General features: G+C 40.8%; 2 long non-coding RNA genes and 1 pseudogene across 2 annotated transcripts in view; all 3 read left to right on the forward strand.

The window, feature by feature from the left end:
• Nucleotides 1–19,255: 19,255 nt before the first annotated feature.
• Nucleotides 19,256–43,301, forward strand: LOC117711473 (lysosomal Pro-X carboxypeptidase-like; annotated as a pseudogene).
• Nucleotides 43,302–43,745: 444 nt separating this feature from the next.
• On the forward strand, nt 43,746–51,985 carry LOC143443031 (uncharacterized). Its single transcript, XR_013111713.1, has 2 exons — nt 43,746–43,834; nt 49,622–51,985. It is a non-coding gene; the product is annotated as an uncharacterized LOC143443031 (long non-coding RNA).
• Nucleotides 51,986–70,082: 18,097 nt separating this feature from the next.
• LOC143443659 (uncharacterized) overlaps nt 70,083–72,089 on the forward strand; it is a 23,455-nt gene continuing 21,448 nt past the window's right edge. Inside the window, exon 1 of the long non-coding RNA XR_013112816.1 lies at nt 70,083–70,555. This is a non-coding gene — a long non-coding RNA (uncharacterized LOC143443659). The remainder of the gene's footprint in view (nt 70,556–72,089) is intronic.

The following is a 72,089-nucleotide window of genomic DNA, read 5'->3' on the forward strand; positions in this document are numbered from 1 at the left end:
CATTCAACGAGCTGCTAACTGCTCAACTCTCCGAGGCCACCTCAACTGTAACTATATCTCAGACTATCATCTGACAGGTTGTTATTCTTTCAGCAGAATTATTACCCTCACAGCAGAGGAATTCCTCAAGCCGCTCCCATTTCATTTTTTTGGTAGAAATAGTTTCAGATTCTTTTAGTGTGTTCACTCAGTCATATGTAGTTTTGCTTGAAATAAAAATGCTAAGGTCAGGTGGACATGTGGGGGCAGGCATGTAGTTAGTATACTGTGGTGGCTTAGGCAGCGTGGTGGTTGGCTTGAAGGCAACCTGGGCTCTATAATGAGTAACAGGCTATCCTGAGCTATGTATGTATTAAGGCAGTATCATGAGAGAGAGAGGGAGAGAGAGAGAGAGAGAGAGAGAGAGAGAGAGAGAGAGAGAGAGAGAGAGAGAGAGAGAGAAGGAAGAAGAAGAAGAAGAAGAAGAAGAAGAAGAAGAAGAAGAAAAAGAAGAAGAAGAAGAAGAAGAAGAAGAAGAAGAAGAAGAAGAAGAAGAAAAAGTGTTTCAGCTCATTGAATCAACTTTATATAACTCATGGTTGAATCACAACCTCCATTTTATCAAACACCTAAGGCATAGAGACCTTACAAAGATGAGTGTTTGTGTGTGTGTGTGTGTGTGTGTGTGTGTTAGCAAGGAAATACCTAGAAGAAGTCTTTATTAAAGAGTACAGTTGGTTGTGGTGCTAAGAGTTGCTGAAGGAGGCAGAGACAGGAAGATTGTGAGTTCAAGGCCAGACTGAGCTACACATTTTTTCCTCTTATCTCCTTTGCCTCATTAAAAAAGAAAACAAAAGGAGGTTTAGTGTAAAGCATCTGGAAGGAGGTGTGTAGTATGAGAGTTAAGAACAGTCGAAATTCCACTGTGAAAAAAACTCCCTATAGAAGGAAGAAGGGTCCTGGTTATCTTTTAATGGTTTGCAGATTTCTTCCTTGATAACTAAATCACTCCTTGTATAAGACTATTTTTCACTAGGGCAGGTGGGGAAAAAATACACATTTATTTCCCCTCTAGCTTTCCTTGGGCTTTATTTATTTCCTATTTTGCTTTCCCATCAGGTGCTCACCTAACTGCAGGGCCTGTTGAGATTTTCTTACTAGCAAGATCCTGAGAGGCTCTGCCAGAGCCTGACATATACAGAGGCAGATGCTCACAGCTAACCATTGAACTGATCACGGGGTCCCCAGTGGAGGAGTTAGAAGACTGAAGGAGCTGAAGGGGCTTGTGGCCCCATGGGGAGAGCTACAATACTAACCAGAGTTCCCAGGGTCTAAACCACCAGCCTGGGACCACATGTGGAGGGACCCATGGCTCCATTTGTATATGTAGTAGAGGATGGCCTTGTTGGGCATCAGTGGGTGAGAAGCCCTTGGTCCTATGAAGGCTCAATGCCCCAGTATGGGGGAATTCAAGGGCCGGGCAGGGGGAAGGGCGTGGTGTAAACGCCAGTGCTTGTAAGGGGAGTGGCAGAAACAGGTGGATCTCCAGGGTTTGATGGCCTCTATCTTAGCATTAGGTTCAGTGGGAGACCCTGTCTCAAGGGACTAAGAGAGAGCTACTGAGCAGGTCAGTCCAAATCCTTCTCTAGCCTCTGTGTGTGCACAAGCGCATATATCTGCATACTCATATACATATGCCATACTATCCCCATGCCCTAAACTGCACAGTGATAGAGGATGCAACAAGGGGAACAGCTCAAGTGTAATCTTCATCCATTTTGTGCATGCTGTGGCAGTAAAATACAACATTCCGAAATGGTGAGCTCCGAGGTCTGAGGCCACAGGAGGAAAATGTCACCACTTGCGAAGGGTAGTAATTATCTTCTCATTGTGGGATGCTAGCACTGTAGTTTTAAGGGGAGGAGAAGCTCTGTAATAAGTAGAAATGGCAGACTAATTATAGTCCCTGAGTCAGTTTGCCTCAAACATGCCACTTTGTTTTCCATTGACGTATTATGTAAATGGAGTAGCTTTTATGGTAGGGGTCTTCTTGTCTGTATTATGTAGGTCGATTCTTTTCCCTTGTGGGAGCTCCCTTATTTAATGGCTTCCATGAGTCATTTTACTGCTGTACTGAAAGCAGAATTGTACCTGTGGGAAATCTATCATCAGGCTGCTTTTCAGGTTTCCCAGGGTTGCATGCCAAAAGTAAACAAAGACATATTAGTTGTGATATATTTTCCTGTGTTTTGTTAATATCACAGTATGGGTATTTCCGATGGATATTATCATCACAGTTATATGCTATAACTTGATAAGCTCTGAGCCTTTGCTGTTGGCAGGGCCTTGTAAGTGCAATGGCTTTAGTTTTTGCAATCCTTTATGGCAGGTTTTAGTGCTCCTTTACAGATGGGGCAGGCCAGGATGGGGCAGGCCAGATTCGGAGATGTGACAAAGTCTGCTGGAAGGTATTTGTTAATAGCAAGAAAGTGACACAATTAGCATTTTAGTGTGTGGGGGAGGGGCAGGGGTGTTCTGCTACAAACCACCTGTGCTTTGTAGGTCTCTGAGCCAACCATCCAAGCAGTGGCAGGGCTGTGTTGTGAACTCTGTGTGGAGAACTGTGATAGGATCAGAGGAGGAGCAAGCCTTCTTGCCTGGCATGTCTTAGAAGGTTGTGTGGAGGAGAGAACACTCGGAGAGCTTGGAGGATGGGGCAAGAGGTTTCTGCAATGACTGGAGGAGAAAACCATTCCAGCCATAGGCAGTTTGTGTGCAGAAGCCCAGAGACTTGAGGGATATGTTGTTGCAGAGGAGTTCTGAAATATGAAGTGAGAGAGAGGTAAGCTGGAGGAGGCGAGCATGAGGAGGGGTGGGAAGAATTCAAGTCAGGCATCACCAGACTCCTCCAAGCTTGCTTTGGCTGCAGCCTCTTAGACAACAGTTGGTAGAAAATACCTCCTCTTTGATGATCATACCCACATCCACCATGCATGTTCCTCATATAGAAGCTTCCGCATTGGCTTCCTTCCCCATTTCCTCTCCACCCCAATCTGTCCCCTTCCTTCTTCCTCCTACGATTTTTTTTTTGTTCCCTCTTCTAAGTGAGATTGATGCATTCTCACTTGAGCCTTACTTCTTGTTAAACTTCATACGGTCTGTGAGTTGTACCATAGGTATTCTGCACTTTTTAGCTAATATCCACTTATCAGTGAGTACGAAGGAAAGACCATCTAGTGACCAGCCTTGCATGGCTGTCCTCTGAAAGGCTCTACCAGCAGCTGACTGAGACAGATGCAGGTACTTACAGCCAACCATTGGACTGAGGTTGGGGACTCCTATGGAAGAGCTAGGGGAAGGATTGAAGGAACTGAAGGGGACTGCATCCCCATAGGAAGAACAACAATGTCAACTAACCAGACACCACAGAGCTCCCAGGGACTAAACCACCAACCAAAAAGCATACATGGGCTGGTCCCTGGACCGTGGCACATATGTAGCAGAGGACTGCATTGTCTGGTCTCAGTGGGAGAGGATGCACCTAATCCTGTAGAGACTTGATGCCCCAGGGAAGGGAGATGAAGGGGAGGGAGGGTGAGGTGGGGTTGGGGGAGCTGAAGGGAGCATCCTTTCAGAAACAAAGGGGAGGGGTATGGCATAAAGAACTCTTGGAGGAGGGTTGGGGAAGGAAGGCAATATTTGGAATGTAAATAAATAAAACAATTAATAAATAAAAAATTTTTCCTGCATTGGCTTCCTTCAGTGGACTGTGACTTTGTACATGTAAGCCAAATAGATTTTTTCCTCTCCAAGTTGCTTTTGGTCACTGGTGGTGCCAAGGCCAGAATTATCTGTGTAGCTTAAGTCCAGCCATCATTGCTTAGCCTTCTTGTGTCACGCCATGCTTCCTATAGTTTTGATCTAGTTCTCCCAAACTTCTGGCTTTCACCCATCTTTTATTTATTTATTTATTTATTTATTTATTTATTTATTTATTTATATTGGGTATTATATTTACATTTCAGATTTTATCCCCTTACCCCACTTCCCCCCACCACCCAGGAACCTCCTATCCTATCCCCCCTCCTCATGCTTCTATGAGGATGTACCCCCACCTACCCCCCCACTCCCACCTCCCCATCCTCACATTCTCCCCCCACTTGGTGTTCAGCCTTCATGGGACCAAGAATCTCCTCTCCCACCTATGCCCGACAAGGCCATCCTCCCCTACATATACAGCTGGAGTCATGGGTCCCTCCCTATGTGCTCCCAGGCTGAGTTGGTTTTTTGTTTTGTTTTGTTTTTGTTTGTTTGTTTGTTTGTTTTCTTTCCTGGAACTCTCTGACAGAGTGAGACCAGGCTGGACTCGAACTCAGAAATCTGCCAGCATCTGTCTCCCAAGGGCTGGCATTAAAGGCGAGCGCCACCACACACTCGACTTACCCATCTTTCTGACCCTCTCCCACAAAGGTTCTTGAGGCTGGTCAGTGGCCTAATCTAGGTATTTCATTTGTGGTTGGGCATTCCACTGACTCTGCACATTGACTAGTTGTTTCTGTGTTAATCACTATCCATTGCATGAAGAAACTTCTTTGATGACCTGTGGGAGCTGTACGAAAACATGGGTCTAGGGATTCAGACTTAGAGGGATACTTGGTACTATGTTACCTTAGCAAAATAACAGTAGTAGACTCATCCTGGGGGCCCCAAACACAGGTTTTTGTTCAGGTTTACATCACCAGCTATGTGTTTCTCTCTGTGGAGCGGGCCTTAAATCCAAACAGAAAGCACTTGGTTGCCTTTTTAACATTTATGCACCGTAGCACCCCAGAACATTTGTTCACATGTTAGTCATTATTGTAGTTCACATGGTTTCCAACAGGGCAAGACTTTTGACTTTTCTTTCCAGTTAGCATACATGGCACCTTCCAGTACTATGAAAGTTAATCAGCTGGGAAGAAGCTTTCTGGTCAATACCAAGGTGATTCCTCCATGTTTGGCCAAACTGGATGGTGTCCTCAGAAATAAGGTCTTACTATAAAGCTCTGCTGGATAACCAAGACCAATGTCAATAGCCTTGTGTGTATGTATGTGTATGTATGTGTATGTGTGTGTGTGTGTGTTTGTTTGTCTGTCTGTCTGCCTGCCTGTCTGTCTTGGTTAGGAATTTGATTGCTATGATAAAACATCATGACCTGAAGCACCTTGAGGAGAAAGGGGTTTATTTTAGCTTTCACTTCTAGGTAACAGTCCACCACTGAGGCAAGTCATGACAGGAACTCAAGAGGGCAGGGATATGGAAACAGGCACTGGTGCAGAAGCCATGGAGGAATGCTGCTTACTGGCCGGCTTCTCATGGTTCACTCAGCCTGCTTTCTTATAGAACCCAGGACCAGTTCCCTATGTGTGGTGCCACCCATAATAGGTGGGACTCTTCTACTTTAATACTTAATCAAGAAAATGCCCTATAGGCTTACTTACAGGCTAATCTTGTGAAGCCATTTTTTCAATTAATTACACAAAAGACCCAAAAGCTCCACAAGGAAACTCCTAGAGCTGGTAAAGTGGTAGGATACAAAATTAACATAAGATCAGTAGCCTTCCTGTGTACTAAAGACAGTCAGACCCAGTGGGGCGGATGAAGAAACCAGAGCAACAATCCCATTTACAATGTGCGCTCACACATTTTACCTTTGATTTCAATAAACTCAATCAAGGAAGTGAGAGACCTATACAACAAAACTTTTAAAATGCTGAAGAAAGAAATTGAAGACGACACTACAAGCTGTGGAGACCTCCCATGCACATGGACTGGTAGAGTTAATATTGTCAAAATGGCACCCTATCAAAAGCAATCTACAGATTCAGTGCATGCAATCTTTATCAAGATTCCAACAAATTCTTTCAGGAAATTGAAAAAAAAAAAAACCCAATCTTTAAATTCATATGGAAACAGAAGGTAAATGTATCCACAGATTTTAAACTTATATAAGGTCCCTTTTGTGTCAGATTTTGTGTTAGTTTAGCTGATAAAAGATGCGTGCACACAGATAACCACAATGGGAGAGTGCATACAAACATCAGAGCACCAAGAATGCTGCACATAGAAGGCGACACTGAGTGGTGGAGGGGAGACTGTGGTCAGTATACATTGTATAAGTGTATTGCTTCTTCTAAGAACAATCTCTTTTGCAACCATTCAATCAAAATTAATCCTGCTCCTGTAACCCCTCCAGAGTGAAACCCAGACAACAGTAATTTGGTGGGTTTGTTTCTTTGTTGTCTGTTTTATGTGTTCTGTCACTATATCCTGAGTCATGCAAAAGCAATGACAATACTTACGTGGCTTGCTCGTTCTTGCACCTTTACCACTGGTCCCATGGTGGTTACTCATGAAATGTATGTCCAGTGAAGCCATGTGACCATGAACTGTCATTTATGTGTACATCCTATTAGCTTCAGGTGGCGCTTATCCAAGATGTTGATGTGGTGCCAAAAGCAGCTAAAAACAATCCAAGGAAACCACTTGGCTGCATGTTTGAACTTGTTATTGTTCTGTTTTGGTTTCAGCTGAGGCTGTCCTTTCCCTTACTAAGGTGCTTAATGTACAGTGCTTCAAACAATGAGTGGCCTGTAGATTTTAAGATAATGGTGTGAGATCCCTGGGGCCACTTTACAGTGAACTCAGTATGGAAAGTTTTGTAGGTCTCTTGTTTTGGAGGTTGTCTCACTATGATCTCTTGGCTAGGGACAGGGTGAGAGTAGGGAGGGTTTGCTATTGTCTCCTCGATGTCTCTGGCCTGTGTCTCTACCGTCTGTAGGTCTCTGGCCTGGCCTGATGTGGGAGGTCCGGGCCAAAGGACACAGAGCGTGAGCATGAGGAGAGATTGTCTGTCACCGCTCGCTGTTGCTGACCGGTCTCCCCTAGGTGTTCTACCTGTCTCTCTTCGCTGAGCTGGTCCAGGCCCGGGCTGGGCCGATAAGAAGCCGGCTAGCTGGCAAGGAGGCAGCTTGGTGTCCCAGGCAGGTTCCGGGAGAGCAGATCTCTCCCCAAGTGTTACAGCTTTTGTGACAGAAACTCTCCCGACACCAGGATGATTCTTGAACACTTTACTTCCCCTAAATAGAGCCCTTATATACAGTTTCGGGGTGGCTTAGGGTTTGGCAACAGATAATGTCTATTGTCTTGGTCTGAGTGCTTGGAGATACCTCACCTGCATGTGGGAGAGCCTGAGGGACTGTTCCTTGTGACTGTTGGCCATAGACCTCTCTGTGGGAGGGGTTGTTAGAGGGCTGAAGCTAAATGAAAAAAAACCAGGTCTGGGAGCAGAGCTGAACTCCTGCCTTCCAATAAGGTTCCAAGGTTCCAAACTCATGCTAGACCAAACACCCAGCTGCTTGTCACAGCCCACCATCCCCCAAAGTTTGATGCAGGAGTTCCTAAGAGAGATAACTTAGACTTTACTTTCCTCAAATAATTCCTTTTTTGGATTCTACTCACATGGGCACTCTGTTAAGTGTGCTTCTGTGAGAGTAAATTGTAAAAATGAAATTTTAAGTCTCACTGTAAAAGTTTCTTAGGTTTAGAGTTTCAATTTACACTCAAGTGTTAGCTGCCCCTGGGGTGCATTCCAAGGGCTTGAATAAACATTTCAAAGGCACAAAAGACCCAAGATAGAGGCAATAAAACACCTGGGTAAACGGAAGTCACTTGAAAGGAATTCTCCCAGGAGCAAGATATAGATGTAAATTAGGATAATTGGAATGGGGGCTAGATGGAAACCAGGCTTGGGAACGGATGTTTGAAATATCCAGTCATATGTAACCACGCCAAACTTTCCTGCTCTCCCCAACCCCTACCCATAAATATCCCAAGTTTCCTGGGCTGGGGGTCGGAATCTCTATCTCCTGCGTGAGATATGTTCCGGCCCGAGGGCCCTCGTCATTAAACCTCTGTAATTGCATCAAGATGGTTTCTCGTGTATCCTTGGGTTCGTGCAGGTCCGGACTTGGGTGAGAGTCCCCTTTTGGGGGTCTTACACGTCTTACAGGCAGGGTGTTTTAAAATTGTTCCTCAAGGCAATAACAAATAAGTGGTTTTGTATAAAAAAATATGTACATATATACGTGTGTACTTGTATGCGAGGGAACATACCCACAGAGGTGAGAGGACAGCGTTTGCATGCAGGAGTCTATGGAGGCCAGAAAGACACATTGGATCCCTTGGAAATAGGTGTTTGTGAGCCACCATGTTTGTGCTGGGAACAGAACGGGGTCTCTGCCAGATTACTAGGTGCTCTTAACTATGGAGTCATCTCTTTAGCTCCAAATCAATGTGTTTTAAAGCAATCTCTGAGACCACTGTAGGTTTCCATTTCAGTGGTCATGAACTGTGACTGACAGATCATCTTTGGGTAAGAAGATTTGCATTTTATCATTATGATGTAGTGTTGGCTTGTATTTACTACTCTTTAAAGTTAGTTTTAAAGTAGCATGCATAGAATGAATGTCTTATGGCATTTTTCATGCAGTATTTAATCTTACTTTCCTTATTCATCAACTGCCCCACTGCTTTTCTCTACTCTGCTATGCTCTCTTTCTGTTCCACATTCTCTTCCCACGTCTTTCTGCCTACCTTTCACATATATTTCCGTATTCCATCATTCTCTTTTTTAAATTCTCCCCACCCTTAAGATATCTTCGCCCAATCTTATGGTTTCTTTTCTACTTTCATATTACATGTGTGTACACACATACAATAAATACACACACATATAAAATACACATACATATGTAAACATAAATATACATTTAACTATATAGTCCGCATTAGATAAAACTTGTAATATTTGATATTTGTCAGACTCTGATTAATTTCACTTAGTCTTAATGATTTCCAGTTCCATATATTTTTCTGCAAATGTCATAATTTTCTTTCTAAAAACTCTATTCTGGAGGCTGGAGAGATGTTTCCATGGTTAAGAGCACTTGCCATTCTTATAGAAGATTGGAGTTCAGTACCCAGCACTTGTGTCAGGTGTCTTATAACTATCTGTAATTCCAGCTCCACGGTGTCTAATGTCATTTTGGCTCTGTGTATACACACACACACACACACACACACACACACACACAAAATATTCTTTTCTAGAAATCCCATTTTATAGAACACATTCTTTATATCTAGGGGTGGTATAGCTGGGTCATATAGCAGTCCTAGGTTGAGTTTTGAGGAACCTCCATACTAATTTCTATATTTATGCTCCTGTTGTTTCTTCTGCTTACCCATTTCTCTAAGACTTCCACAGTGGCTGCAGCAGCTTATACTTCCCCCAGCTGTGTTAGGTTCCTCCTTCCCACATATTTGCCAGCATCTGCTACCTTGATAAAAGCCATTCTGACTGGGGTGAGATGGGATTTTAAAGCTTTAATTCATTTTCCTGGTGACTGATGACATTGAAGGCTTACTCAAATGTTTACTTAAAAATATGCCTTTTGTGTTTCTTATCTGGAGAGCTGGCTATTCAGTTATTAGCTCAGTTGTTGATTGGATGCAGGTATTTTTTGTTTGTTTGTTTTTGGTGTTTATTTTTGCAGTTATTAGGTATCAACTAGTTCTTTTATATATAATATATATCATATGTATGATACATATATGAGATATATATATATATATATATAATTTTACTTTGCTCCCAACTTTTTTCTTGGCCCACTTTGAAAATGTGTTGTTACAAGGTGTGATGTCACATGACTATACAACTCCTGTAGTTGAGAGATAGAGGGGAAGATCAGCAGGAGGTCACTCTAAGCTACAGAGCAAACCAGAAGCCAGCCTTGTGAGATGTTGATCTTAAAAAAAATAAAAGAAAAAAATGTGTTTTGTCCAGTCTCCAAGTACTTGTGTAATTTCTGTAGCTGTTGGTTCCCTGTTTTGTTCCACTATTACCTGATAGAATAGAAGAATTTGTTTTAGGTCTTTTTCAATTTACTTGTTAAGGTTTGTTCTGGAGGCTTTCTTGTTGCGTGTTTTAGAGATGGTTCTATGGGCTGCTGAGAAGGATACACATTCTTTATAAGTTGGATAAGATATTCTGTAAATATCTGTTATGTCCAACTGACCCATGGTGTTATTTAACTGTGAAACCTCTGTTAAGTTTTAGTTTGGAAGTCTTATATGAAGATGAAGAAGGTTATTCAAGTCACTTACCATTATGTATCATAACCTACCTATTATATGCTCATTGGTGTTTGTTTTATGAAGTTGACAACTTCAATATTTTGTGCATATATTTTCAATTGTTAAATATGTTCTTGGCAAGTTATTCCCTTTATTAATACACCACACCCTTTCTTTATCTTTTCTAGTTTTTGTTTGAAATCCCCTCTGTTAGGTGACAATAGCTATGCCAGCTGTAGCTCAGCTGTCTGTTCATTGTTTTTGTCCCTGCTCTCTGCTTCTGTTCTCTAAATAAATGGTGGGTAGGATCATAACTAAGTCCAAGAGAAGAGGATGATTTCCCGAGAAGACCTACATAAAGACAGAACAGACAAACAGGGGTGGGGAAAAGTGTAGGGGGCGGTTCTGGTGTTAAGGTCTTGTTTCTCAATTGGTTCTTGATCTGTCAGTAAAGAAAGCCTTGGACCAATTGCTGGGTGGAAGGTACAGGCGGGACTTCTGGGTCCCATGAGGCAGGCAGGGAGATGAAAGGGAGAAGAGAGTTTGTCATGCTTTGGTGAGAGGAGAACTGGGAAACCATTTGAGATCTCAAAAGGAATGGTCACACACGCTGCTCCTACAGGTGGGTGATCAGGGGAGTTTAGCACCAGAAGAGTAGGGCAGGTGGGAGTGATGGGGACAAGAAATTGGTAAGAGCGAGCACTCTTTTCCAGGCAGGAGATAGTAGCATCCAGTAACGGTGCCAAGAAGGCAAGTTCAAATTGAACAACTACATGTCTATGTCTTCTATTCAAGGATTTAAGGGAAGCTGGGAGATGACTGGTAGCATGGTCACCTCTCAGAGTAAAGGTGGGTAGAAAGTAAAACTATATGCAAAAACCCAGAAAAACCCTGAAAGACATTTAACACTTTCAAAAATCACAAGCTAGAAACACACACACACACACACACACACACACACACACACACACACTGAAGAAGGAAGCCAATAGGGTACCTCCAAAAGCTCACAACTCCTGAATATTCAAAACAAAACAAAAGTCCAAGAACTTAAAACTATGGCTTTAGAATGGTCCACAACTTAACAGAAGATTTACACTGCTGAATGAAATCAGGAAATTCCCCACTGAAGTCAAGTCAGAATGGATGGCAAAGTCAGCAACATTGGTGAGGTATTAAAGAGCATGTAGTAACATTCTTCAAGGGACTGGGATTCTGGAATGAATGAATGAATGAATGAACGAACAAGCAAGGAATTAGAAATAAACCACAATGGAATGAATCATCAATAGACCAGGTCAAACATAAGAAAGGGTTATCAGGATGCAAATCAAGGCTGAGAGGAATTATTACATTCATACAGCAATAAAAACAAACAACCAAGCATCTTACTCTCCTGGGAAATGTAAATGAAAACCACATTAAGATTCTATCTCATTCCAACAGGACAGCTACCACCAAGAAAGCAAACAAACATCAGCAAGTGTTCCCAGGGATTGGGGTGGGGCTATACAATTCTGAGAGGGGTGTGAATTAGTGCAGTTACTATGGAAAATATATAGAGTCCCCTAGAGTAACTAAATAAGGAGTTACTGTATGATCTAGCCATACTATTCCTGAGAACATACCCAAAGAAATATAAATTGGCATGCTACAGAGATTCCTGTATAGCCTGTTCATAGCTGTGCTCAGAATAGCCAAGTTCTGCAATCAGTCTACTTGGCTATCAACAGATAAATGGATGAGGAAAATGTGTTATACATCCAAAATGGGACTTTTATTCAGACATAAAGAAGTACAGAACTATGCCATTTTTTGGAAAGTGGATAGAACTGTAACTCATCGTGTTAAGTGAAATAAACCAGACTGAGAAAGACAGAAACTTATACAAGTTTCCCCCCATTATGTGGAGCCTACATATAGATAATAAAAACAAAAATGGGATTATTTAGCAAAAGGAATGGGAGGAACAGGGGAACAGGAGGAGGTGGTGGGAAGGTGTGAATATAGTCAAAGTGTCACATGAAATCGACCTGTCTTGGGTTACCTTCCATAACTGTGATATGAAACCATGACCAAAAGAAACGTGAGGTGGAATGGGTTTATTTGGTTAGCTATTCCAGATTACTGTCCATTAAGGAAGCTGAGGAAAGAACCTGGAGGCAGGAACTGAAGCAGAAACCTTGGAGGAACAATGCTTACTGGCTTGCTCCCCATGGCTTGCTCTGTCTTCTTTCTTATACTACCCAGGACTGACTGCCCAGGAATGGCACTGCCCACAATATGGTGGGTTCTCTCACATCAGTCATTAATTAAGAAAATGGCTGACAGTTTTGCCTACAGGGTATCTGATGGAGTACTTTCTCAATCAAATGTTCTCTTCCCAAGGGGGGAGGGGACATGGAGGCAGTTGTTCACGTGTCTCCACCAGTCAAAGATAGTTGATATATCTAGGTTGGGTATTGGGTTACACTTCTGACTGAGCAATACCAAACTTATAAAGCCTTTGATTAACATTTTAAAAAATCGTATAAAAGCAAAAAGGAAAAGAGGGCGTGGGATAGGGGTTTTCTAGGGAGGGGAAATGGGGAAAGGGGATGGCATCTGAAATGTAAATAAAATATAAAAAGACGACAAAAAAAACTGAGAAAAAAAAAGAAAAAAATGTTCTCTTCCCAACTAACTCTCTAGGTGTTCTCTCTCTCTCTCTCTCTCTCTCTCCTCCCCATCTCTCAGACACTATCAGTTTATATAATGTATGTATGCTAATAAAAAATTAAAGCATAAAGTATATTGGAAAATTTTATGATTCATGATTTAAAAAAAAAAAAAAAACCAAACTTAGTTGGTGTACTCACTTTATAGTTTATACAACAGTGCCCTCTGATGGTATAAAAGTTGTTGCCATTTATGTATTTGCTCATGCCAAGCTTACTGGATTGTTGCAGTGGTTCAAACTTCTTGAAGCCATGGGAATTCATTGATTACCTGAGTTACTTAGCAAACTGAGATGCTAAAATCTTTTTCAGATGAAACTATTAACTTCTGTGTGCCTGAACACACTATTTTTGGCTGCTGCCATGTTTTAGGTGTTCCAAGGATGGGCAACTCTGTTTTATTAGCAGAGAACAATTTGCCTTCACAGAATTTTGTCAACTTAGAATGAAACTCTTCCTCTGGGGTCCCAGTCTCTGGTTGTAGGGAAGTTCTGTGCACTTCAATAACCTGAGAGTTATAGAGGAGTGTTCAAATCCACTACCCACCAGACAGCACTCTCAAGTGTGCTACTATTGAATTCACTATAACATCTCCAATTTTCTCAATCATTAGTTGCTAAATTACAGCATATCTATGAACATTTGAGAAATTTAATATTAATGAGATCACATCTTCATAAAAATTCAGGAAATAGCCTTACTGGACTGTATTCATTTTATGCTTATTAATACAATATCTGTTTTGTGTGAGCACTGTGGTAGCTCTTTTCATCTTGCCTTTCAATTTAACTATTCATTATATAGGAGGATAGATCACCACATTCTTATAGTGGACTCTCTTATTCTTATTTTTAAATTTTATTTATTAATTAATTTATTTTTGATGTGAGTGCTCTGTTTTAATGCATGAGTACACACGCATGCCAGAGAGAACATCAGATCTCCTTATACATGGCTACATGCCACTATGTAGTTGCTGTGAATTGAACTCAGGACCTCAGCAAGAGCAGCCAGTGCTTTTAACCGCTGAGCCAACTCACCAGCCCCCCTCCTATTCTTATACTTATATTCTTCCTTCCTCATTTTGTCAATTTCTCTTTCACAAGTGTTTCTCTGAGTCTCGTCAAGACTAGGACAGAAGAGAGTACTAGTCTGTATCCTGATGAGTCAGGGAAAAAGGATGTGTGAAAAAGATGGCATTATTACATAAAGAGATGATTTCAGTTGGAGGGTAACTGAGGAATGTCCACCCTCCTTGTTGAAGTAGACAAGGGTGTGCAACTTATTGGAGAGCTTAGGCTTATCATGTTTGAGGCCCCAAGTCACTTCTCAAAAAGCAAACACAATGAAACAAGCAAGAAAGCAGGGCTAGGGTTCTGGGGTTGCTGGCGAAGAGAAGGGAAGGGTGGTTCCTGCTTCTTGGAGTCATTTTCTTTATGAACAGTTTTGTTATTTCCTCATCACGATCACATGATCATCTGGGGGTATTGATTCCTCTGTGGCTTTTTGACCCCTAAAGCTCCCACATCCATTTTGTATGGAAGAATGAAGGTAAAGTAACAAAGCAAGTTCTTAAAAGGCCTTACAGTGAAAATTAATGAGGAGCTACGTGTCATTGTTCTCTGGTCCTGTTCTAGCTTTGGGGACACCAAAGCACCAATTCTGACTGGAGATGGCCAAGTGGTTGATAGCACCGAGCAGTTGCTTTGTGTTCCTTCACATCTTCAATGCCCAAAATTGTCACCCACTATGCTTAATAGATTTCATATTATTTCTGGATTTCTTCATTCTTGAGCAGTTACAAAATGCAAACATGTCTTTTCCATTGTAGATTTTATTTACAGGTTGTCCCTGATCCTTCCCGTACTTTCTACCGCTGATTCTTTCCACATTTCTATATCGTGAAGCAGGAAGCATCTTTCGAATCTTTCCCCCTCCCCCCTCCCCCAACAGCTGTGCATGACCAGAGTGTGCTTCTTTTCCCAGGCTGTGCCTGTGAGGCTTTGACGACACTATTACCAACTTTTGTTATTTAACTAAGTCAAACTATAGAAATGATTAGAAGTCCCTTCTCTGTAGACCCTGGCCAAGGCATCTGAGATCTTTGCACCCAGCTTGTTTAGAACAAACAGATCAGAGAGATGTCTTCTGTAGCCCTTTCCATGCTGTGATTTCTACACTTGCCCATAGGCCTTGGAAAGTGACCTGTGTGTCTTAGTCTGGACAGCAGAGGGCACACTGTCCCTTGTGTGCCTGACCTCTGGGCACTGAAAACTCAGTTCTGTATGGGAAGGATCCAAGAGGATGCTGGAGATTCATGTGGTACAAAGGGCGTTTCACAGAGTGGCTCTAGTTCTTTAATACACAGGTGCTTTAGAGTGTCAGAGCTTTGACGCTGTAAGAACAATTCCCAAAATTCTCTGAAAAGCTTTGTATCTCTTGCCCATCTTGGGTACCCACTCCTGGTGTGGAGAGAACACACATTTATTGGGCACTTAACATAATCAGGAACTTGATGGTTTCAGTTCACTTTCTGTGTCCTCCAGTGATTCTTTGAATGCTATGCTGCCATTCCTAATTCTACATAGAAGACACTGGGCTTAGGAGTTAAGGAACATGCCTGGCCTTACAGCCAGCAGAGATTCAAGCTCATGCCTGTCAAATCCCTCACTTGCTTTCTAGCAAAGGCACATTTCTTCCTCTTTCCTCTCAAAGTCTCAACAGTTAAGGCTGATGGTCAGGAGCTGGAATGCCTGGGTGTGGAGAATTTGTCTGTCTACCTCTGCTTCCTAAGTTCCAGAGGCCTGTGGGATTCTAGGTGGAAGATTTTCCTCTGGCAAGAACTTTCCCTGACTTGTATTTATCATGGCATATGACCACCCCTGCTTTCATGTTTGAAATCTTTAGACTGGGTATTGAAATGTGATTCTTTGTGAGCTGTTTTTAAAGGGTAAGATGAATATCCATCTCATAAGAAGGCTAGGTCTGAAGGTCAGTGGGAGAGGTGAAAATCTCTATGGTAAAATTATCTTTGAGAATCCTATAGAAGTCTCATGTGCTTCCTGTCTTTACCCCTGACACAACCTGTCTATCCACACTAGTTGGAAGAGATGTGGTTGTTGGTGAACTTCAAATGACTTCAAATGACAGAGGTGGCTTGCTTTGGGGAACTCTTTGGGGGAGGGGTAATTCAAATAATTTAATACCAGATTTTCATTTACCACAAGATGCTTACATCTGAGATCTGGCTCAAGAGAAGAAATGGCATATTCATTCTGGGGCTTATTCTAGCTCAACAGCTTAAAGAAAACTTTTAAATAAAAAGGTCAGCACTTAGCCTAGACAGTTGAACACATGTTTGTTGAATGAGTGGTTGAGTAAATCAACACACGCAGTGGGGATGGTATCTACATAGGCATGGATATCATTATTATATGCTTAATTTCTGTAAACTCTTATTCTTCAGAGAAGTAGGTAGCTGTTTTCAGATTGCCTAAAGATCACGTAAAAACCAGGAAGTGCATACATAGTTAGATGAGGACTAGAGATGTTCACATTTTGTGTGCATGTGTGTGCAGGGATAGAGCAGAGTGTAGGAGGTTCCTCTGTTTACAATGACCTAAAGAAGTACTGTTTGATCTAGTTTAGGTCCTGGGTGGTTTAAGTAACAATGCCAGCCTTTTGAAGTGCTTGACTTTCAGACATGTGCCACTATGTGGGACTTTAAAGCATTTTCTTATGCGGCCAAAAATAATACATGTGCTTAGCGACACCTAATACATTGTCCATATTATCTCAACCCTCTCGTCTGTCACTCATATCTTACCTGTTCAAATGAGGGGTCAGCCCTAGATCATGCATTGCATGTGATTAATGTGGTTCTTAAAATTCACTTAATCTAAAGCAATCCTTCCCCCATGATACAACTTTGTCCTTGTATTTCAGAGTGTATTCAACTCATCCTATATTTTATGTACTTTCTGGAGCCTTGCATTAGTTTTAAAGTCTGGGTAAGTTTAAAAAAACAATTTTTGTATTATTAAACTTGTTCATATATTACATACGAACCACAGTTTCTTCTCCCTCCACTCTTCCTAATCCCTTCTAACTTCCCTTTCCCCCAGATCCACTCCTCCTCCACTTCCCTTCAGAAACCCTGAGGCATGGTCTGACTAAGCTAACCAGGCTTGCTCTGAACTCACTGTAATCCAGGTAGTACATGAATTTGCAATCCTCTTACCTCAGCCCCACAAGTAGCCTGGATAATAGGCCTGTACTACCACATCACAGTTATAGTTATAAAGCTATTAAATAGAAAATAGAAAGATAAGTTCACTAATAATTCAAAAACTAAAAAAATAGACAAATCTGCAAATAATAAATTTAGACAATTCCAGGTGACTCTGTGTTTCACTTAATGAAATTATAAGTCAAAAGAACAAAATTCGATTTTCAGAAAACTGATTTTTAAGTTAAAAATTTTTGATTTATTTCTAGAGTAAAAAAAATCTAGGGAAGCAGATATGGGAATGTTGGTGCATATAGAGGTTATTTTTGTAGGGGACACTTAAGACAAGGTTTCTCTACATATCCCTGGCTGTCCTGGAACTCAGTATTTAGAAAAGTGTGACCTAGAACTCACAGAGATCCACCTGACTGCCTTTTAAGTGTTGGGATAAAAGGCATGGACCACCACGATCAGCTCAAAACACTGTGTGTTTTGATTATGGACTCTACCAGATAAATTTAAGGGCAGGACTTATCACAAGCTTTTTTAGCATCATGAGTTGGAGTTTTGTACATTAAGCATGTAGTATGTGCCTAATATCTATTTGTTAAGTGAATGAATGAAACAAAAGCAATATAAATAAATGTAAAATAATACAACTTTCACTGCTGGGTAGGGAGGAGCAGAGGTGAAGCTGTAGGTGTGTTTTAGTTAATCTTTCTGTTTTGTCTCTTCTCTTACATTGTAGGCATTAACATAGTAAGACCCTTAGCTTGCTTCCCTGCTTGTGTTTCCTGTCACCTTTTATTGTACTTAAAGTCCATTAAGAAAACGTTAGTGAACATGGAAAGATGACATTCTTCTTCTTGGAGTGTTAAAACTGTAAGTAGAAAATATTAAATTTCTATAAAAAATGCAGGTTGAATTTTGGTAAAGCAGAGAACATTATATTATTTAGAATGGGAGAATTTGCCAGTGTGCTTGGTATTTAGGAGACTTCAGAAAACGCTTTCTCAATGAGCTCAGTAGAAATTAGAGATGTGAATTGACCTATAGTTCCCGAATTGTCCATTGGAGATTTCTTTTCTTCTTTGGAACTGTTAAGAGCCTAAATATGTAGAAAGTAAAAGAAGGAGAGCCTGGGTATGCCTCAGTGGCAAGTGGGGTCCAGACTCACTTTCCACAAGACTCCTGCTGTTACTCTGTGAGAAGCCGGAACTGCTATGCCTCTCTTCTCTCCTTTAGATGTGACTTCCCTTTTGTTCAGGAGCCACAGGGCGACTTCTCCTGCCTACCTCCTGCTCTTTAATCTAGGCAGAGGATTCATCCTGCCTCCAGAAGAACCTGCTGCTATACAGGCTCTGCAGTAGGAATAAAGACTTGCCTGGCAAACTGTCCTTGGAAGTGCAGAAGTAGAAAGATAATGTGGGAACAGTTCCTAGAGAATTGACCAGAGAAGATACTTGAAGGGCAGCATCCTTGACCTCTCTGGTTCTAGACAGCTTCCTTTGCAAATTAAAACATCACGATTATATGTTCACCTCTGTGTGCAGATCTCCTAGGAGATAGTTTAGTAGGGAAGATGTTAGCCAAATGCAGAAAGTTTCAGCTCTTACTTTTGTTACTTGAATGATTAAAACTGGGTAAGCTTTTAACTCTACACTTCAGTCTTCTCATCTGTCAAATGGGCATAATAAAAAGACCTATTTCCTAGTGTTTTGGAGACTACATACAATAAAGAAACTTGTAGAAATATAGTGTTAATTGATGTTGACACATTACTTAGTCTTCTTTTGAAAGATAAAATTACCCTCAAAATGAATGCAGGCAAATAATAACAAATTGCATCATTTATCTGTTTAGTTAAGCTACTTCCTGTCAGAGCCTGAACCAATCCCATAGAGCTCTGCTCCTTCTCTTCAGACCTTGCAGTCTGGTGGTGTAAGACACACATGTGAGTTCCTGCTGCAGCAGGTGCAGGAGTTCTTTGCAGCTCTCTGGTGTTGAGGGGAGATGGCCAGCGCTGCTGGGCTGGGGCATGCAGGGGAGGGTTGTGTGAGCTGGGTGTGGCTGGACCTGGGATATGTGGCAAGAGTGAGCATGTCCCTGAAAGAGAAGGTGGGGTCTTAGGAACACAGGTATCAGGGTAACATGTCCATGATCCCCACAGGTAGCTCCTCTAATTCCTTATAGATTGGTCAGAATAACCAAGGCAATTTGAAGTTTCTATGCCTCGTTAGGAAATAGTAACATTAAACACCTACAACATTCATGAGGCTTTTAATCCAGGCTAAACTGACTGACCAATTAGTGCTGTCTGCCTTGGATGCTTTCTTAGGAAGGATTCAGAGGGCACCGTCCAGTCAAAGGGAAAGAGGCAGCGAATGACTAGAGAGGAGCCAGCAGTGTGAACTAAGAAAGTCCAGTGGCCTTGGTGACTGCTCTGCATTACAGTCTGTATTTCAGTCTTGGCTGTGCCACCTGTGTGAGCACTGAACCTTGTGTCTCAGTAAAGCCACAGTGCCTGATTGTTGTTTATTGTGCTAATTAAGTGAATGATTACATGTGCGGTTAGAACAGTATTTGACACATTGCAAGCAGTAATTGATAACAGGCGCTGTTAGCTACTGTTGATTTCTAATATGTAAGATTAAAATCCCAAGGGGGTTTAGTGTGTGTATCAGAAGAGGTGGCATCTGTAGTGCATGGACAACCAAAGGCTAGCTTTTACGTTTTGTTTCTCTTTTGAGATGGGCCCATTGTCCTCGGCTCAGGCTCATATGGACATTGTTACTGCGTTGTATAGGTTGGCCTTGTACTAGGAGTTGGCAAAACCTTCTTTCTCTATCTCTTCTGCGGAGAATACAGGTGCTGTCACCATACCTGCATACAGAACCCATTTTCATTTGTTGCACTTAAGATTGTATTGGGATGTACAAAAGTGGAACAAGGATCACATATCTGTGGAAGACACATAAATTGCACAGTGTTTCAGAGAAATCTTTCTGGTCTAGCTTAATATCTAGTTCATATGCTCTGCAAAGGTTCAATGTAACTTTTTTTTTTTTTTTAACATTCTAGTTTTACGTACAGATTTGTGAACTCTTTCTAGGGGTGGCTGAGAAGTTGAAAGCTTTGCTGGTGTGTGCTGAGCATCGATACAATGGGGAGTCCTTTCTCTTTGGTCAGGCCTCATTTAACATAAGTACACATTTTTCAAGGCTGTCCTTTTAGGGAGGATAGGACAGGGTCTCATGTATCCCAGGGTGTCCTGTCTTCACCTTCAAGTGCTAAGATTACAGGTGTGCAGCAGACAACGTGTGTGGTTTCATGTGGTTTTGAGATGGAACCCAGGGCTTCATACTTCACAGGCAACCACTCTTTCAACAGAGCTATATCCCCCAACACTGTACATTTCCCTTCCCTCCCTCCCTCCCTCCCTCCCTTCCTTCCTTTCTCCTCCTTTTTATTGCTCTGAGACAAGAGTGGGATTACATAGCTCGTTCTAGCCATAAACTCATGATTCTTCTTTGTTAGTCTCCTAAGTACTGGAATTACAGGTGTGTGCAACTGTTACCAGTCACACACCTTCTTTTGCTCATCTGGATGGTAGTCACAGGTGGAATAAGAAGGCTGGTTTCTGGAAGACTGTATTTTCCTTCAGTGTTGGAGAGCAGCGAGTTATGGGAATAGCCAGGCAGAAGCTGTAGCAAGTAGCAACTGCTATTGTGACAGAACCTGGATAGCTTTGGGTTTTGGGACCTTTAGCTCTATGGGTCACAGTCCCCATGCAGAGCTTGGGGAATGGGGTGCTTGAATTTTGGCAGCAGTTGGTGTAGACGCTCCCATCCTAGAGTCTAAGGCCATTGGCCTGGAAGACTCGATGGCTGTCTGAATGTTTCAGATGACCAGGTCCTGAAACTCTGGGGTAAAGGGGATGCAGGAGGGGAGGGGCACATGCCTATCAGTGTCCTGTGTATTCTTTACTCTCTGGATCCCTGTGGCTTCCTTAGCTCAGGAACTCTGACCTAGGGCCTGAACTTTCCTCAGTTATGCAGACAGCTCACACCTCCTCTCTGCTGTGTAGTCTGACAGCCTAAAACTCCAAAGTCCTTTCAGGCCACTCCCTCCATCTTCCCTCGATGTCAACAGATCTTGGAGGTTGGCAATTGTTTTAGTTCCTTTTCTTCCTTTGTTTGTTTATTTGTTTCTTTTTTAAAAAAGTTGTGTGTGTGTGTGTGTGTGTAAGTGGTGGAGAAAAAAAAAAAAAAAAAAAAAACAAACCCAGTCTCTGTCCTGTAGAATTGGAGACCACCAGGCAAGGAGGAGAGTTACAATTTTAGGGTCAGAGACACGGCAGCAATTTCTAAAAGTGTCTCAGACACACTGCAGTGACAATTCTATAACGTTACTTTTATTTCAGAAACAAAGTTATCCTTCAAACCTCATAAACCCATTGACATCCACCCACAAAACCAGACCTGAACTTGTAAAAGTTGCAGGCTTGGGAAGGCTACCTGCAGGGACACTTGGGTGCCTGTGTTTTTTCTCTGCAGACCAACATCAAGGACACAGAACATTTGATGGCTAAACCACTGCCATGTAAGCAAGCAGACAAAGAACTATAGCTTGACAATTCTCCTTGGTGCTCTTGAGAAACTTCTGCACAACATCTCACTCAGAAGAACTGGTCCGGTTAAGTGAGCTCAAACCCTGGGGTGCTCAGAGGCTTGAGATCAGCAGGAGTTGAGCCCCTCCCTACCCATTTCTTTACCTGCTCTGTGACACAAAACCACGACACCCCGCTGAGAGGATTGTGCAACACCTTGAGTCCTTTCATGCAAATAGGACATCACTAACATCTCAAACAGAGCCAATAGAAAACACCTACCCCCAAATCCCACCCCACCCCTCAATGTTTAATAGAGTCCCTATCCAAGTGGAACTAAGCACAGAAATTATTTCATTAAGGATCATAGGAGGCTGGCTTTTTACTGAGCTGTAACACTTGGGGAAGAGTTCTTTCTCCTGAAGCATTCAGCACTGGACCTTGGACCCGTGTGGCTGGCCAGGCTCATTCTGCCGCTGCCTCTGCCCCTGCCCTTGCTCAAGGGACCTTGGCTACCTGCCTGAAGCAGGCTGCCCAAACCTCTTCACTTCTCTTCTAAGAACAGTAACACTTTTAGCATTCCTGGCAGAACCAGATCCCCATGGAACCTATTCACCCTGGCTCTGCTTCGCCTTCTGGGCAGACACCAATGGCAACACACCTCAACTGTTTTATGTTTGTGACAAAGAAAACAAAGGAGGCTTAAAGATTTAAACTAAAAAATATAAACCACACCAAGTAGTTGTTTAAATTTCTTGGCAAAATCAGAACTGTGGCAACAGAGTTCATGTGGTAAAAATTCTTAAGTAGGTCATGTTTTGTCTGCTGCAGGAAAGTTGTGTTTAGAGATGTGCTTGGTATTGTTTTTGTATTGCATTCTTCAGCAAACAGAGGAGGTGGGGGGAGGGAGGGAAGGAGGGAAGGAGGGAAGGAAAGAGAGAGAGAGAGAGAGAGAGAGAGAGAGAGAGAGAGAGATTGATTACATTCGATACAAAATGTATGATGTTCTACAAACTTAAATCACTTTTTGTGAGCTCTTGGAAGCACCACACCCTGTCCTTTGAGTAGGCAATTTTGACTAAACTTTCTGGAAATTCTATTTGGAAGAAAGCATACAAGACTCAAGTTCTGTTCTGGACACAAGCTGTGCCTAAGCTTTGATGGCTTGAGCATTTACACCTATGTTCACCTTGTCAGCCCTCAGGATTCTAAGCACTTGAACTTCCTGACATCAGAACAAGCACTGGCTGATTTTGCAGAGTTAATCAGACATCTGAAGAGAATAATCCTGGGAGCTGATGATCAACCTGTCATTGCCATCAGGGCCTCTTATGGTGGCTTGCTTGCAGCTTGGTTCAGGAAGAAATGTCCTCATTTACTAGTTGGGTAGGTGCGTTTATGCCAGACACGAGCATGAGCAAGATCCAAACAAACTCAGAAACTTGTTCAGAGAAAAAGCATGTTTCCTGCTGTTGTATAGATGCTTCTGGATTCTCATTAACAGCTGTGTTATTTTCCAATCATCTTGTTAAAGCTCAGTTTCCATTTTATTTTTTCCGAAACCATTTTTAATGTGTATTTTTATTTGCTTTTTTGTAGTTTTTTTATTAGTTCTTGTTATTGAATAACAATATTTTATTAGTTCTTGTTAGTTTGTTATTGAATCTTCTGTACAATGTATTTTCCATATTTTCACCCTTCTTTCCCAACTCCTCCCAGATTCATGCCTTCTTCCCCAGTTACGAAACTTTGTGTGTCCTCTTCTTCCTCTTCCTGCTCTTCTTCCTCCTCCTCCCTTACACTTATCAAGTCCAATTTGTACTGCCCATATACATACTCTTGGATATGTGACTGTCTACTGGAGCGTGGTTGACCTACCAGTGGCCACATTACTCAAAACAATGGACTCTCCCTCTCCTAGTAACTGTCCACTGGGAGTTAATGATGGGACCTCAGGCCACACCCCCTCTCCATGCTAAGATATTTCTTTTGCCTGGCTTGAGCTTGTTGTGTTGAAACTTAGGTGAGTTATAGTTTCTTCCTTCCGTTTTATTTCCCTGACCATTTAGAGCTTTTGCAGCTTCTGCTCATCTCTGACAGTTTGAGGATTTGATTTCCTGGAGTGTGTTTATGAAGATTGTAACTGAAGATTTTAGGAAAAGCAGGGTAAAATGTTGAGAGAACATCCACAGGTCTTGGGGTGCCATTAACCAACTTTCAAATACAGGTTTTTACCTAAAAGAATGGTTTTACATTTTTAAATTGAATTTCATTTATTCAATACTTTCACTTAATTAAAAAGTCTTTTATGTATATGGGTACATATAAAATATGCCTGCATGCATATTTCTGTATCATCTGTGTCCCTGATGTCCACAGAGGTCAGAAGAGGGCGTCTGATTCCCTGGAACTGGAGTTACGCATTGTTGTGAGGTACCACGTAGGTACTGGGAATCAAACCCGTGTCCTCTGGAAGAGCATCCACTGCTCTTAACTGTTGAGCCATCTTTTCAGCACTGCCCTCACTTTTTAAAGCACACATTTTATTAAAGCATAATATAAAATTTGAAAATAAGAGATATCAAAATGCATAGGCCGATGAGTTGCTTGATATAATTATCATCCACATCACTAGAGAACATCATCAGGCTCTCAGAAATCTGATGGCGTTCTTAGACACACTGACACGCTTGTCTGATGGCGTTCTTAGACACACTGACACGCTTGTCTGATGGCGTTCTTAGACACACTGACACGCTCGCACAGCCCAGCATATCGTCCTCGTGCCTTCAGCTCAGCTCGATTTTACAGGTTCTTGAATTTTCAGCAATTGGAATTTTTTTACATATATATATATATATATATATGTGTGTGTGTGTGTGTGTGTGTGTGTGTGTGTGTGTATGTAGTATATGCATATTATATATATATAAATATAAATATATATATTTATATACTGGAGTTTTATTTTGTTTAGCATCTTTGTTCAATGTTCTATGTTAGCTGTATCTATTTGTTTTAATTGGTTGCTTATTCATATTGTTCTATAGTATTCTTATTTATTTATTTATTTCAAGTTAAATAAATATGAAATATTTTAAATTAAAATGAAACATAATAAAGAATACTAATTTTGGTAAGTCCTACAACAATGACGTCCCACTTATCTGTCATGGAATGATCAAACTTCATTAAAGCATTTTGTTGAATGCTGCAAAAATTCTTGGTGAAGTGGCATAGAAAGTTGTATTTTCTACAATGCACAGTGAAGAAGAAGAAGAGATTTGTGGAGGCTTCTGCTGACTAGCATTTTTCAGGTAACAGCAATGTCATTCTGTCTACAGGCAGTGTTCTATCATGGCTTACCAGAGTCTTTCGCTAAACTTTTACCAGAGTTTAGTACCTCCCTGAACTCTGAGGACATCCAACATCTGAAAGACTGGATCTTGGAGTCCTGGATGAACCTGGCCATGGTGAACTACCCATACCTGGCCAACCTTTTAAAGCCTTTGCCTTCTTGGCCTATCAAGGTAATAGGACAATTTCTTGTCTCATTTACAAACTACTTTTTGGCTTTTCTCAGAGGATGACATACTGATGATGTAGGGGCTCTGTGGAGCCAGCAATTCTGAGTTGGCATTCTCTGATAATGTTACCTTGGATGTTTTAAATATCCTTTATTAGACTTAGCTTCCTCTTCTGAGAATTGAGGATAAAAAGCATCAATTATTGCATGAGACCAGTGGTTGCTGTTAATAGAATAGTTGCTGTGTACCGAATCCTGGGCTGCACTTTGTACACATGGCTTATCCAATTTTGTGATCTATGTATCATGCCTAAATGTATGTAACACATGGAAGAAACTTCATAAATGGCCATTTTATCACAGTGCTATAGTTATTCAGTAAGGTGCTAAACATTGTAAATGCTTTATGCATGAAGGGTGATCGAAACGCCGAGCACCAGATTGAGAAAGGATATCTATCTTGTAGGTGTTACTGGGCAGGCGTGGCTCCAAGCTGCCACTTATTCCTGAGCATCTTGGATGATGGCTACCTCCTTGAGTTGCCCCATTTTTGTCCCATATGCCTCAGACAGACATCAATAGTTGCAAATCCTTACCCTAAGATAATAGTTACCAAATCTGAATTTATGGTCCCGAGAAATAGAAAGACATTGATTTTAGGTTCTATAGATGCATGAACCCTTTGCAAACTTAAATTATCTTTATAATTTTAGAGATTCTTTTGTTGTCCACATCATTTATCGTATATGTTCTTTTAACTATTCTCCCACTAAGAATAAAGTTTTTAAAAGCAAAGGACAATTATGTTCTGAAGATCTTTTTGACTCCACAGCTAGAATGAGTGCTGGAAATGAAAATTTAATCGGTTACATGAAAAAAGCTCTTTCAACTGTCACACTGAACTACTAAAACTACACCTTGCTTAAAACTTTTTAATTAAAATAAAATAAGTTTACTTGTTCTCAGAGTTATTTTTCTTTTATGTATAAAGTGAACATCTTGCACATAACAGTCTGGAAACTAACATGTATTCAATTAAGCTGGACGTTGATAATACAAAGTTATTATTATTATTATTAATTATTAATTATTTTGAGACAGACAAAGCTCACTTTGTAGCTTAGGGTGGTCTAGAACTGTCCACCCTACACAAAAACTACTTGTCTTCCTTTGGCTTGAGAGCTGCCTATTGCCAGTTTCTTCTCTTCCCACAGTTAGCTAAACATTTAATTTTCGCCGACTCTTTCTCACTGCGCCTCTATCCTGAACTCAGCCTCGGCTCTCTCTGCTCTCTGCTCATTCTGTCTCTCCTTTCTTGACCCTATCTGTCCTCACAGCCCACTAATCCCTGGAACACTACCCAGCTGGGGACCGCTCTTTCACTTGGATGGTTCCATTTAGCCAGAACTCCTCCTCCTTCTGATGCACTTCCTCCTCTGTAAAGGGCTGACAGTCAGCAGATCTTTTCTGAGTCTGTAACTCAGGCTTAGCGCGGTGAGATAACCTGGTTGTGAGAGAAAACCGGTTATTTCCAATTCGATCTGTCCCATGTACATCTCTAGAGTATCCTTGAGCAGTGACTAAATGCATTTTCCACGTCAGTTCAGCTAGCATTCTCTCTAATTTGTCTGTGCACATCGTCTCTATTTGCTTTTGTTTACTGTTAACAGAAGCTGCAACAGTCATGCAGAAATAATCATGGACTTGGCCGGCAGAACACAGGGAGGAAGGGTAAAGAGAAATAGAAAACCTCTGTCATTTGACAGTTCAGGGCACATTAAAAATCACGATGCCTCTTTGTAGCTTAAAAACCACTTTAAAAGAAGGCTGCAGTTCCTTAAATTTTGTAGTCTTTCTTTTAGCTGATAGCAAGTTCAATATTTTCATAGTTTTAGCTTAGTCTCATGAGCATGCAAATACACACGGTGAAGTAGTAAGACATAAAAGGGAAAATCTCTTCCGTTTGTCTTGGCGTTTGATAATATATGCACCCTCTCTGGGTGGTTTAAGCGGTTTAGATGCTTTCTATGAAAAGAGAGCTTTTACTGACAAAACTAATGTGATTATCTGAGGCAGTGTGAGAGGGATGTCGGAGCCTTAGAGAAAGAGAATCTGGTCTAAAAGCTGAATGTATCGGTTTAATCCTTCTTCTAATGGAGGGATGGAGGCACGGTACTCTGGAGAGAAGATTGGCCTTTTTGTTTTTTAAGACTATCGTCTTCCTTTTTAAGAATCGTATCTTTGCCTTACCTCCCTTTTCTTTTATTCAAACGCTTATCCTCCCGGGCACAGGCACCTAAGGCTTTCATGCAAACCGTTATCCTTACTTTCTTGCCAATAAGTTAGCAGAAAGGGCAGGATACAATGAGGTGCAGACCTGATCAGTCTAACATTGCAGGGACGTTCTACTTTCTACATCTCTTGTATTTTGGCAACAAAGTAGCTTCGTAGACCAGGCTAGGCTGGTTTATCCTCCCCAGAGCTAAGGTTTGTTCCAATCTACCTAGCTTCTACACTATTTCTGTATTTTTTAAAAAATTCAATGTGTATTGGTATTTATCCTGCATGAATGTTTGTGTGAGGGAGTTGGATCCACTGGAAGTTGAGTTACAGACATTTGTAAGCTGCCATGTGGGTGCTGGGAATTGAACCTGGGTCCTTTGGAAAAGCAGCCAATGTTCTTAATCGCAGAGTCGTCTCTCCAGCCCCTATTAAAAACTAGAATTATTAAAATGGACTTCCAATGCTTTTTAAAAATTTCTCTTAGATTTATTCTTATGTGTATGTTTTTTTTTTTTTGTCTGCATGCCTGTATGTGTGCCGTGCACATACTTGATGTCCAAAGAATTCAGAACAGAGCATCAGATCTTCACAAACTAGAGTTAGGGACAGTTGTGCGCCACCATGTGAGTGCTAGAAAACAAACCCAGGTCCTCTGCAAGAGCAACGAATGTTCTTAATGCTAAGCCACCTTTCTGGTCTCTCTCTTCAAGTGTTTCTTGAGTGAGTGAGAGCTTTTATTAGGAAACAGAAAGTAAATTAATTCTATTTGAGTCAAGTGGCTAGTACTGAGTGTCCTCTCAATTTACTATTTTAGTTTCTTTTAAACTATTGCAAACATATTTAAATTTATACTGTAAAAATGACTCTCAAGTTTATATTTTATTAAAAACGAACTCAAAATGTATAAAGACAACTAAACAATTAAAACCCATATTTTCGTGATGACAATTATAAAAGCTGTGCATGCCGACCCAGGCTTGTATGTAATCTTAGCTGCCTGAGAGGCTGGAATGAGAAGACTGCAAGTTTGAAGGCAGCTTGGGCAATTTGGTGAATGATTCTCTTTCTCTCTCTGTTTTCACACACACACACACACACACACACACACACACACACACCACGAACGTGCACGCAAGTGCATTCGCACACGCATATGCACAAGTGCAAACACTCCAAACAAAACTAATAACTCACAAATTAAGGAGCATGATGCAGAGAAGTTTTGTGTGTTAAGTTCCCCTCCCCCATAAGAAGAGTTTGTTGTGTCTTTTATAGTCTTTTCCAGCTTGCTTTCTCATTAGATCACACCCCTCCCCCCTAGCCCTGGAAATAACTAACACTGACTGATTTGTTGGCTAATATTTGCAAAATGTCAAGATTAAGTTGAAGTATCACATGAGGTTGTACCAAAGTGACTTATAAATGTGACAGCTTCGTATGGTCCACCATTGACTTAATACTTACGTTTGTTAGGCACATTACACATCTGATTACAGAGTGTGTGGCTACCTCCTCTTGAGCCACTGCACTTTTGAGTAGTCAATGGAGAGTGCAGAGGTTGTGTGTAACCTTACCACAGCAGTGCTTTTTGAAGCTTTGGGCATTCTAAGTAGATCACATCTAAGGAGACTAGATTTCCTTTCTTTATAAAAAGGCAGCTTGACAGGGTCTAGTGAAGGCCTTACAATGTTTGTTTCCTATGAACCAATAATTCCTGCAAGAAGTTATCTTGAAGTTATTAAAGATAAAGATTTAGCTATAGCCGTATACAGGTGTAATAATAAAAGGTTACAATGTTTCAAATGACCAATCTTAAGGTTTTCTCTGGTTCTCAGCTTCCAGCCTCACTGCTCCTCTGGGAATTGTTTTACAATGGTGAGTGCCCTTCTGAAGGGTTGCTGGTCACAACTGAACCCAGCCCTCCCAGGAGCATCTGCCTTCAGAAAGGCAGCGGGTCCCGGACTGCTTCTAATTTGGTCATGGAATTCCTATCAGCAGATCAAATCTCTGCCTGTGATGTTCTGGGGCTGCAGAAACCTATGTATTGTTATCTGGTGCCAGCCTCCAGCCACGTTTGTGTCTTTTAGGAGACAATAACTGTTCTTTGTAGAGATGGCTATTCATGGAGACTCCTTTTCTTTCCTCAACAGAGGCCCAGTGTTCCTGCTTTAAGAGGGGGTCTAATGCCAGAGTGTGAGTCATACCCACTTGTTTTAGGTTCTTGTACACCGGCTCCTCTTTTTCTCTTGCCTAGCTTCGTCATCCGCTGGCCTCACCCACCACATTGCTTGAAAAGAATACTTTCTTCTGCATCTACTCTGTAGTTCTCTGCTGACCTCAGGAAGAGATGAGTCTGCTGAAGGTGTCCTGATTCAGAAAGGCAGTTGTTGATGATGGGTGGTCCAGTACATCCCATGATCGGCTCTTAGCCTCCCTACTGCTTGGTTATTTGTAACTGCTAAACACCTTAGGGGTGCTTTCTGAGAAAACTGCTCTTTAAATGTTAAGTAACTTGAGTTTCCACGAATAATTAAAGAGTTTTCAGAATAATGAATCATGGTTTTGACTTTTAACTTTCCTCAGCTGGCTTTTTCTTTGACTTTAGGAGCAACAGGTTTGTACTTCCAGTTTAACTCAAATCTGTTTCCTTATGTACCTCTTGAGCATGTTACAGTGTATATTTATGATCTTACAGGTATTTTTCTTTTAAAAATTTACATTTATCTATCTATCTATCTATCTATCTATCTATCTATCTATTTATTTATTACTGTTTGTGTGCGTGTGCATGTGCACACACATGTGAGCATGTGTGTGTATGCATGTGAGCATGTGTATTTGTGAGTGTGTGCATGTGTGTGTGTGGTGTCTGTGTGTGTATGGTATGGCATGATTCTGAAAGTCAACCTGTAGGAGTTGGTTCTCTCTTTCTACCTCGTGGGTCCTTCAGATCTTCAGACGTTACAGTAAATAGCTTTATCCAACTGGTTTTTGTTGTTGTTGTTGTTGTTTGCATTTGACCTCATAGTTTTGTTGTTTGTTATTGTTGTTTGGTTTGTTTGTTTTTGTAAGTCAAGGTCTCACTGTGAAGCTCTAGCTGTCTTGGAATTTACTGTGTAGACCGGGCTGGCCTCAAACTGACAGAGGTCCATCTGCCTCTGCCTCCTTAGTGCTGGGATTAAAGCTGTGTCTCATTATACCTGGTTCTCAGTTTTTTGGATATTGTACTTTGTGATTTTTCTCACATTCAGGATTTCTAAAACTACAAGTCATCTCACTCAGAAGGAGCAGACAGTGGGTCCCTGGATCAAGCTGATTACCTAGACAGGCTGTATTAGTGAGATCTGGGTACAATAGAGAAACTCTGCCTCAATGAATTAGATGAAGGGGGGCTTAGGAAGACTCTTGATGTCAACCTTCAGCCTACACAAATGTGCTTGCATATTCCGCATGGATGTGTGCCTCACACATATGCGAATACATACACATATAGCATGAAAGAAGAGGCAGTTCTCCATATTTGCTAATACATGTCTTAAAGTTGATTGTCCAAGAACATGAAGTATCAATTAATAGTCCATAGAAAAATTGTCATGAATGGGCTGAGGGAATGATTCATTTGGCAAAATGAATTGTTTTATAAGCATGAAGACCCAAGTTTTATCCCCAGAAACCGTGCAAAAATGCTGTGTTTGTGCTTATAATCCCAGGGCTGGCAAAGCAGAGGCAGGGGGAGCTCTAGGATAGTCTTGCTTGACTGATGAGCCCCAGGACAATAGGACCCTATTTCAAAGAAAGTGAAAGTGTTCTTGAGTATGGAACCTGAGGTAAGCCTTTGGTACACATGAGAATGCATGAACACACACACACACACACACACACACACACACACACACACACACACAGAGAGAGAGAGAGAGAGAGAGAGAGAGAGAGAGAGAGAGAGAGCCAAGGAGAGACACAGGTTTTTCCCTTTAATTTATTTTCTTTGCTAGTCCTAGGCAGCATGGTGAGGAGGGCAGGATACTTCCTTTCTCATTGCCTTCCTTTCTTGACCAGGGATGTGTTTCTAGCCCAGGCTTGGACCTCCAACAGGTCCTCTCTTTGAGGCAGAAGAATGGGAGTTCTTCCTTTCTGCCTTCTTCTCTTGACTAGTCTATTTTTTTTATATCAGATTTGCCTACTTTCTCTATTTTTTTCCATATGCAGTGGGAAATCCCATCAAAGTGTTAACAGGGTATGATGTGGATGGAGTGGTGGCTTTGCCATTGGAACTGTTCATAGTTTCACAAGAAGCACTTTCCTATGCGTATAGCACAGTGTAGAGCATGTCTCTTTAGGAAGTAGAGATCCATAGGAATAGATCTCAGTTTTACCCTTTGCTAGCTAGTGAACTGGAACAAAAGTGATTTAACCTTACATTTAGTTTCTTCTAGGCAAAGTAGTATGTAATAATCTGCCTGGTAGGGTAGGTGATTTTGAGAATGAGATGATGTATTGGTTATAGACTCAAGGCTTAATAATCAGTAGGCTTTGTAATGACTCAGCTATGATTCTGTTGCTTGTGAATTTTCTCTAATGTTTTATTATGAAATATTTCAAATATACAGAAAAGTTGAAAAGCATTGGCTAGTGAACACTCATAAACTTAACCTGAATATGTTAGGGAAGGACTCTGTCACTGAGCTACATCTCTAGCCCTAACCTCCCAGGTTTTATAAATAATATGTAAGTATACTTGACTTATGACAAGCATATTTACCTAGCAACCTTTTTATTCATCTTATTGTAGTACATTTTAAGGTAAGTTATAGACATCTCCCCCTTAGTGATTAAAGTTTTGTATTATCAACTAGAGTTCAACATAGTTTATGATGCTTATCACGACCATCACCACCACCACCACCACCACCACCACCATCACCATCATCATCATCATTGTTATTTTTGAGGCAGGTTATCAATATGTAGCCCTAGCTGTCCTGGACCTCACTATATAGACCAAGGCTGGCCTTAAAGTCATAATGATACACCTGCCTCTGCTTCCCAAGTGCTAGGAATAAAGGTGTGTACTTTTGCACATGAGCCTAGTTTATAATGAGTTTTAAATAATTTAATTTAAAATATAGATTAATAGACTTCATTATGACATATTCATGCATACCTCATTTTGGTTGTTCTTTCTCCCTCTCTTTCCCTATATCTCCCTGTCTTCCATCCTTGCTTGTACCCTTCTGCCCCCACCCCCAGGTTCTAGGGTCTAGTTATATATCATGATTATTTTCTGAGGAAGGAGAAATTTACATATAGCAGAATTCACCGATTTTTGGGTAGTGTTGATTATGTAAGTCTGTCTCCTATGAAGATATGAAATATTTCTGCTTGGAAAGTTTCCCACCCATCTTTTGGGCTGTCTCCATTTTGACTCCTAACCCAAAGTATTGCCTGTGATTTTTAGAGTTAGAATTTGGACACTTATTATAGGCTGATGACAGAAGGTTTTGTGAGCTGTGTGGTGGCATGATATGTCTCTGATCATGCCACAGATGTTGGAACTAGAAACCTGTTTCCCTCACAATAATATTTTCCTGTAAAAACATAGCCCTTCCATAAAAATACAAAGGAGTGTATGGGCAAAATAGGAAAGCAGTGGTGAGGAGACAAATTTTGCTTGAAATACCAAAATGAAATCCAATACTTAGTATGCTAATTAAAAACAGTCCTTCATTCAGCAAACATTTAGTTATCTGAGACCTTCCTAAGCACTATAGGAGACATTGTAGAATCAAATGAGTACAGATAGCATTATAGGGGTTGTGATAAAAATAGAAACAGAGTATAGTAGAGCACCAAGGAGGGCACAGTTTGTCTCTTTCAGCCTTGGAAACAGATAAGGAAGAGCTCAGAGAGGAGGGGATATTTGAGTTGGGTATTCTAAAGACTGAGATGGCCAGCCTTCATATAATTAAAGAGTGAGAAGAGAGATTTGAAGATGAGCAAGGGAGTGAAGGAGTGTTGTGGGCATGTTTTTCCTAAACTGGAAAGGCTATATAGATTAAGCTTGAGTGGTAAGTAGGTAAGGCTTTGCACGACATGTGGATGTCTGCATTATTTCTGCAGTGCAGGGAAAATTTAAAAGGTTTATTTGTTTATGATGTTTGTTTAGGAATACTATACTCAAGAGACTGAAAAACTTAAGAAATGAAGTTAGATTTGCTTTTGGTTGTTCTGGAAGTCACTGTAGAGTCTAGTCTGGCTTCATACCATACTTCTATCTCTACCTCTAATGTACTGGTGTTATAGGCATATGTAATCATGTCTAGCTTCAGTTAGATGTTTAACAGTGTTTTATGATCAACTTATAATTGCATTTCTTTTTTGTGTTATTGAACTATAATTTTATGTTTTTTGACTCTTCCTCTGTTTATCTTTCCAAAATGACAGGTAGTGTATCTGACAAATCCCTATATGTCTGACTCCCTGCTGGTTCAGAACATTTATGAAGCCATGAATGTGTATTATAATTACTCAGGCCAATCCAGAAGTACTAATATTTCTGAAACAACCTTTGGCAATTTGGGATCCTGGGTTTGGGGCTATCAGGTAATCATGTATGACTCCTGGGGCAGTCTTTGCCCTTTGCTGGTACAGTTGTGCTGCAACAGAGATCAGACAAGAGTTTGTCACCTAACTTGCATTCATGTCTATATGCTGTTGCATTATACCATGAGACTACCAATGAGTTTTTCATTCTCTCATCCATTCACCAGACACACAGTGAGTGCTTATCATTGATCAAGCTCTCTTCATGCTTCAAATATAAAGTCACAAATAACATGATCTCACCAGCAAATAATGAAAAAGATAAGTATATTAGCACTGTAGTAGACCTTTCTAAGTCCTGGAAAGGAGGCATTATATGAATAGGTGGAAGAAGTGAAATCTAAGTTGACTTTCTCTGTGTCACAATTCTTTTATCTGCAGAATAAGACTAATAATGGTGATGGTGGTGGTGATGATGATGATGATGTTTTTCTCCTAAGGTTGTCTTGGGGATTAAATATGATCATAGATGTGAAAGAATGGTCCTTGCAAAGAAAGGAACATACATTCCTCAATTCCGTGACCTTTAAGCCATGTCTTTCTACTAGAAATAAGGAGTTTTGCGACAGGGATATGAAGGGGGCAGAAATCAAGCTTGGTTACAAGCTCAGACCCTGTCTTTTCTACTCACCAGCAGAGTGATCTTTGATAACTCATCTCTTCATTCCTTTTCCTGGCTTGCTTTCAGAACTTCAGGGAAATAATCATTCTTTTTTTTGTATTAATGGTATTGATGACATATTTGAACCCATGTGTGAGATTTAGAAAAGTATTCTGATGACTGTAGTAAATAGTAGTGGGGTGTGAGGCCACACCCTTCCTGGATCACTACCACATATGGAGGCAAAAACATCCATTCATACTCAAACATCATTTTCAGGTGAGTTCTGCTGGTCCCTAAAGGAACTTTGGTTGTTGGGGACCCTTGCAGAATGGCTTAGAGAATAGACTTAGGAAAGGAAGTAAAGCAATGTACAATACACTAACGAGCTCATTAAGCTTTCCTATTAAAATCTCTCCAGCAAGAATCAAAACATGAATGTTTGTCCTCATTTGTTGTTATTATGGCTAGTAACTGCCTCAGTTAGGGTTTCCATTGCCAGGAAAAGACACCATGACCAAGACAACTCTTATAAAAAAAAAAGGCAAACAATTAATTCAGGCTGGCTTACAGTTTCAGAGGTTCAGTCCATCATCATCATGGCAGAAAGCATGGTAGCTTGAAGGCAGATATGGTTCAGGAGAAGGAGATGAGAGTTCCATATCTTGATCAGAAGGTAGCCAGAAGGAGGACCCCTCTTCTGCATTGGGTGGAGCTTAGCACTAGAAGCCTTCAAAGCCTGCCTACACAGTGACATACTTCCTTCAACAAGCCACACCTCTTAATAGTGCCACTTCCCATGGGCCAAGGGTATTCAAACAACCACAGTAACTATAGCAGTACTATTCCATATTGTTTTAACAGATACTTTTAAAGTGCCTACTCTATTTTCTTCCATGTCCTATAAGATGTAAGGCACTTTAAACAAATTACCCGGAAGCTTCCCAACTAGTTTCAGAAGTAGTTGGTGATAGCTCTTCTTTGATTCAGGGAGACACTGAGAACCATTGCATTGAGACATTTGCAGAAGTCCAACTAGGTAGCTGTAAAGGGAGCTTTTTTCCTTGGCCTGCATGCCTACATACCCATTTGTTGTTCATTGTCAGTGCTTCTGAGATGTAACACATTTGATACAGAGTTAACCTAGTCAGCATCAGAGTTAACTGAGTTGGCTCCATGTATATGTAACTGACTCTTGAGATCATGTCTTTCATGTCTGGCTAGGTTGTTAACTATTTAGCTGGCAACCAGTTAATTAAAACATTCACCAAGGGCTGAGAACATAACTCAGTAGTAAGAGTGCTTGTTTGTTGTGCATGAGGTTGCATTTCATGCCTAGTACTGGGAAAATAGTTTCGGAAATCTTTGAATGCCAACACATACATCTTCATTAGTGCTGTGGTGGAATTCTTTTTACTCTCTCTTAAACAAGAGTCAGATTGGGCTCTCTGTACACACACCCAGTGGTTTCTAACAATAAGAAGTGCTGAAGGTTGCTGCCAGCCTCACTGTGATTTCAGACTCAATGCTATTTTTCAACCCAACAGATACCTGTTTCCAAATAAAAGATGAGACTTTATGGCCGAAAACAGATAGCTTCTTTTGGCTTAATTTTTAAAAATTGTGTTTCTCATCTTCAGTTGGACTCTTCAAAACTATACTATTTCGTTCAGATGTGTAAAGAGATTGTTGGAAATTAGGAACATTGGAAGATCCTTGAACATTGAAAAGGTATCTGTACTAGCCTCTGGGTCTGGCTTCATCATTAGTTCTGCTGTCATGAAATATCCAAGACTGGGTAATTTATAAACAGTGTAAACTTATTTATCACAGTTGTGTCAGTGGAAATCTAAAATGAAGGTTCTGACAGGTTCTGACAGGTTCTGTATCTGGTGAAGGCATGGTCTCAGTTTCTAAGATGGCACCTTGAAGCCTGTAGTCAAGTGTGGCAAAAGGCAGAAGAGTGGAAAGGGACCAAACCTAGTTTCTTCTAGCCATGTATGTTTGTTTGATTGAGACAGTATTTCACTATGTAGCTCTGGCTGGCCTGGAACTCACAATGTAGACCAGCCTAGCTTCTAACTCATCGAGATCCACCTGTTTCTGTCTCCCAAGTGCTGGGATGAAAGGAGTATGTCATCACATCTGATTTGTTTCAATCTTTTGATGATAATCCCAATGTAAGTCAATCACTTCCCCAAAGGAGACACCTCTTGTTACTTTTACTAGGTGAAGTTCTCACACAGGTATGCCAAGCATTGAGACTCTAGGGTCATCTCTATTCTACCAGAGGAGATACAATGTCAGTTTGATTTTGCTCCTGGAAATTATCTTTAGGGATAATTTATATGATTCTTCTAACATTTAAGACTTTAAGCTTGTAACATAAAGACCGTATAAAAAGCCAAAGACTACATTTAATAAAGTTGAATCTTTATTCTTTGTCTGAATGTTTAATATATGAGTTTTGGTCAAATACAATCTTCTTTCTAATTGGTTTCAACTACTGCAGATAACTCTTTTAATTATGTTTGCCTGTTTATACTATTCAAAATTGTCATGAGCATTGTCTTCATTTTCAGGAGAAGTGGGGCAGATTTTATGAGAGACATTTCAGAACTAGAGCAGAAGTCAATGGGTCATCATAGCTCAATATAAAGAGTGGCTTTCTCAGAGAGTTGCAAAAAAGTTAAAGGAGCTTGTCTCAAATGAAATGACTTGTGTCATCTGATGCTCAGTTTTGCCATATGAAAAATAAGAAAAGCAGTAACACGTCAGAGCTGTTGTCATGTTTAAATGAGTTAATTCAAGCTAGACCTGGCAGTGCAGGTCTTTTGTCCCTGCCACTCAGGAGGTTAAGGCAGCAGGTTTGTCTACTTAGCAACTTAGTGAGACTCCATTTCAGAAAATAATAAAACTAAATAAAAGTTAATCCAGCAAATTACTAAGCACTCAGACTCAAATCTGGAAAATACATGTGTGTAAAAAGTAAAATGAAGTCTACTTTCTCTCATGCACTTCACATCTGTATGGTGTTCCTATCCAGCACAGAACAGACACACAGACCCACAGACACACGTACAGACCCACAGACACACATGCAGATACACACAGACCCACATATATACATACAGACACACTCAGAGGCACATACACACATAGACACACACAGACATACTTACAGACATGCACACACAGATGCAAACACACAAACACATACAAAGACACATACAGAGACACAGACAGACAGACAGACAGACAGACAGACACACACACACACACACACACACACACACACACACACACACACACAGTTTGCTGATTGCTTTGGTCAAAAAGTTCAATTTGAAATTGTTGGACTGGAGATTTTCCAGTTAAGATTTGCAGTTAAAGAGTCAGGCGCAGCTTGGGTATCTTTTTGTTTTTCCCATAATTAAATACATGGCCTTGGGTAAATTGCTAATGTATGGAACTGAGAAATAAAAGTGACTATCAAACATAGATATTTAAATAATAAATAGATTGTTATGGAAATAACCACAGTGAGGACAGAGGTCTGATTGGTACAGTTGTCTGCTGTGCCAATGAGCCAGGTACAAGGTAGGTGCTCATAAACAGTAGTTGGGGAGCTGGCCCTAATAGTAAATAGTAGGTTTTACAGCTGTACTTTGGCAATTCCTCTCATTGCATGGTGGATTCCTTTGGTTGGTTCCTGTGTTGTAAAATGACTAACAGTGGTTCTCAGTTATTTATGTAGAGATTTAGAAGGGATCCCCATGAAGAACTAACATCATTTCTCAAGCAAATAATTATCGACAGTGATTAAACAACGAGGCTGGATGTTGGAGATTTTTATTCAGGTATGTGGAGTCTCTCGGGAAAACAGTATTTTATTTTATTTTATTTTATTTTTGGATTTCCCAATGTCTGGCATAGCTTTCACATGTCTGAACTGAGAAATACAAGTCCAGGCGCATGCTAGGTCTCTCAGCAGCTCCAAACACTGTTGCTAAGTCAGCAGGTGCTCAGAAGACCTTTTAAATCAAATGCATTTTGCTCATCACGTGGCTGCAGGGACTTTTTTGTTTTGCCAATAATGGAGCATTTCCTTTCTGGTTTAAGCCTGTCAAACTGGAGCAAAGATAAAGGCTATTTGTTCTCTCAAAAAATTCTAACCTTTATTTTCAACAAAACCAGTAAAGTGTGCTTTGGGAGTAACTTTTTTTATCCCCAAGAATGATATTAATAAGTTACACCAAAGCCTTTTCTTTTGTAAGAGGAGTATATGATGAAAAAGGAATTTAAAGTTGTATTTTTTTGTTTTTGTTTGGTTTTTTTTTATATTTTTTTATTAGATATTTTATTTACACTTCAGATGCCATCCTCTTTCCCCATTCCCCTCCCCTTAGAAAACCCCTATCCCATGCCCCCTTTCCCTGTTTGCATTTATACATTTTTTTAAAAATAATGTTAATCATAGGCTTTTTAAGTTTGGAATTGTTCAATTAGAGGTGTAACCCACTGACCAACCTAGATATAACAACTATCTTTGACTGGTGGAGATACATGAATATCTGCCTCCCTGTCTCCCCCCTCTTTCTCTCTTTCGTCACCTAGCTTCTCCTCTCCTTCTTCTTCTCCTCTTCTTACTCCTTTTCTTCCTCTCAGTACTCCTCCTACCTTAGCTCCTCCTACACATCACCCTTCCTGTTAAAATGAAACTTTTCTCTCAAAATACAATTAGAGCATAATTATGCCAATTTGTACCAGTGAGGTACAGGATAGTCCTAATACCCAGTCCATCATTTTGTTGACTAACCAGCTTAAAGTTGTATTTCAAGCAGCATTCCTGAATGCTTATTTTCTCATTCAGTTTGTGAGGGAGTTTATCTAGAAAAGGCTGATAGAATTAGTATCCTTATTAAATGTTTATGAGAAGCAATTTTGAATTTGTTTTTATGGTTTGCTTACCTCCTGAATGCATTGCCACTACCCATGCTTATAGTAGATGGTAGTAATGGTAAGAAGGGGACATTTACGTGGTGTGGTACAGACTGTGCCCTTTTCTATGTGTATTATAAATTTTGGCCTCTTAACATCTGTGTGAGAGAGACTTTTTAAATAATTTCTTTTCTATAGTATGCATAGGAACTAATGTTCCCAGAAGACGGGTACCTTAGTAAAGATTTAAAACTTATAGTGATGTTCTTCCTGCTACTTCATCCAGCAGAAAGCCCGCGTGCGCATTTGTCTTAGTCATTTATATGTACTCTGCCCTTTTGTGTCAGCAAGCACTGAAGAGCTTATGTGTTCATGAAGCATTTACTCAGAGATCCCATGGGGGACATCTGATGGAAGACAACAGAAAATCTGATACTTAATTTCTGTAAGTATTCGTTCGTATTCGTATGAGCCACATCTGGTTCTTGAAACTAGGGACAGAATAGAAAAACCTCAAATCCTCAATTTTGCAGGGCTCTAGTTTGATAGGTAATTAAACAAGTTAGTATCAACTAATATACTAAGGAGGAAGAAAAATAAATTCAGAGATGAGATGAATAAAGTCTGGGAAGGAGGGAACGTATCAGGAGTACAAGAAACACACAAACACACATATGCATACATGTACACACATGCATACATACATATACACATGCATACATACATATACACGTGCATGCACAAATATACACATATATACATACATATATAGACACACATACATACATATATGCAAATTCATTCTCACATGTACATACACATATACATACATTTATGCACATACATATATATGTGTACAATACATTCACACATATACATATACCTACATACTTGTGCACATGCATACACCTGTATATACATATGTATACATACTTATACATATGTAATAAATACATACTCATGTGTATATGCATACACATACACATGTACACATACATGCATACACTCATATATACATGCATGCATGCATGCATACATACATACATATACACACACATACATATCAGGAATACTTTGCTAAGTGATAGTTTTTGCAAAATCATCTGGCTAAGTGCAGGAGCCAGTCATGAGGTTGGTGGAGAAGGGTACCCCAGAGGCACAAGGGAGCACAAAGGCACCCTAGATTTAAGTTTCTTCAGATTCTTTCAGCAGAGGGAAGGAAATCTTTGTGGCTGGAATGTTCTTAGTGGCCAGTGAGGGAGGCACTGACTCGGATAAATTCAGAGAGGCAACACAGGCTTGGGTAAGGCAAAAGCTTACAGGTTCTAGAAACTTCTTGAGATTTTACACTGATTGAGATGGAAAAACCAGAGAACTTTGATCAGAGGAGTAACATGGACTGTTTCTGGTTTAGAGAAGAAAACAGCCTGCCAATAGAGGGAAAGGAGTGGATCAGAAAGACCATCACGGTGGCTCTTAGTAATTCACAGTAGAGGTAACGGAGACTTGGACTGCAGTGTGGCAGTCAGGTGAGAAGGGCTCAGATTCTAGATATATTTGAAGATATAGCTGATGGATCTGTTGGGGTAAACAAAGACTAGAGAACGGAAGCAAACCTGTGACCCGAGCAACTAGGAAAGTTGCCATTAATGGGGCCTAAGAAGATGAAGGGAGAAACTGGTTGGAGGTTGAGGAATATGAGCTCACTTTGGACCTGGTAGGCTTGAGATGTCTAAGTAGATGTCCATGTAAAAAATGCCTTGTAACTAGCTGAATTTTGATAATAAGGTATTTGGAAAAGCTTGGAAACACAGTATTTGGTATTTGTTAAACTTTCCATTACTGTTAAAAATGCCCGAAATAAACAGCTTAAAGAGAGAAAAGGCTCAGTTTTAAAAATTTTAATCCACGTTGGGTTAGCCTTACACTTTGGAACCCATGGCAAGGATGTAAGTGGTGGGACTAAACTATTTATCTCCTGGGGGAAGTGTTTGTGCACACAGGGTGGGCAAGGGAGAGACTACATCCTGTAATTCTCTTCAATGGCACATTCAGTGATCTAAAATTTCCCACTAGGCTCCACCTAAGCCTTCTTCTCTGGGCCTTTCAGGAAACACTTAAGATACAGACAATGATAGTGGTAAGCTGTGTGTAGAGTTTAAAGAAGGTTTTATTGAAATAATGTTTGTGTGCATTACAGGAATACTTTTATTTATCTGATAATGTGACTTTGAAAGTTTTGCATTTCAAATTGTGTTAAAATACCAGAAATATGAAGTACATGTTAAACAAAAGTCAGAACACGTGTGCTTGTGCATGCGTGCGCACACACACACACACACACACACACACACACACACACACAAGTAGTAGGTGAAGATCTTCTAAGAGGTGACACTGGAACGAGTGAGATGGCCCAGCAAGTCCAAGCACTTGCTGGCAGACCTGATGACTCTTGGAACCTGAGTTCAATTTCTGGTACCCATGTTGTGAAAGGAGGAAACCGAGTCCTGCCGATCTCCACATTCACACACGTACCCTGTGGTATGCATGAGTTCCCACACCCGTATATGACTAAATAAATATTATTAGAAAAACTGTTGAAGAGCAATATGATCTGATGCTTACATCCAGGTATTTCAGTGTAAATTTTTGCCTAAGGTGCCTGAGTTTTTATGGCTTAACCCAAAATTGTAAATTTACCTGAAGCATCATGAAGGATGTGTGTGTGTGTGTGTGTGTGTGTGTGTGTGTGTGATTGGCCTGTAGGTATATGTGAGCCACATATTATGGATTGCTGATTGATATGGGGAGAGAGCTGGGCACTTTAAAGAAGTTACAACTAAAATGGATACCATGGTAAAAGCTGTTCGTGTGGTAGCCCATTTAATGTCAAAACTTTGGTATCATTTTTTTTTCTGATGGTGAGTTTCTTAGTGTACTAATTACTAAATGAAAATTGAAATTATAGCAAGCTCAAACTAAGGAAAATACTTCTATGTATTTCTACATGCTGGCAAAAACATAGTCTCATGAACCACAAAAAGCATGTACCCTTCTGTGTCTCTTTGACATGAATATTTGAAAGCAGATTTCAAGCTTTCTAGAAAAAGTATTATGACTCAGTTTTCAGTGCACATAGACATATTTCCTGTCAACTTTCAAATGGTGCATGGAGCTAGCTGCAGGCTGACACTCAACTGAGGAACATCTGACCATGTGTGTTTATGAGACTTTTGGTGTCCTATTTTCCATGCTCCACTGTCAGGCCTTGTTCCCTCTAGTGCTTTTGGGATTCTCAGATACAGCCTTCCAAATTATTTTAAGTTTTAGGTTTGTGCATGAAGAATGGCTCTCATATTTTCTTTGAACATGGTCATAAAGAACCGACAACCTTAATTTTTCTTGTCTCCCTCCTTCAGAGCAATGGTGACCCTAGATCAATGGTTAGGAGGTGGAGATACTGAAGATTTCTCTGATACTCTGGTGACACTCAACATCCCAGAGGAGGCCCATCATTTAGATCTTCGACCCAGCACCCCCATCATCCATGTAGATAGTTAGCTCAGTGGAAGCCAGACACATGAAGCAATGAATCTCAGATTTCTATGGCAACTACAGAAGACAACCCTGAGCAATTTTTAAATATCACCATTTTTATGTTCTTCTTTTATCTTCTCTCCATTCACATTCCCATTCACTTTTATTTATTTTTTTATATGTAACTACTTTCTCTCATTTGTCATTATATTTGTTGGGCCAAGATTGAGACACAAGAGACTGACAGGGGTGGGCACAGCCATTCCACTCAGATGACAGCTCCCAGCCTCATGGCTTTGTGTCATCATGGCAGCTCATAGGCCATCAGAACTGGCAAGGTTCCTCACTGCCTTTCAGCAGAGGGAGAGCTCTTCTCTCAGCAGCGGGGAGGTCTCCTTGGTTCTGAGGCTGAAGTCTCTCTGGCCCATTGTGAGTCCCCATTCCTGCCACAAAAGGGAAAGCAGAAGCTGGATTCAAAATGCTGCAGCTGCAGCTGTGGGATGCCAGTCCAGGAAACTGGGCTGCTTCCTGTGAGCTCAGTGAGTGACTGACTGAACTGGGCTGCAGTGAAGACCAAGGCAGAGACCTACCTGTGTGCTGCTCCAGTCTCCCTCCAGCTGTTGGGAGGTCAGTGTGCCTGGGCTGGCTGCTTTCGGAAAGTCCTTTCTTTATCTCTTTCCCACTTGGCAGCTCTCCTTAGTTCTGGGATATTTGCCATCATGGTACTGCCAGGAAGGAATCTGGCCTTCTCCTGCTCCATTTCTCTTTGTTTCCAAGGTTGGTTTTGTGGTAATTTACTTAAATTATGCCAACTTAGGAAAATCGCTGTTTGGTCTTTCATTTTAAATGTGAACAGGCTCGATGTTGTGCATACTTCAGTAAAAAGACCTTTAAATTTGATGAGTAAGCTATTCAAAGATCAGAATGTAGAACTAGTTGTCTTTAAAAACTGTTTTGTCTTCTGATAGTTGCGACCAGTACCATTAAAGCCTTAAGCATCAGGATACCAAACAGCAGGTGTGTGGGGACTTTCTTGTATGGCTTTCAGAAGACAAGCAGAATAATTCATGCAGGCAACATATTTGACATTAATAAATGGCAGAGCCTTCCCATTTCCAAGGAGCTGGAACTTTCAAGTGGTTCTTACCGAGACCTTTCTTCCAAAAGGCTTTTCTATGATAGGAAATAAGGTCGAACTCAAGCAATTTCAGGAACACAGAGGGACTAGCAGTTTCTTCTCTGCTGAATAAGTTCCTTGCCCCCCCCCCCCGCCCCTTTTCTTCTTTATTTCCACAGTAAATTTCTTTTTGCCTGTCTTTGGGAACATATAATACTTTGAAAAAAAAAAAAAAGTACTTGGGCTTGGTCATTTCGAAGCCAGAATCTCGATTAGGAGGCTGCTGTTTCCCTTCCCTGGCATCCAGAAAAATCTAGGTCTTGCTGTGGAAGCCTTTGGTTCTCACTCTAATGAGCTGTCCATCTGAACAGTTTGGGCAGTACTTTGTTTCAGCATCAGAGAACTGTCTATTGGGGTAGACATTAAAGTTAAGACAATACTAGTCTTTGTCTACTAAGAAGCTATATAATGCAGCCATGAGGCTTTAATACAGGGCATTCTGATTTTTTATCTTTGAATTTTAACCCATTTTTTTTTACTTATTTAGAATTCTTAAAACTTTTGAAATTTCAATTAATGTCAATTGTGAGGAGGCATTATATCTTTCTGTAGAAACATTTTAAAACAAAAAGATATTTTGGGAGGGTCAGAATAATTTATATTATACTGTGTAAGGTTAGCCTAAGTACTGTACTAATTTTTTATTTAGGTTGAAAAACAATCAACATCAAATTATATTAAAAAATGGCTGGGCATGAACGTGCAATCCCAGCCCTTAAGACACAGAGACAAGAGAAGTTGCTTGCAAATTCAAGGGCAGCCTTGCTGATGTAGTGACTTCCAGGCCAGCCAAAAACAAAGTTGACTCAAAACAAAACAAAACAAAACACAAACAAACACTAAATCTGAAACACCAAACAATAGCCAACTTCCCCTCCCCCCCCCAAAAAAAAACCCTATTTTGTAATGTTTAGTATGTTTCTTTAATCTTTTTATTTTAAAAAGTTTTTAAAGTATATACTAATCATACTGGGTTATGAGACTGTGACATTTCTCCCAAGGTTCCTCTCTTTTTTTCTTCCTCCCATTCCTGCTTATCCTGTTTCACTAGGGCTTCTTACAGGAGCATAAGCAAGAGGGTTTGTTTGTTTGTTTGTTTAACAAGAGCATAGGCAACTTATCGTTGGCTACATCACAGTAGAAAATGTCTCTCCTTCTCCCAGCTACCATTTAATTGGATATGGATCTGGGAGGGGTAGAGCCTCACGAAACTCTTCCCCAATTGTGACAGGATGATGGTGGGTCCAATCTTGTGCATGACTGGTGCAAGCAATCACAGCTGCTGCGAGCGCAGGGTGTAACTGTCAGGTGATGCCTGGAAACCAGCATTGTGCATCACTCTACTCCTTCTGCCTTTTACGTTCTTTCCCCTCCTTCTTCACTGATGTCCCATGAGCCTTGAAAGGGGTGATACAGATGTCCCATTTACTGGTGAACATTGAACAGCTGTTTATGCTCGACACATAGATCAGTTATGGGTCTCTACAACAACTGCTGCTTGCTGTAGAAAGTTTTCTTGCCAAAGAAAGCTCTTAAAGCAGCACGACTTTAGAACAAGCAGAAACATCTAGAAGGCAATTTTATGGGCACATAATGTCAATTTATCAAAATAGCAATAGCAGCTCCCCACTAAGACGTATGTTCTCCCCAGTCATGGGCCTTTTACCAAGTTTACAGTACCAGTTGCAAAACCATTCCTGTTGAGCAGGCCTCAGTCTCAATCAGAAAATGATTGGTGATGCTCCAAATAGTGGTGTCACTACTACACTTGTTGGCATGCCTGGCAGCTTCCTGGTCCTCACAGCAGTGTGCACCTGCAGCCCTGCGTGTTCAGAAGGTTGGTGTAGAAGGCTATCTTGAAGCTATAGGTTCAAGGGCAGCCTGGCAATAGGCTGGGAATATTTGAGGGTGGGGAGGTGGGAGTGGGCGGTTGGGTGGGGGCACGTCTCATAAAAGAAGGAGGAGGGGGGATGGGATAGGGGGTTCCTGGGTGTGTGTGTGGGGGGGGGGAAATGGGAAAAGGGGATCATATCTGAAACGTAAATAAAATATCCAATAAAAATTAAAAAAAAAGAAAAAGCAAAAGGAGAATGAATGTTTAAACTATTCTTTCACTACATCACCTCTGAATTCAAGAGACAGGAAAGACAGACAGAATATAAGCGAGTTTTCTTTCTTCTTTAGTTGCCCTAGAGGTAATGGGTACATTAAAGAAATTTAGCTGCTGAAATTCTTTTCAGCAATTAAAGGCACTTGACATTTTTTTTTCTTTGTATAGTGATCTTTCCATCATTTGTATCAGGAAGCTCACAACCACCTATAACTCCAGCTTTAAGTGATCAAACGCCCTCTATTGGCCTCCACAAGAACCTGCACACACACACACACACACACACACACACACACACACACACACACACACATGCATACACATACAGAAATTTCTTTAACATTCTGTAGAGCCAGTGGATTATCCAAAGCAGCCAGTTTCCAGATCAGTGTGTTAGAGGATGACCGTACCTCAGGAATCCAGCCCAACCATCAACCCTGCAGGGCAGGGCTTGTCTACAGCTTCACAACTCATTCTTTGGCATAACTTGGAGTCGATTCCAAATTTATTATGTTTCATTTTACTGCTGTAGCTTAGTCTTTGAACTTAAGCATCGAAGTCTCACGGAGCCATCGTTTGAAACAAAGCAGCATTTATTGAAACCATACCAAAGTCTCTCCCAGGGCTGTGCTCACTGAGGAAATAGATCTGGTGACTGCCAAGTCTGTAAGTCAAGGTGGCACATTCTCTGTCTCTAACTTTCAATCATGACAACTAGGTGACAGCCTGAGGGGTCAGCCCTGTTTCTGAGTTTTACCATAGTACTGAACTTTCCAAAGAGTTTGTAAAAGCATCAATGCTGAGCCCTCTCCCAGAGTTTGCAGACTGTCCTGGGGTAAATCTCAGGAAACTGTCTAACTGCTTGCCAAGTGATTCTATGGCATCATGCCTTGACAACCACTATTGAAAAGCATTCTGATTTTGAGTCTCTTCAGACAGGGCTTGGCCTTTCTGTTCATCTCCACCTGTTTTTATACCTGACTTGTCTGAAGTTGGGAGCCCTGTTCCAGGCTGCAAGTCCTACCAGGGCCCTTCTGTAAGCCAGCTTCCTCTTTCTGCTTACAACAGACCTACTATGACTTCCCAGAGTGGTGTCCCCAGTGTCCTACAGGTTCTCATGTCTCAGGTGGTTAGGGAAAGGCAACATATAGACCTCAGTGTAGCGGAGAAACAGGTCAGGCAAGCCAATCTCATTTTGTCTGTCTGACAAAATGCCAGTATTAGATATAGTAAAAAGAGCCACAGGAGTACATATCTTAGTAAAATTTAAATATTGATTTTGTCTTCTGCAAATACACACTGTGACTCTATAAAACGAGGACCGAAAGTAGTCGTCAATGAGGCTTAGTTCTAGTGTGTCTTGAGAACATGTGAGCACTATGATTGACCTTCTCCTAGCTTTCCCAATTCTTATTTATCAGAGAATCTACTCGGCATAAAACATTGCTCTAGAGTTTAGAGAATACATAGATGATAAAGAAAACACAGTAACTGTTCTAATTTTACATTTTAGTGGGATAAAGACACAAGCTGGCAAGTTTTGTAATGTGGTAGTACATATAAGCTCTGCAAAGAGAACTGGCTGTTTGTTCAGGATATTTAGCTAGGAATCTGAATGAGTGTGAGGGACTAACAATGCCTTTCAGAGATGTATTTTAGCTGACATCTAAATGATGGGGACTCAGAAAGGGGATGAAGAGAATTCCTTGTGTCGCACATTAAATGGAGTGAAAGAACTTTGCTACAATGGTACTGCTGGCAACCATGGAGACCATGACTTAAATCAAGATGATGGAGATATGAGCCTGGGGAATGACCATGCAGATAGATCCTGACAGATATAAAGGATGAGAAACTATAACAAAGTCTTCACATGGCAATGACAGAAACAAGTGTCATTGGAAATATCATCTAGTTATAGACTCGGATATGAATTGTAGGGGGAGCAAACCAATAACCACTATTGCAATTATTCATGAAGGGTAGATTTGAGTAACAACAAATATAAATGAGGTGTGAATGAACTGAGAGTGGTTTAAAAATGAAAATTATTGGATGTGGTGAGTTAATAAATATGATGGTTACTGCTAGTTATTGGCAGTATCTAGACTAGCCTCTGGGTAGATGAGCCTCTGGGCATGCATGTGGGGGATTATCCTGATTGGATTAATGTGGGAAGACCTATCTTAATAAACGGGACTATTCTTTCACTATGACATTCTGGACTGGGTGGACTGGAAATTGAGCACTAGTATGCATGAACTTATTAGTAGTTTTCTGTTTGACTGTTGATGTGATGTGACCAACTCCCTCAAGTTCCTGCTGCTGTAAGTTTCCCACTATGATGAACCATAAACTGAACTGTGAGTCAGAACCGTTTATCCCTTACATTGCTTTCGCTAAAGCATTGTATCACAGCAACTTAAAAGAAACTAAGATAATGGAGTTCAGTGATGGGTTGTGTGTGACATATGCATTGGGCAGGTATCAAAGGTACTGATCTCTGCTTTGTACAATTGAATAGGTGGCAGTGCCATACCTTAGGGAGGGAGCATGAGATGTGGACTGGGTTTGACAGGGTGATTATGAGATCAGTATTGTCAAGTTGAGTTTTATGCAGTATTGAGATAAACAAGTGGAGTCAGCCTTCAAGTAGTATTGGATATAGAGAATAGAAACTCAGCCAGGGCTGAAGCACCACGGTAAGTGGAGAGTCAGCAAAGCACGGGCTCGAAGAACAAGTGTTTAGGGAACACACTTCAGAGCTGACTCTGTATCACCCTTTCACGAAGCCAGAACATTTCCCCAAGTACTCCTTTTTGACTGTACTGATGTAACCCTTCCTGTGACATCTAGTATATTTTTTTGTCTGAATCTGGATCTGCTTCTCAGAACTCAGTCCCATTCCTAGTGCTCCTTTTCATTTCATGAAGAATACCCTGAACTTGTCATCCCTCTTAAATAATACTGTTCTTCTACTTACAATTCCTTTCCCAGTATTATTCTTCAGTACTTTCCCCACAAATTTCTGTACCTCCCCCCTTTTTTGTTGCTAGTACTGATTTTAATATTCTTGTGATTTTTTAATTTCTCAACATTTTCCCTAACAAAATATTTTATTATTTAGGAATTCCATGTAACATACCCTGATTATACTCACTTCCCTGTCAAGAAGAAGAAATGAAGAAGAAGAAGAAGAAGAAGAAGAAGAAGAAGAAGAAGAAGAAGAAGGAGGAGGAGGAGGAGGAGGAGGAGGAGGAGGAGGAGGAGGAGGAGGAGGAAGAGGAGGAGGAGGAGGAGGAGGAAGAGGAAGAGGAGGAGGAGGAGGAGGAGGAAGAGGAGGAGGAGGAGGAGGAAGAGGAGAAAGAGGAGGAGGAGGAAAAAAGAAGTACAGTTTGTGTTCCACATATACTTACTGGAGAATGGTCAAACTCCCAGTGGCCAATCTCTTAAAGAAAGCTGAGTGCTTCCCCATGTGCACCCTTGCCAGAAGCTATCAGTTGTGGAGAACGACACTTCAGCATCCTTATCACAACTTTTAAGGGTTCTTTTTAATGGCTTTCTGTCTAGGCCATTACTTTTATTGAGGAGTGGGGTAGGGTGGGTAAAGTTAGGAGTTGCCACAGAAGCCTTCTGTGTTCATCTTTCTCAACTGTGAGTCTGAGAGTCATGGATATCACCACAAAAATAGTTTCCTTGCTCTTTGCCGTCATCAGAGCACAGATCATGGACTTCCACATGGTTTCTGGGGACAGCATGTGGCACCGACCTCAGCATGGTGTCTAGTAGCAGTATAGACTATAGACATCAACATGGTCTCCTGGACAATATAGGCCACTTACAACAATCTTGTCCTTGGCCCACAGACATCAACATGGATTAGAGAGGTGGCAAAGAACACAGACATCCTCACGGCCTTTGACGGGTCACAGACATCACTGTAGGCTTAGATTTTTCAAAATCTACTTTAATTATGTTTTTTTAAAAAACACTTCAACCTCCCTTTTAGCCCACCACCCACCAGAGGTAGGGGAAAAGAAAGGTTAATAGGAAACGAGGGTTGTGGACCTGTTTAGAAATAGTTCTTTGTCAGAACTGTTTTTAGAAATCCTTATTATCAGTAATCTAGTCCAGTAGCACAACACCAAACATGAATCAGTAGCAGCTGCTTGATCCAGAAGAAACTGTGAGGATCTGCTGATTGGCACTTCTAGACCATTGCCTAGAGTTCGGGTAGTGTTATGGCTAGGCAGAGCATCCAGGGACAGGTTTTGAGAGAGCTTCTGGTTGCCCAACACCTCCCTGCTCTTGATGTCACCTTGATGTGGGGTAACACCTCTGTCCTGAACTCTCCCAGTAGGGCAAGCAGCTCCGGCTGCAGCCATAGGTCCATTCTGGGGCTGGCCCTATTCGTAATGACTTGTTCCAACTGGAGCTTCAGGCGGCTGCACACCATCCTGTCCTTGGTTCTGGCTAATTGCTGTACTTGTAGGGTGTGGGCAGTGCTAGGGTCCTTCAATGTCTGTCTCCCAGCAGGGCAAGCAGCACCAATGCAACGCAATGGCTCCATGCTGGGGGCTGGACCAGCCCTATTCAGTATTGAGGTGTTTTTGCAGGAGTTCTAGGATACTGCTCCTGTCCCAGGGCTCATTAGCATGATTTTTGTGCTCGCAGTCTGGGTATAGATTAGTCAGTCTCCACAGCAAGTGATTTTGTTCTGCCATCTTTCTTTCCAATTTTGCAAGTCCACTTATAAAGATCATCTTCCCACCGACAAGACTTGCCTTTTTTCTTCCCTTAGCTGTTCTGGAGCTACTGCGGGCTCTGCATATCCCTTTTCTGCCACCGCGTCACCCTTCTGAGCTTCCATGGGTCTCTCTGACTCCCCTTCACTCCTCAGTGTGTGACTCTGGCAGCTGCTATCTTTGTATAGTATGGTCATCTGTGCTGCTTCTAAAGCTCACATCATTTTGCCACTCCTCTAGTGAAGTCATTGTCTGTTTTCCTGTGGAGAGTCATCCCTTAAGGATAATAGAACCAGGTTAACTGGTTTATCTGCAAGAATGGAAGCTCTATTGTGCGTGTTGTCTGCTTTCATCTGTAGCACATTCAGTGGTACATAACCACTTCTAATTTAGGATTCAGACCATACATTGTGGGATGGTAAAACCATGCCAGGAAGCTTGGTGGGTAGAGCAGGTTGAGACCTGGAGACTAGGTGGACACACACCTAAGACTTAGGCGACTCCCTGCTCCCTGCCAGACTCCTGGCCTGGAACATGTGCCACACTCCCCACATAAGGAAATGTGACCTATGGTCACATAGGCCCAGAACAGAATTCTCCTAGAGGCCCTGAGGGCTTAGCCAATAAGCTTCAATTCCTAGACATTCCTCCTGGCAAAAGGTATTTAACCTTGAGTCCACCCTGAAAAGTTGGTATAGTACAGTGTGCACCCATTTTCTACAATGAACAGCCAATAAATTATGTAGATAAACATGGACTGTCTCTTTCATCTACCACCACCATGGGGAACATGGAAAAGCCCTTTGCCTACAGAGCCACAACTAAATCTCCAATAGAAGGCTCATATGTGCTCCCAGACAAACGCTGCTAAGCAAGGACAATCACCACTGAGCGAGGCCGGAGGCCCCCCTTTCCCCAGCTCCAGGCTTGATGCTGTTCTCAGCCTTAGGGTTCCCTGACTCTGTTCTCAGCTTTTCCGCAACTCCCGTGATGACTGGATGTCCAAGAGTCAGAGAAATCCTCAGCCCCGGGGACCCCAAAAGTTCTGGCTTTCCCACATCTCAGACTGCTATTTCCCACCTCCAAAGTGATGTCTCAGGGCGTCCCTGAAGCCCAACATCCACCCAGCATCAGCGTGGGATAAGCACAGTCAAACTCCCTGCATTCTGCCTTCCCAGTAGTGGGGAAGAACTCGGACCAACAATACATTGTCACATTTTTCTCAATGTTGTCAGTTGCTTTTTAAGAAAAGCAAATTCTCAGAGGGTAAGTACCATGTCTTACTACTTCCTAGTCACCAATATTTATCATGTGCTTTGGCAGCCAGGTCTCCATAGGGCTGCCAAAAATCCATCGAATTAATCAACTTCAGATCGAGAGAAGCAAAAATTTTCTAGATGGGCACTTTTCTCAGCTCTAATATGCTTATGTGACCTTTGCTTTTGATCATCATGGATGTACAAAGGGAATTACATTTTCAGGACCTTGGAACCTGCACTTGCAGATGGATCTTTCTCCATGGGGCCTGGCTCTTCCTTTTCCCATCCCAGCAGCCTGACACTCTTCATCAGAAAATGGTAATTTTATCTATTTGAGATAATGCTTCACCATGTAACTCTAACTGGCTTCATACTCAAGATTCTTTTGCTTCAGGATCCCCAAATGCTGGATTAATAGGCATTTACTACCATGACCACCTAAGAAACTTGATATAGAGCATGGCCAGAGGCCGAGGAAGTTGCTTCCTATGTATTTTACTAACTTTACTATTGAGCACTGGAAGCTAACCAAGTTGAGGTCTCTCTCTCTCTCTCTCTCTCTCTCTCTCTCTCTCTCTCTCTCCTCTCTCTCTCTCTCTCTGTGTGTGTTTTCACATGACTACCATCCTCAACCAGGTATCCATGGATATTCATTTCCAGATTGGTTCATAAGACCTTGAGGTACATCATTAAATTATTTATTCAAAATTTTCTTTTGAAATCATATTTATCTTTCTTTTGAGTCCTTCAAGGATCTTTTGCAGAATCTTCTTAGTGCTTATGAATTCTTTTAGTTTGTGTCTATCAAGCAAAGCTTTTCTTTTTCCTTTAATTATGAAACATAACCATTCTAAGTTGCTGCCTTTAAGTTAGATGTAATCCATAGGCTCAGGGTCTTTTAACACTAGCTTTAGGTTCAGACACTGAGTGGTATAGGGAGGAATCCTTACCTTTAGGGCCACCTGGTTCTTGACTCCCTTAATGATACCATAAAACTCCACCCTGTAAAAGTCTGCTCTTTTTTTTGAAAGGTTTTATTTATTTATTTGATGCGCATGAATGTTTTGCCTGTTTGTGTGTAAGTGCACCATATGTTTGCAGAGCCTTTGGAGGTCAGAAGAGGGTATCAGATTCTCTGGAACTGGAGTTATAGCTATTGTAAGCTGCCATGTGGGTAGTGGCAATTGAACCCAGGTCCTCAGCAAAGAACAGCAAGGGATCTTAATCACTGAGCCACCTCTCCAGCGTGAGTCTGCTCTTCAGATCTGAATCACTGGTCCCCAATTCGTGGCAGCCCCTCACTCCCAACATAGAGTATTCTTCTGATAGCGCTTGAGTCATTTTTGGTTGTCACATTTAACAAAGAGTTATCTGGCTTTAGGTGACAACTGCATTTATGTTGAGGGACTGTAATCTAAGTTGTCTCCATCATAATTTAAAGGTCCTCCTTGTTTTACTTGGCTAGGAGGTGAGAATCTGACACTTAATTCAAATCACTCAACATACTTACACTGTACTCTAAACAGTAAGTCAGCACCTTAGTGTTTAGTGCGATACCTACTCTGCGGTTTAATGTCCTTTGCATTGAAGCTTAAGTAACTTCTTCCCCGGTACAACCAACTAATATCAAGTTTTTGAGTTGTTTCTTCCCTTATGATTAGTCAGTAAAAATATATTTCTAATAGCAAATTTGTGCTAAGCAAAAATAAAATGAAGAAATAAGGATCAAGGCCAATATTCTCAGGGGCTTCAAAGGTAATGGGAAGAGATCATTGAATGGCAAATAATTAAAAACACTGGAATCAGAATTGTTATTGCATTAGGAAGTTGGAAAGCAAAAACGTGACAGTGATGAATTTATCTTGAGGGTCTGAGAATAACATTTAAACTTGGACTTGAGGGGTGGGATTTTGTGGAAGGTTACTGACTAGGGGTAGTGGGAAGACAGTTAAAGCTAATGTACTGAGAAAAAATGATTAATGTTTATTCTGTACCTATAGTTAGGCACCAATCTCATTGCTGTGAAAATGAATCCAGATGTAACCCTTACTATTATTATTATGGGGCTGATCAAAAGAGAACTGTAGGAAGCCTCGCTTGACTGCATGGAAGTTCTTAGAACTCTTCTTCCTGGTTTTTTTTTTTACTTTAATTTTATTTATTTATTTATTTATTTATTTATTTATTTATTTATTATTTTGTCCATGGAGGTCCTCAGCAGCTCTGGAAGGAGGAAAGAGTGTGCTGAGACCAGTGGGAGTGAAGTGATTCCCTTCTGTCCTATAGCATGACCACAGATGTAGTAAGTGGCTGCTGTTGATTCTCATCTAGACACTTGGCTATGCTTCCTTATTTCCAAATGGAATTTCCCAGGGCAGAGAGGTAAGCACACCAATTTCTATCCACCTCCTACCCTGCCATCTTACTGTTCTGATTTTTTTTTGTTGTTGTTGTTGGTGGTCTCTACCCTGAAGGTATTTGGTGTTCTCTGTTCTCCTTGCTGGGGAACTGTCAGGATGAGGAGGTGAGACTTGTTTGGTTTCTAGCCACTGGCTATTTACAAAAATAATTCCCACTTTGGTTTTCCCCCAAAATATGAAGAATAAGGAAAACAGATGTGGCACCAAAAAAAATCCCTTTTGTTTGTCTTAGAGCTTGATAATGTATGCACCCTCTCTGGGTGGTGTAAGCGGTTTAGGTACTTTCTATAAAAGGAATCTTTTAATGACAAAACTAATGTGATTATCTGAGTGAGTGTGAGAGGCGTATTCAAGGCTTAAAGAAAATCTGTTAGAATAGCTGAATGTATCTGCTTAATCCCTTCTCTAATGTGGCTGAACAATGCTCTGTGAAGCTATTGGTCCTTCTTTCTTCTGGTAAATGCCTGTCTCCAGAGGTAGGGACTGTCTGGAGCTTTTGATAGCCTTACGGTTCACCTTCTCAACTGCACAGAAACACAGGAGAAGCCTGGAGATGCCCAAAGTATCATCAGAAATGCACCTTTCTTCTGCACAGCACATGGAACACTGTGTGCGTTCTCCCTGGCATCCTTAGAAGCAAGTACCATGTGCTGTAAATGCTTCCACCATGTGGAATGGCATTGTGAAGACAGTCACTGTTCCCAGCACTGAGTGACAACTGAGTTGTAAGATAGACTTAACCACTAGTCCCCATTAGAGTGGGTCAGTGGACACATGAAGTGCAATCAGGGAGAAAAGTAATAGGAAATTGAATCTGGAAAACTGCTCTGGGACTCCATGTCGAAGTTAATATTCTCTCATATTTAAACTAGAGACAGTAACACCTGCTACATGAATTAATTTCAAGGATTAAAGGTAACGCTGGAAATATCGACATGAAAGTGTCTGGAACAGATCTGTAGGCTTTCACACATGCTGAATACTACTTTCCTTGCCATTTTTCTTTAAAATTTAAAATTCTTGTTCTTTTAAAAATATTCTTCTTTTTTAGTTGTATGACTTAACTCACCAAAGAAAGCATTTATTGATTATTCATGATCTGGGTATAGTTTTTGAATACAGATAAAAAATAAACTTTTAGCTTAAAGAGGGTCACAGTTTTACAGGAAGGCAGAACTATAAAATGCGTCTTAAAAAGTAAATATTATCAATGATTAATTGCAGTTTGTATAATAAATAATTAGATAAAAGCCTTAGAGGAGTGCTTATTATTTTAATGACAAGATCCCCATTTCAATCTCCACACTAATGGCAAGTAGAAACTCTTATGTTTTCATTTCACAGATGAGGACACTGAGGTCCAGTTAGATAAGTAAATAACTTTTCCACAGTGTCATAGCCATGAAATGGTAGGCCAAATGGTAGGGTTGTTTGAGACTGCAGTCTGAACGCTTCCTCACGGTATATTTTAAGTTAATAAGGACTCCTTAGAGATGGTGATGAAAGACGGGTTCCAAAACAGCTGCCGAAGTGTAGCATGTTCTTGTAGAAGAAAGGGCATTCCGAGCTGAGGGAACAGCCAAGGTAAAGGCGCATCCAACAGCATTTGCACAGGGAGGGACTCAGAGCTCACTGCATTCAGTAGTGAAATGGGGAGGGTGGAGAGTATGCAGGGACCGCATAGATCGATCGATCTTTGTGGGAAATTATCTGCATTAATTATTATATTGGTAGCCCATTTTCCAAAAAGGCATTTACAGCAAAGTGGTAACTGTTGCCACCTTTATGATACAGAACCCCTGAGTACGTTCCAAATTTATAGAATCTGAGACCTTTGATGATCTCCTTTCAAGGGGATGAGTGGTAGAGTCGGCTTGAACATTTCATGAGATTTACAGGATCATCTGGAGATGCATTAATCGCTGTTGGTGAGTTGAAAAGAGGGAGAGATGCAATGGGAAGCTCCAGGAAATGGGAATGGAGTCCTTCTTTCAAGCTCTGGGAACAGCCACAGCAAGTTTCTTCAGTAGTGCTGGGTATTGTGTATATCAGCCGAGGGCAAATTAGAAGCTTGCCTAGCAGGTAGAACTTGGAGAGCTCTTTTCTCGTCTATTTCTTAGTTTCTATTGGCTACTCTAAGTGGAGCCTGGAAAGGATGCTGCTGGTTCTTGTTTCTATCAGCTTAACAATGTGAAGGTCAGGACAGGAGAGAGAGGAGGCAATTGGAACAGTCTACTGGCTGGATACTGTGGAATGGATTCTGTGATAGAACAGGAGGGATGAGAACATGGCTGTGCTCTGCATGGGTTCATAGAGGGTGTCTGGGTGTGTGTGTGCTGTCCAAGGGATGATCTGAAACAAGAGAAGGAGTGTGGGAAAGAGAAGGGCAAAGACTGAGTAAGATAAAGGGAATAACTTGTGCACGGGACTCAGGGAGACCATACCAATTGAGAAAACTAATCTGCATGTCCTATTCTCATTCTGGAATAGCTGCAGCAGAGTGGTTGAATTGGGAGTGCACAGAATTTTCTGTCTTTCTCTTCCACACTATTCCATGTTACATGACCAGACATGTTAGGAAAGAGTCACATCTGTGTGAGAAAAAAAGAGATCAAAACGTGGTTATGAGTGCATCAGAAAGTGAGTGATACCATGAAGTGATACCATAAAACAAATGTTTCTCTTCTCTATTTTCTGAAGCCATTCCATTGGCCTGGCTAGCAGACTCCTCAAAGGGGCTACTGCTCACCCCTTAGATGTTAAAAAAAAAAGTCACCAGAGCAATGACCTGAATGCAAACCAGACAAATGAATATCAGTGCAGCAGGAGGGGAGAGCAATAAAATGAGAGGGGCCAGAGTGACACTGGTGACCTGCTGAATTCCCTAGTCACAGAGTAATTTACTGGCTGATCCTAGGCCACTGGATAATTATCCAGGCAGCCCCCATTCTGGTGTGAAGTCTCCTGCTGCTCCTGTTATTAATACTGGTAAGGAAGCAGCGTGTGTTGGTGGGAGCAGACCAGATCTCCAGGCAGATCAGACAATGTGCTGGGCCCTCTGGGCTAGACCTTACTAGGAAAACAGACCAGCTTCACTTTTCAGTTCTTGGTCCAGCCACTGTATGATCCTGAGGGAGAATCTCTCAAGGATGGTCAATAGATTGGGCAAATGAAATAGATAGATAGATCTTGAGTGTCACCAGTTTCTGTCAAAAACATTTGCTCTGTTCTCCCTTGAACTAACAGGAAAGGTATTTTGAGGTCTCCTCAGATTAAGTCAAATTAATATCCATGCAACAATGTCAAACACTTGTCTTTGACATGGCGTGGGAATCGGACTTCATTGCCCAGAAGTGAGTGAGGCTGGGATAGTGGGGGTGTCTCCTTTAGAACTTAGGTCATTTAAGAACATGACCTTAGGAAACTTGAAAGTGTTTCAACAGGTCATTGAAGTGGGGATGGTACATATTATTTCATACCCCTATATTTTACTCGTGTTCTGTCATTTTTTTAAAAAAACGTAATTTTAATTTATATATTCTTTGAAGGTTCCATACACCCATACAATGTATTTTAATTATATACACCATCACTTTCCCGTCCTTTAAAATAAATTTTTATTCTTTGACATTTTCTATTTCTTTCCCCATTCCTTCCCCAGCCCATGAAATAAGCCTTCTTTCTTTATAACAATCCTTCTTCCTCTCATGCCCTTTATATGTATGTGTGTAACACACTGAGTTTAGTTAGGGTTGTTTTCATGAGCATGGGTGGGAAGTCCTTTATTGAGCATGCACATCTTATCAGAGGGTATATGATTGAAGAAAGTGACAGTACTTGCCATAGCTACCATTCATTGTCAATAGTTAGTCAGGGAGGGTGGTATTTATAAGCCCTCCCCATTCCATGATGAAATATTAATGGACCCAGTCTGGTGCAGATATTGTGCCCGTGAATTCTGCTGTGAAAATATGTACTCATTTTCATGTGTTCCACACTCTCCATTCTCTCTCGGAGTGGTGATGACCCATTTGGTGGTAAGCAGCCCATTGTCCATTGTTCTCATCAGTTTGACAAGTTACAGATTTGTGTTAACTATTGCTCACTGCAATAAGAACTTCACCGATGAAGGCTAAGAACAGCAATAATTTGTGAAAATAAATATGAGTAAATATGACCACCTGATCATTTAACAAAACTATGTTGGTGGATTTTCCATTAGTACCTACTATCTCTCCAGCCACCATCTTTTAACCAGGTTTGTTGTACCATGTATGTGTTCCTTCTCAGGGAACAGTCCTTAACTCTAATTAGAAGGAGGTTTGCTATCCTCATATTACCCATGCCGCTACTGCAGCAAAAGGCACATCTTGCCAGGCCAATCACTACTGTAGATTTCAGGATTCCCAGCTGAGACTGACTACTGATAGCCTTTCTCCCCCTGAAGTCTGCATAGTATCCTTTCGTACTATGAAGCTAGCCACTACAAGGACGTTTCCGTCATTGCTTTTTGACAAAGCACAAAAAGGAGATTTTAATGGATTGAATATGCAATGTCCCTCATAGGCTCATACACTGAGTTCTTGGTCACCAGCTCAGTGAACGAATTCTACAGTCTCTGGAAGTTTCAAAAAAATGGGACCAGTATGGAGGAATTAGGCCTTTAGGGTGGACCACAGGAAGTTGCTCCTTGTTCTGAGAGTCTGTGTGTTTACTCTCAGTGTTATCTAACTTGCATGAAGTAAAGATAAAGAATTAGCTTCACCACACCCTTCTAATATCACAATGGTTTTACCAATGATAATTTACAAATGATCATGAGTGGAATCCCCTGAAACCACAAACAAAAAGAAACCCATTTTCTTGGGTAATTTGTTTAAATTTATGAAAAAGGAAAAAAAAGCTAATAAAGTTGCCAGAGAAGTAGGGTTGTCACTGTGACTCTCTCTGATGTAATGGTTCAGAAGTGTTTATAGCTGCTTTATGTGAAACATTTGGAAAAATTTGAAGATGCATTCTAGGTAATTATAACTTAATGGTCATTTTTGTGAGAATTCCAAAGACCAGACTCATTATAAGACTATGGACAATGACTTAATCTTGGTACTTGAACTAGAGACTATTCTGATAAATAATTTGTCTACATTTGTATATCTCCCAAGACTTTGAGTGAGATCAAATTTAAAAGTAGAACTAATTTGGTGGAGAAAACTTCAGTACAGTACAGCATTCAGCCTGTGGCCTAGTTGTTGCTTGCTGCATTTAGCTAGGTTTATAATGAAAATTAGGTATGAAGAACAGAGTGCAAAGACTTGGAATATGGGTAGTTTGGCCACAAAAGGAATGCACTAAGGTTTTTGATAGAGCATACATACACATGCACAAACACGCACGCAAACACACACAGATGCACAAGCACGCATAAATATAATCTTAAACTTATTTTCTGTATTTTTGTGTGTCTGAGTGTATGTTTATTTGTCATGTTCATGCATGAGCCTGCAGATGTCAGAAATGGGCTTTGGATTACCCTGGCACTGAAGTCACAGATGATTGTGAGACATGATGTGGATTTCTCCTCTGGAAGAGCATCTAATATTCTTAATTGATAAGCTATCTCTCCAGTCCCATGGGCAAGGTTTTATTGTCCTTCATTATTTGTTTATTTTAGACAAGATCTCTTTGTGTAGTTCTGGCTAACCTGGAACTAACTATGTAGACCAGGCTGGCTTTGAACTCACAGAGATGCTCCTGTTTCTGTCTCCCAAGTGCTTGGGTTAAAGATGTGTGCCATCATGTTCAGTTTAAGGTCATAATTTTTAAAGGGATTAGTACCATTAAAAAGAAACCAGCTATTTGCCTATGGGATAATAGAAAATAAATGCCTTTAATGCATCTAAGGAATTTGTCTGATTCTATCCCTTGTAGGCTCAAGAATATAAAAGAGTAAAAACATTTGAAAATTTTTACCATGAGAAAAGATTAACTGGAAAGTGTTTTCTAGGATTATTTTAACCTTGTTCAGCTCTCTAAGCCCTTACAGAACACAGAGACATGCTCCAAGTTGGTTCTGTTACTTCTTAAGATGATGGTAGACTCTGACTTCATGCATGTAATGCTGGTACTATGGGCATGCAGAATGTAAGAGTTACGAGGTCTTTCAGCCTTTACCCAGATTTCAAACGAATGTTGGGGAGGCTAGGCAACGCAAAGCAGGTTTAGAGTTCCTTACAGATTGTTCTTGAGAAGACAATGTAGAAACTGTTACGGTGAAGGCATAGATACAATAGAGGTTCCAGGATGCTCAAGGTGTTAGGAACGTGGAATATCTGCCAAAGAGGCTGCAGGCAGTGAGTGGAGCCAGCCCATGACCATAGTGGCAGGGTTGTCCAGGCCCTCTGGTACTCACATCATGCTACCACACACCTTAGATATCAGACATGGAACTATCAGATTTAATGTTTTTTTCTGCTAGGTTCTTGATTTTGATCAGATTTTTTCCTTTTTATATTCTACTGTTTTGTAGTGAGGGATATTTCATTTATGCCATTTTATCAACATAACTTTGCCTTTTCATTTAGGGAGACACAGCTAAGAGATGGTTTTGAGTCTCAGTAGACTTTTAACTTAAACTTGACAATGTTAAAACAATTATGGCTTTGGGAACTTTTGGAGATGTAGTAGATGTGTTTTGTGTTATGAGATGGCCATGAGCCTCTGCAGGGGTGGGGTGAGGGGTAGGAAGAGAATGTTATGGTTTGAATTCCCTATAATTCAATGCACATGAGTTTAACATTTGGTTAAATTCCCTATAATTCAGTGCACATGAGTTTAACATTTGGTTCCCAGGTGGTGGCTCTATTTTGAAAAAATCTGAAGACTTTTGGAGATGGAGCCTATCTTGTGGAAGTAGGTAATTGAATATATATCCACAGTTATATATACGTCACATATATATGAATTTATACATATGTATGTGTATATACATATGTATTTATATATACATATATATCACAGTTTATATATGTGTGTGTATGTGTGTGTGAGGTGTCTTTTTCTTAATTCCTTTCTGTTTTCCTTGCTTCCTGTTCATCATGCAGTGAACAGCCTATTCTGCCACATCTTCTTACCACAGTATATTCTACCTTACCCCTGCCTCAGATACAAAGATACAATGTAGCTGAGGTCTTTGGTCTTACATCACTGAAACTACAAGCTAAGATGAATACTTCCTTCTTTGAGTTGTTCTTATCTGGTATTTTGTCACAGCAAGAAAAATAACCAAAGGAACATCTGTCTTATTTTAGTAGCCTCATTATATTTTTTATTGGTTTCTTAACTGTGTCAAATATTTATTTATGTTTTCCTTATTCTAGTGCCTCAAAATATATGGAGAAAATGCAACAATGTAAAGAGAATACACTGCTAAAAAGTTACATTGCATAGTGGTTAGACAACCCTGGTTTCTACAGCCAGTCTGCATTCTAAATACTATGGGAAGAAAGATGATTACTTTGTATAAGCACATTTTTAAAAGTCTGCACTTCTGCATAACCAGATGATAACCTGACTTTGATGTCCAGAATCCATGTGGGGGAAAGAGAAAAATGATTCTAGCAAGCTGTCCTTCATATACAAGTTGTGATCCAAACACACACACACACACACACACACACACACACACACACACACACGTTCCCAAGCACAATAAATCCATGTGAAAAATTCAAAACAATGCATGCTTCTATCACTCATAGAAAATGAAAAGTCTCATTTGTAATACAAAATCACTATTATCAGAGAGAAGAAGGAAACATTTGATAGTATACTGCATTGCTGAGAGCAAAGGAACTTAGAAATTTTAAAATTGTTGTTGGCACAGTTAACCAGAGAACAACTTGGTACCAACTACAAAACAAAATAAAGTACAGACATCCCTTTCTTTTGCAATTATGCTTCTTGAACTTTATACTAGAAGCTATTGACTATATCAGATTATTCATTAATGACAAAAAACAAAAAAGAAAATAATCAAAATTAAATAGCTTTAAATTGCAATAATTTTGTAAGTGTAATATATATTCTCATGTAAAAATACTCAAAAAAGGAGGATCAGAGATACATTTCATTGAATAAAACTTCTTGTCCTGCAAGCCTGGTGACCTGAGTATGATCCCTGAAATCGAGATAAAGCAGCTGAGTGTGGTGGTGTGACACTTCCACAGAGAGATGGAGGGAAAGAGATGAGAATCAGCCACAGCTTCCAGGCCAGCTAACCTGAATACCAGAGCATAAATAATAAGAGACACTGTCTCAACAAGACAGAAGAAAAAGCTGACTTCTGACTTCATGCATGTGAGTGAACATGTATGCATGCAACATGCATATGCACGAGTGTGTGGTAATAAAAGTTTTAAAAATAAAAAAGAAATACTCAAGAAACTGGAAGATAAGATTTATGGAGAATGGAGAGACAAATTTCCTTTCTATTCTAATCTTTCCTGTCTCTAAAATGGTTTACTTTGTGTATGTATTTTCTAGAGAAAAAAATAACATCTGATAAAAACTACCCATACAATTTAATTTAAAACACTGGAAAGAAAAAAATATATATGTTAAATAATTTTAGTCATGAAACTGAGTTACAGTGAGAATGAATGTTCTCACTGGGAACATTAGGTTCAAATTTGGATTTGATCATCAGATTGGCGACTCTCCATACATGTTCACTTTGTATACTTGTCTTTACACATATATTTTGTTCTCTGTACTTGGCTCAGGCTTCTTATAGCCTTCGTGACATTACAATGGAATTATATTTTTATATCTATGTTCTTTACTAGGGAAGGAGGGGCTCCAGGTCAAGCATTACCCTATTAGTCCCTTTATCAACTATTATTTACTGATTCCCTTCTACATGCTAGATTCTGCACAAGAATGCTGCCCATGTAAACTCATTTAACCAACTCCTTGGCAAGCCCTAGAAGCAAGCATTATGGCCTTCAGTGAAGATTCAGTTAGCAGAAAGAGAGGGCTAGAGAGATAGCTCAACAGTTAAGGACACTGACTATTCTTCCAGAGGACACAAGTTTGGTTCCAAGCAAAAACCCAAGTAATTTTAGTTCCAGGGGGTTCAACTTTCTTTTCTGGGAACACACATAGATTTGTGACATACTCTCTCTCTCTCTCTCTCTCTCTCTCTCTCTCTCACACACACACACACACACACACACAGAGAGAGAGAGAGAGAGAGAGAGAGAGAGAGAGAGAGACCTTTTTTAAACTCACAAAAGAGCAGAGTCAAAGAGGCTTGTTAAATGGTAATCTGACTCTTTTCTTTTTATATTTTGTTGGATCACCCAGCTCTAGTACCAGTCAGACAGCACATGATCACCCAGCTCTAGTACCAGTCAGACAGCACATGTTCAACGATGAGCTAACACTTTAAGTTGCTTAATGTGAGCCTCTGTGTTAGACACCAGCCATTCCTGCCTACATTGCCTTCTCTGTGAGACACACCTGATTACCACTGGCTCGGGCCAGTTTATGTGGCAGACTTTGGGTTCTTGCACATGTTTTTCAGCTGAAGTGTGGAGGAAGGGGTGGGAAGCAGAGCTATGTGGCTAGCTCTGGAAGAAATCCCCCCCCCCCCCAGAGAATCCAGGGCCTCGGCAGTTAATATGCCCCAGGGCTGAGGAGGAAACTTCTTGTAAAGGCGAGCTCCCGTCAGAACAATGTGGCCTTTTATTTTTTAGCTTTGGAATGGAGCCTAGCTGTCCATGGAAACAAAGAGAGGAGAGAGTCACTGAACAGTCTCACACATAAAAAACCAACCAGAATGTCTGTCTTTGAAGTCTCCTTTCTGTCATTTAGAAAACTTTGGATTATAGGAGTGTTTTTTCCTGCTTTTTCCCCTCAGTTCCACACCCCACCCCAATTTTTCTTTCTCTCTCTCTTTTTCCCCCAAAGAAAAGAGAACTGGGTGTAAGGAAACCTTCCTTTGAAACAGGGCAGAAGTCATTAATTAAGACTCCCATTCATTCCTCCTGACACTTGCTCATCAATCAGATTTCCCCTTAGCATTCTGATGACCCCTCTGACCTGGGTCTTCCATACTGTCTGCCAGACAGAACTGAGACTGAGACCACACACCAAAAGAGAGAGAGAGAGAGAGAGAGAGAGAGAGAGAGAGAGAGAGAGAGAGAGAGAGAGAGATTGCGAGCTCTGCCCCCTGCTCCCTGAGAGTGAGGAGAGTGAGGAGAAAGGACCTGGGCACAAAGCCAGCTGGTCTGGAGATCTTGTTTGAGGTGAAGGTGAATAAAGAAGACATTTCTCTATGGAAGAAAGTGTTGCTTACTTCACACAAGCAGTGATCTATAGCTGCCCTTCTCTTTCTCAGTCCAGGGCCAGCCATGGGGCTAGGAGTCCAGCCAACTGAGCCCAGGAAGTAGGCAAGCAATTCCTCTCTGCCAGTTCCATTCTGATGAAAGAAGCCAGCTCTCACCCTCACTCGGAGTACAGAAAACTGATCTGGGAGGAAATCAGTCCGAGGTGTGGGGCTTTTAGTTCTTGTGTTTTCTTATTAATTAATGAAAAAAATCTGTATATCTATATAATACATCTATATAATTAAAACTATGTATCAGGAAGGTTGTTAACTAAATGGCAATTAAAGGGACATAAATTCTAGTACAGCTAAAAAAACAAGACTTAGGTTACTTGTAAATTTTTACAGTTTTAAAATTAGAATTAAAGAAAAAATGTATAATGAAGCTGGAAACAAATTACTATGTTATTAGGATGCTGAGGTTGGGGTGCTCTATATGTATCTCTATCTATCTATCTATCTATCTATCTATCTATCTATCTATCTATCTATCATCTATCTATCTATCTATCTATCATCTATCTATCTATCTATCATCTATCTATCTATCTGTGTATCTATCATCTATCTATCTATCTGTGTATCTATCTATCATCTATCTATCTATCTATCTATCTATCTATCTATCTATCTAACATTTGAAGCTATAAAAACTAAAAAGAAAAAAAAATGGGGGAAGGGAAACGGTTTGGATACATTTGTCCATAACAAAAGATATAAAAACAAAACAAAACAAAAAAAAAAAGTTAGTAAGCATGTAAGATGTTCAAGTTCTTTAACCACCAGGAAAACACAAGTCATTACTTTACAGATACCAAGACCACCATAGCGAAAATAAGTCAGGCAAGTTCTTGGTCATCTAAGCAGTGTTGGGGTGGTGAAAAGCAGTGGGGAATCTTCTGTGGGCCAAACTTCTTGGGATGTGGATAATTGACCTAGAAAGATAAGAGATGCTGGTGATCCCAAAGTGGTATACTTGAAGCTGAGATTAGGTGAAGATTTAGGTTGTTGGTCGAAGGACGCTGTAGCATGACCAGTGGGCCGGAGTGTGGGAAATTATCATTGGAGGCAGGGAGGTTAAGGGACATAGAAAGCAGAGTGTAGAGGAACATCTACCAATCACTGGAATACCTCAATGAAATGATTATAACTGGACAAAGGAAGAGTGAGGTAAGACCGAAATGAAGGGGCCTTTGAGAGGTCAGCAGACAACAAGATGAAAGTCTCGGTGCTAGTGAGGAAGGGTGAGGGCAGTAAGGGTCCTGAAACAGGCAGGAAGAGCCTTTACTTTTTAATCTGGGCTCTATGGTATAAGCAGTTTGCAGATGTAACAGTCACTTGAGAGAGGTGCAGCAGAGTGTGGCATCTTCTTCGGAAAGTGAGATTCCTCTTAGAACTCAAGGTAAGTACAAGACTGAGTGGGTGCTGGCTTTGTTGAAGACTGGAATCCATCCAGGAATAGGGAAGCAATGGGAAAAGTTTCATATACTCCATTGAAATAGAGGGCAACAGAAAGTAGATACAGAGCACATGGGGACAAGGACTCAGAGACTAAGGATGCCCCCGGATACCTGGGTCAGAGCTCAGTAGGAATACAGGGCATGTGAGAATAACCCTGGTGGTCTCATGGCAGATAGCGGTGTGAGGCTGTGGATGCTGGGAAGCTGAAGAGGGCTGGGACAATGCCTTATCAAAACCAGTGAACTCTTGAAGCTCTGGGCATGGACAAAGGACCTGGACCAGCACAGACATGGCAAAGTGGGATTACAGGACTTTTCTTCCACTAACTTTGCTTCACAATGGCATGTGATGACCATTTGCAATATACAGAAAACAAGAGAAAAAAAACTAGGCAGCCTTCCTGGAATCCACAGGACTCACAGGAAAGCACCTTTCATGTGGTGTAGGGTACATAGTGGCATTCTCAAGCACACTGGTAATTTTTTTTTTTTCAGTTCAAAATGGGCTGCTGTCATGTTTTAAGTTGGGACAGTCTGATCCAGACTTGCTTCTTTTAAAATCGGAGTCTTGGGAAGTAGCCTATCACTAATTTATTTCCAAGGTTATCAAATAACTCAGTTTTGCTAAAGATTGGTTTACAATTAAACCACAAGAGATAAATAAGTTGGATTTTTTTTTTAAACTATAAAAGACTATGCATTCAGGGCAAGAAGATGCATCAATATGTAAATCAAAAGTTTATCTGGCAGGTAATTAATTTCTTTCTCTGCTTGTCAACAAGAGCTGTGTTTTGTCTGTACTTTTAAAGGGTCCTTACCTGCTCATAAATCTTCACACAAAGGGAAACCTTGGTGATCCATTGAGAGACCTCTTGTTTGAATGGGAGTAATTGCTTGATTCTCTATTTTAGGTATACTGTAATGGAAGTATACAACATGAAGGTATATACCATCATATGGGTGGTAAAGCCCAGAGTCAGAGGAAAGAAGTCCTGGAAGGCCACCCTATGTCAGCTGGGTGTTCTGGGGATGGAGCAGGTAGATCCCCCTCATCTCTCTCATTCTTTATTAAGAAATCTTTATTAGGCAGACTATCAAAATATTAACATTATAGCTTCCCTTACATGGTCTATTTGATGAAATCTGTTGGAACTTTTAGCTATCAGGTGAGGTAATGCAGTGTTGGTAGGAAAAGGGAAAGTCAGCCACCTGTCTAACTCGCAAAGGCTAGGGTGTAGCAGTTCATTGAGTCTTGAGGTGTTGTTTGCACTAACCATGCTAGTGGTATGTGTGTTTTTCTATGAGGACTGCTGATGAACATGCTCTTTGGACTATCCAGATGAAATGTTTTTATTTTTTATTTTATGTGTATGAGTGTTTTGCTTGCATGTATGTCTGTGTATCACATGTGTACAGTGCCCTCAGAAGCCCAAGGAGGGTTTTAGATCCTCTATAACTAGAGTTATAAGTGGTCCTAGCATTTGAACCTGGGTCCTCTGAAAGAGCAACCAGGAGTCCACTGCTGAACCAGCTCCCCAACCTAGGTAAATTTTAATACATTATGGATCTTGTTTCCTTGAGCATTCTACTTTCCCTTATTTTTTCTGGCCTCAGTAATCCCTAAGCTACTTTGTAAAAATATTCCAAGCATGAGTAGAATTAAGAAGTAGTTGTCTTAGGCCGGCTGTGGTGGCGCACACCTTTAATTCCAGCACTTGGGAGGCAGAGGCAGGCGGATTTCTGAGTTCGAGGCCAGCCTGGTCTACAGAGTGAGTTCCAGGACAGCCAGGGCTACACAGAGAAACCCTGTTTCAAAAAACAAAAAACAAACAAACAAAAAAAAGTAGTTGTCTTTCTGTGCCAATATTATCTTATCAGACATGCTGATCTCCAGCTACATCTATGATTTGGGAAAGAATGGGATTTCATTCTTTTTTTTTTTTTTAAATCTGTTTATCATTTATTGAATCCAACATCCACAATATTTGAACAAAAATCCTTTATGAACCCAGATCCTTTGTACCATCTGGTTTGCCATCTTATTTTTTTTGTTTGTTGAGGGATAAGAGAAAGTGCCCACTTCCCAGCTTAGCACGCTGAATAAACTACCATTAATAAACTACTACAAGGCCATGTAAGTCATTCGACACCAACCCAACCCAAATGGGTGGATTAGAAAAACAAAGTGAAAGTCAAAACCTGAATCCTCACCCTAAAGATTCCACAATGAGAAAAGTAGACATTTCCGAATACAGATACCGTTGTTTGAAAACATTAACTTCTCATCGGCCTCAACTTTCGAACAACATGAAAAACATAGAATGTTGATTTCTTACATCTGTATCTGCCACACACAGCAGTACAAGTAACAGATGTTCTATCTTAGAGTCTATAAAAGCCAGTCAATGTTTGTTTGTACCTGAGAACAGTAAACTCTAGGTATCGTACATGTTGCTATCCAAAAGTTAGATGGTGTAGATAAGGACACACAGATACAGTCACTAAATAACTACAAGGTTGCTTAGTTATCTAGAGGCAGTATTTGAAGCCTAGCTTCTCTGCTTTAAGGTCTGTTTCTCCTTGTTCCTCCCTCTACTGGGAGGGTCAGGCTGCTGTCTCAGACAGCATGGCCATTTCTGATTTTCAGTTACATTGGGCAAACATACTTGCAAAGAATGGAATGGATACAGAAGACGGTAAGATAACAGGCACATCCAGGATTGGATTCTAAGCAATTATAGGAATGGATAGTGGTCATGTATTTAGTGCCTTACAGTTGGAAAGTTTGTCACATTTCTTAGTTCATCTTCACAGAAGCCCTGAAGTGGGTATTCCTTTCATCCTTCTTCTACACATTAGGGAACAGGGCTTCAGGCAGTCTGCTAGGTTTCCAGAAAGCACAAGTCAGTATAAAATGGAAACCCTCAGCCAAATCCTTTTATTATCTGTAGAGACCTATGCCTGTAGATTCTGGTTTCCCATTTGGGTAAAAAAAATAGAAGGATATCGACAAACTCTGTATTCTTGTCTTCTCCCTTCAACCGGGTTGCAGGCCCCTCAGTTTTGTTTCATGTCTCACTTATCTTTGGGTTGGTAGTTGTCTTTGTGTGTCTGGCTGTGTTGTTCAGGACAAGTGTAGTCTGGATTTTTGACAGGTGATAAATGGTAGTGGTTTCGTTTCCTTGCTTCCCGTCAGAGGGTTGGCAACCAGTGCTTCTGGGAACCAGCTGCCCAGGGCCAGGGTGTGACGGGAGAGGGGCCTTCCAGAACATGTTTTGATGCAGGCTGATGCAATAGCAGACCGCTGCTTCTATGGTCATTGAAGAGACCACTTCCTAGCTTGGAACCTTGAATGAATTGGATTCTATACAAATAGGGGGGCGACGGGAGGAAGGCTCCAAATGAATTATAAAGAGAAGAACTGACATGTCTCTTATCAGTCTGCTGTCTGTTGAATCTGGCTGGGAGATAATCGCCATGGTTAGCAAGGATCTTGGCAGGCAGTCATTATTCATCCCTGTCCGTTCTTTTCACACCATTGTTTTCTCATATAAAATCCTGAAAGAAAATCAAACTACCAGCTCCTCAGTGTTGTGCCTTCTGTTTATGAAGCACAGCCTCCTCTTCCTTTTCCTTCTGTCTCCAGGCTTACCCACCTGCCTCCACCCCTGCCCCCTGTCAAGAGGGAGCTCTGCTTCCACCTGCTGTGTGACATCACCTGCTGAGCACCGTTCCTGCATGAGAGATAAAAAAGCACTCTGTCAGATGTTCATACCTCCAGCTCCAAGAGGTGAGATGATCATAGCTCCTGCTCTCTAGTCATTCTGTAAGTAGGCCTGAATGATTGTTGATGCTTGTCTGACTCTACCCTGACTCTGATTCCGGGAAAAAGGTGAAGCAGCCTGGAACTTTGTTTGTCCAGGTGTTTGACCCTGGTAAGCTGCATCCTTTTTTTTTTTTATCAACAGTGCATCACTGGAGGTCTCTTCATTCTCATGTTGAGTAAGGGATGATCTCTCTGAGATTTATTTATTCATTTAAGACTGGTGCTTTAAAAAAATGTTTGTTTTGGGGGAACGTTTGACATTTCACCAAACAGCTGTGGTCATGAGTCTCCCCCCACTCCCCGTGTGTGTATGTTTAACTAATTGAGACTCCTCATTCATATCCATGTTGAGTGTCTACAGAAGCGGCAGCAGAATGAATCAACTAATTAAAACTTCCCACACCATTTTCTTAGTATGTTGCATATCAAAATTCATAAGAAGAGGAGTGGTTTGTAGACTGAATGTTCTGCGAGGACACGGATGCTATAATATTTACTGTGCATACCTCTAGACCTTAGCAACATGCATGTAATACATGTTTCCTTGGTTTGCTTTTACGCCAGGTATACCCGATATTTTGGCACAGTCACTTAATTGGTCTGGGGATGAAGCTCAGTGAGTAGAGTGTCTGCCTAGTATGCACAAAGGCCCAGGCACAATCGCCAGCACCGCATAAACTAGGCATGTCGCTGCACACCTGTAATTCCAGCACTTCAAAAGGGAAGGTAGTGAGGTTAGAAGTTCTTGGTTATCCTTATCTACATAGAATGTTTTAGTCTAGCCTGGCTACACAAGAACCTGTCTAACAAAATAAAAAGACACATGCACTTAATCATTCATTCATTAGTGTAGTCCTTTATTCATTCTTTAAATACTATTATGTATCTATAAGTATCACTTAATATGAATGTAAATTTCTCTTCAGTGATAATTGGAATAATATTTTTATTAAGTGCAAGTAAAAGAATTACTCTGAGCCATTGTTTGGGGATGGAAAAAGTAATGAGAGCACCTACCCATTTCCCCACACATATAATGCACCATCTTCCTCAGAGGGTACATAGCATTATCTTCCTTATAAAGATAGACAATAGGAGTTAACAGAGCTGAAATAACTTCCCAAACTCATCTAATAGACTCTAATTTAGATCTCTGCATGAATCTACCCAGCACTGCCTCTGCCAGAGGGTGTGGGAATTTACATTTGTTTATTATTTTTGTGCATGTTTGTGTGTAAACATGTGTGTGCACAGCACATGTATAGAGGCTAGAGGACAACCTGAGGGAATTTGTTCTCTCTTTCCACTTTGTAGGTTCAGGGGATCAAGCTCTGGTTGCCAGGCTTAGTAGGAACTGTCTTTACCCACGAGGCCATCTGGCTATTCTGGGGGAAGTCAGGCTGTGGAGAAGTGAATGGAGCACTTGCTGGGGAGAGCCTGTGAGCAAGGAACTCACCTGAGAGTGAAGGTTGGAGCCTGGCACAGCAGTGAGGCTCTT

This window comes from Arvicanthis niloticus, chromosome 1, assembly GCF_011762505.2.
Source record: "Arvicanthis niloticus isolate mArvNil1 chromosome 1, mArvNil1.pat.X, whole genome shotgun sequence".
NCBI classification, from domain to species: Eukaryota; Metazoa; Chordata; class Mammalia; order Rodentia; family Muridae; genus Arvicanthis; species Arvicanthis niloticus.